The sequence below is a fragment of the Mauremys mutica genome, chromosome 23, assembly GCF_020497125.1.
Source record: "Mauremys mutica isolate MM-2020 ecotype Southern chromosome 23, ASM2049712v1, whole genome shotgun sequence".
Lineage (NCBI taxonomy): Eukaryota > Metazoa > Chordata > Testudines > Geoemydidae > Mauremys > Mauremys mutica.
In genome coordinates this window covers 4,552,699-4,613,646 of record NC_059094.1, presented here as the reverse complement: position 1 = coordinate 4,613,646, position 60,948 = coordinate 4,552,699, and the positions used below count along the sequence as shown (strand labels likewise).

Below are 60,948 nucleotides of genomic sequence, written 5' to 3'. Positions count from 1 at the left end.
TCCTGTCTCTTTGAGCTCCAGGCAGTCAGTGACCTCGCAGACACTGGGGGCCATGATAGCCACACTTCGTTCCGGCGTCCTTGGGGAGCAGTTCAATGGCCCCGGTTTAAAAGGTGTTGAAGCAATAGAAGCTGCAGCACTAGGCCACATGGGAAGGCATGAGCAAGAACTAATCCAGATAGAATGAGAGGGCTCCTGGGACCAACTGCAAATGCAGATATTGGGGCACTGGTTAGCAGGGCTGCGCGTATCTGGATGTGTGAGACGCAGACAGGACCAGAAGGCCAGAGGGGAAAGCAAGGGAAGCAGTAGGAGTGTGGCGCTAGGAGGAAGCCATGAGAGAGAGTTTCTTTTGGGCACAGGACTAGCTGGAAAGCAGGCTTGGATTTCTGAACAGGAAACTGCCTGCTGCTGTTTGTTCCTCCTATGTTCAGGGAAACTAAACTATATCCATTCTGACTCCATTATCCATTTCTCCTCCAATCCAGGAACGCCCTGAACATTGGCTAACCACTGAGGCCGGCAACAATCCTTTTGGGCCATTTCTGCCAGGTGCATGGAGCATTAGTCTGCCCCATTCCTGCTGGCATGCAGTTCCCTGCACAGTGACATCTCACCTTACATCAGGCACCTCACTGATGATGCTCAATGACCTCACAATCCAGACACCTGGTTTAAAGCCATCTCCTCGCTCACAGCAGAAACGGGCAGGGCAAGGAAAGCCCTGGGTTGGCTTGTTCCTGGGTTGAGACACCAGGAGTTTTGGAAGGGTGACCAGCGCTGGAGTCTTTCTGTCCTGACTGATGTGACCACCAGCCCATTGATGGTAACCCAGCTCCTGACTTCTTGCTTTTCTGAGATCCCTGGGAACTAGGAAGGGGCAGGAGCTTCCCCCAAGCCCCCAGTCCATGGAGACGACTCTGGGGCGAAGATTCAAGCCTCAGGATTGTGCTCTCGTGTGCTTTGCCTGGGGCCCCAGGTATCATTCTGGTTATAACTTGGGATCAGCCTGCTGGACTGAGCGCTGGGCTGGTGGGAGTGGGATTCAATCTTCAGGGGCGACCAGAAGCACAGTCTTGGAAAGTGATTCTCTTTCCAAGGGTGGTGGCTGGCCCTGTCTATGCACCAGTTGTGCTTTGCTGGGCCTGTGATTTTTGACCAGTCAGCCCCCAGTCTGGCCAGAGTGAGATCAATATAAATGCACTTCGGCTCTAGCTAGCCCTGTACAGGAAGGGGAGGAAGCTGGATAGGTAGAAGTGGGGGGCGGGGGCTGCCCTGCTCACCCCTCTCCCATAGTGCTACCGGCCCCAACCCCGTGAGTAGCACAGACCTCGCCGTGTTTAGTGGCTGTACAAGTGCAGGATTTGCCACGGGAGGCTATTTCCCAGTGACCAACGTCGCCTTCTGTCTGCTCTCCCAATAGCTCAAAATGCAACAACATCCGCACGTTAATTTGTAGCTGGTTTGTGTCCAACACATTTTTTTCCAGCCTGTGCACAAGCCATGCGACGTTTGAGCAGAAGGCCTTAGTTCTTCAAGTGCTTGCTCGTGTCCATTCCATAGTAGGTGTGTGCTCCCCACATGCACCAGTGCTGGAAGTTTTTCCCTCCGCAGTATCCGTAGGGGACTGGCTCTGGCGCCCTCTGGAGTGGGGCCCATATGGCGCGGTATAAAGGGTGCCAGCTCCCCCCACCCTCCGTTCCTTCTTACCGCCAGTGACGGTGCTGGAACATCATCTTGCTTCAGCAAGCCTCCTCTGTCTCAATCCATTGATACGAACCTTCCCTGTAAATCGTTAAAGTGTTATTAGTTTCCCTTAGTTAGTTCATTAGTCCTGGACAGGACTCAGCCTAGGGATGGGGCAAGCCCCGATCCCCAGGCTTCAAACCCTGCAATCGTGGTAAAAAAACGATGCCCATCAGCGATCCTCATAGTAGCTGTCTGAGGTGCCTGGGCGAGATCCAAAGCAGTGACAAATGTCGGATCTGTAAAGGGTTCATACCTTGGACAACGAAGGAGCGAGACATACGTCTCCAGGTGCTCCTGATGGAATCAGCGCTAGCACCGGAGCCGTCCCGGTCTCACTCTGCTCCCAGTACCGCTGTGTTGGTATGGAGGGCTCTGCCAGTGCCATCCTTGGGCCGACGCCAATCCTCCTCCCTGGCGCCAGCCAGGAGGCAAAGAAAGGGCGGGAAGGGATGATCTCTGACATCCCGTAAAGGGAAGGAGAGGGCCAGAGTGGAGCAAGGACCCAAGAAGTTCCACGTGATCCTCAAAGATCCAGGCGGCCTCAGACGTGGTGGACTCTGTGGCCAGAACAATGGCCTCAGCCATCTCAATGAGGAGGGCATCCTGGCTTCACTCGTCGGGTCTGTCGACGGAGGTCCAAGAGTCGATACAGGATCTCCCGTTCGATGGCCAAGCTCTGTTTGCAGAACAAACAGACACAAAGCTACATGGGCTAAAGGACTCCTGGGTGATGCTGAGGACCCTGGGCCTCTGCACCTCGGGCCTAGCCAGAAAGCGGTTTAAACCGTAGCAACCCCAGGTCGGAGCCTGCCTGTAAAAAGGGCAGAGGCTACAGACACCAGCGCCCTCTGCCCAGCTGAACTCCACCTGACACCAACAGGATGGTAAGCGGGCATTTTCAGGGTGCGCCCGAGGGCGACCTACCAGCCTGTTCCCTGGATCCTGCTTCTCCACGCTTCTCCAACTGCCTGTCCCCTTTCCTCCCTGCATGGACCTCTATAACTTCGGATTATTGGGTCCTCAACACAGTGGTGCAGGGTTATACCCTCCAGTTTATTTCCACCTCCCTTCCCCGTCCCTCTTCAGGGACTCTTCTCACGAGCAGCTGCTCGCCCAGGAGGTTCAGAGCCTTCTGCAAGTGGGGGCTGTGGAGAAAGTCCCTCAGGAGTACAGAGGCAAGGGATTCTACTTCCAGTACTTTCTGATCCCCAAAGCCAAAGGAGGTCTGAGACCCTTCTGGACCTGCGAGACCTCAACAAGTATCTCAAGAAGTTGAAGTTCCTCATGGTCTCCCTGGTCTCCATCATTCCCGCCCTGGAAAGCTGAAAGACACATACTTCCCTGTGTCGATATGCCCAGGACACAGGCGAGTCCTGCGTTTCAAGGCAGGTCCCACCCACTACCATTCGGCCAGGCTACAGCCCCGATGGTGTTTACCAAATGCATGGCAGTGGTGGCAGCCTACCTCAGGCAGCGAGACATCCAGGTTTACCCGTACCTCAGCGACTGGCTTATCAAGGGCCACTCCAGGTCTCAAGTCCAGCCAGACATCTCAGTGCTGCAGCTCACGTGCCGTGCCCTGAGCCTGTTGATAAACGAGGAAAAATCAACATTAGTCCCAGTACAAAGGATAGAATTCATTGGAGCAGTTCTCGACTCCACCCTTGCCAGAGCATTTCTGCCGCAGGACAGATTCAAGACAATGGCGAGTCTCATTGCCAGCATCTTGGCATAACCATGGCCTGGATCTGCCTCAGGTTGTTGGGCCACATGGCGGCCACCATGTCCACCATGCAAGGCTCCAGCGGTGACTGTCCACAGTTTACACCCTGTCCAGAGATCATCTGAACAAGGTTGTCATGATTGCACCTAAGGTACTTACCTCCCTGCAGTGGTGGACAGATCTGAGGATGTTCCTGGAAGGAGTTCTGTTCGAGAGTCCTCGACCCTCAGTATCTCTGATATCGGATGCCTCTGACCTTGGCTGGGGAAGCTCATCTCAGCATGTTGCGAACGCAAGGGAAGTGGTCCCCAGAGGAGCTGACATTGCACATAAATGTCAGGGAGCTCAGGGCAGGTCCACCTAGCCTGTGGAGTCTTCCTGCCGCACCTTTCTGGCCGAAGTGTGCAGGTACTCATGGACAACATGGCCTTGATGTTTTACCTCAACAGGCGGGGGGCTCACTTGTCCGCCCTCTGTCGAGAAGCACTCCAATTGTGGGACTTTTGCACCCAGCACGACATTCACCTGGAGGCATTACACCTCCCCGGTCTCCAGAATGCGCCTGCGGATCACCTCAGCAGGTCCTTCTTTTGTCCCTACAAGTGGTCCCTCCACCGGAGGCTGTGCAGGTGCTCTTCCGGAGGTGGGGGGCTCCCCGGGTGGACCTGTTTGCCACCAGACAGAACAGAAAGTGCCAGCATGGACCTGGCCATGGCTCCCCCATGGCCACTGCCCAGCCGTCCGAATCTCCTTTCACAAGACCACGGCTCCTGCACCCAAACCTTCCTTCCCTCCACCTCATGGCTTGGTGCTGAGTGGCAGAACCCAGAGGAAAGGGCCTGCTCCAGCCAGGTACAGCAGGTTCTCTTGGAAAGCAGAAAGCCCTCCACCAGAGCGACTTACCTGGCAAGTGGAAGCAGTTTTCCTGCTGTGTGGAGGACCGTGGCATCTCCCCAACATGGTTGCCTGTGCAGTCCGTGCTCGATTACCTGCTCCACCTTAAGCTGCAAGGCCTCGCGCTTTCCTCCATCAAGGTGCACTTAGCAGCCATATCTGCTTTCCACCAGCAGGTCCAGAGCAAATCGGTGTTCTCACATGACCTGGAAGGACTAGGGCAGCTCTTCCCACCAGTCCAGGAACCGATTCCGCAATGGGACCTCAAGCTTGTCCTCTCGAGGCTCATGGGGCCTCCCTTTGAGCCTCTGGCCTCCTGCCCCTTGTCACATCTCTAGGAAGGCAGCTTTTCTTGTAGACATTACCTCGGCGAGGCAAGTCTCCGAGATTAAAGCCCTCACTTCAAAGCCCCCGTACACAGTTTTCTACAAGGACAAGGTCCAGCTGCGACCCCACCCGGCGTTTCGGCCTGAGGTGGTGTCTCACTTCCACATTAACCAGGATCTTTCTCCCAGTTCTCTGTCCAAAAGCACACTCGACTGCTGCGGAGAGGCGGCTGCACACCAGCTCAGTGGTTTGAGCATTGGCTTGCTAAACCCAGGGTTGTGAGCTCAATCCCTAAGAGGGCCACGTAGGGATCTGGGGCAAAATCAGTACTTGGTCCTGCTAGTGAAGGCAGGGGGCTGGACTCAATGACCTTTCCGGGTCCCTTCCAGTTCTATGAGATAGATATATCTCCATATATGTCCAGTGCGCTCTGGCCTTCCACCTGGAGTGCTCCAAGGCCTTCCTCAAGTCGACCCAACTCTATCGTGACCGCGGGCAGGATGAAAGGCCTATCAGTGTCCTCACAGAGGATCTCTAATTGGATCACATCGTGCATCCGGACCTGTTATGAGTTGGCATGGACTGAGCCACCACCTATACTAAAGGCCCACTCAACCAGGGCACAAGTGTCCTCAGCGGCCTTCCTAGCGCATGTCCCCATCCAAGACATCTGCAAGGCTGCCATGTGGTCATCGGTACACACGTTCACGATGCATTACGCCATTACCCAGCAGGCCAGAGATGGCACTGGGTTTGGCAGAAATGTGTTGCAATCGACATGTCTGTGAACTCCTACCCACCTCTGGTGGCACTGCTTGGGCATCACCTACAATGGAATGGACATGAGGAAGCACTCGAAGAAAAAAAACAAAACAGTTTCATAACTGGTGTCCTTCGAGATGTGTTGCTCATGTCTATTCCACAACCCGCCCTCCTTCCCCACTGTCAGAGTTTCCGGCAAGAAGGAACTGAGAGTGGGGGGAGCCAGTGGTGCCCCTTATGCCGCGCCATACGGGGGCCACTCCAGAGAGCGCCAGAGCCAATCCCCTACAGATACCACTGAGGGAAAAACTTCCAGCACCGGTGTATGTGGCGAGCGCACACACCTACAATGGAATGGACATGAGCAAGACATGAGCAAACACCTGGGCTTCAAACCTTGTGACTGTTGCAAGAGACCTATGCCAGTCAGTGATCCCCAGAGAAGCTGTTTGAAGTGCTTAGGGGAAACCCACGTTAGCCAAAAGTGTCACATTTGCAAGAGCTTCAGACTGCAGACCAAAAAGAAGCAGGACATTCATCTCCGAGCGCTCCTTATGGAGTCGGCCTTTACACCGGCCTCAGAGCCAACCAGATCGGACTTTACTCCCAGCCCTGCGACCTGGGTGCAGAGTGCGCCGCCGGCACTGATCCCCATCCCTGGTACCTGCCAAAAAGCAAAGAGAAGCTGGGAGGGGACGTTCTCTTATACCCCGTAAAGGGTGAGAGAGCAAAGATCCATGAGGGACAGCTCTTCCCCTCCGGATGGAGGTCAGGCTCTAACTTCGGAGCAGCAGAGGCACTCAGCACCTGGTGGTGCTTGTTGTGTATTTGGTTGTCATGGTTTTGTTGCTATGGCAACTGAGTTAGATTATTATGGGTTAGCTCAACCGGTTTCAACCGGCTGAGGAGCTCTCTGTATATATGTAAATAAAATGGAGGTTTTGGTTAGCTGCCTGCTCTCTGGCCTCAAGTGATTGCTTCCTACACCGGCTGCCCCAAGGATATAACACTGGCGACGAGGGTGAGACTCCGGTGCTGCTCCAATAACAGAAGGAAGTAGAAGTTAAGGTAAAGAACAAACAAACAAAAAAGCTGCTTGTTTGCACTGACTGTGAAAGTGAAACTAAAGATCATGGCTACTCTGACCAGGCCCCTGGAGCCTTTTGATGAGAATACAGAGCAGTGGCATGTGTATACTGAGCGTTTTGAGCTTTTTGGTATTGCAAATGACATTACAGAAGCAAAGAAGGTGCCAATATTCTTAACTGTTGTAGGGGCTAAAACCTACTCTCTGCTACGCAGCTTACTACACCCTGTTAAGCCTGAGACTAAATCTTACAGTGACATTGTGGAAATCCTGGGGTCTCATTTCTCCCCAAAACCACTGGTAATTGCTGAAAGATATAGGTTCCACAAAAGAGACCAAAAGGAAGATGAAACAGTTGTACAATTTGTAGCCATTTTAAAAAAGCTAGCAGAACACTGTGAATTTAAAGAAATGTTACATGATGCCCTGCGTGACAGGTTAGTGTGTGGCCTGTACAGTGAAGCTATACGGAAGCGCCTACTGACAGAGGCTCAGCTTACCTTACAGAAGGCTGTTGATATTGCTGTCTCCATGGAATTGGCTACAAGGGAGGCACAATACATCGGTGCACCCCCTAGGGTGCAAAAAGTGTCACAAGAACCGACCCACAAAACTGTGCAGAGTCAAGAATGTTACCGCTGTGGTAAGCCGGGTCACCAGGCATCAGAATGCTGGTGTAAGGACCTGGTGTGTCGACACTGTGGCAAAAAGGGACACATTGAGAGTGCCTGTAAACAAAAGAAAAAGAGGCCTGTGGTCTGGCTGACAAAAAGAGGAACCCTGCATACCCTAGAGCAGACCCAGGATGATCAAGGCGACACCTCATCGCAAGAGGAAGTGCCACTGCATGTTTTGTCTTTGGCAATGGGCTCACATGAATACTGGGTAACCCCGTTATTGGATGGCAAACGTATACGCATGGAACTGGACACCGGTGCAGCCGTCTCACTGATCTCTGAGACTGTGTATAAAGAAAAGCTACAGCATCTTCCGCTTAAGGCAACAAAAACTGTTCTGAAGACGTATACGGGAGAAGCTGTGCCTATGCTGGGCACTATTGATGTTAAGGTGGAGCTCAATGGACAGGTGGCTAAATTGCCACTGTTTGTGGTGAGAGGTAACTACCCAGCCTTAATGGGTAGGTCTTGGCTTGGGAAGATTCAACTGAACTGGGCAGAAGTGCACCGGATGACTAAAGAAGAAACCAGTCTAACCCCTATACTAAGGAAACATGCTGCTGTTTTTGGAGATGATTTGGGAAGTATGAAGGGAATCACTGTGACGTTGAACATTAAACCTGGCAGTCCACCAAAATATCTGAAAGCCCGAACTGTGCCATATGCCATCAGGCCGAAAGTCGAAGCGGACCTGGAGCGCCTGGTCACCAATGGAGTCCTAATACCAGTTACCCATAGCTCATGGGCCACTCCTATCGTTCCAATCGTGAAGAAAGATGGCTCTCTCCAGATTTGTGGTGATTTTAAAGTCACTGTCAACCCAGTGTTGTGTGCAGAGCAATACCCGCTTCCCCGCATCGATGACCTCTTCGCAGGCCTGGCTGGGGGACAAAAGTTCAGTAAGATTGATCTGAGTCAAGCATATTTACAGATGCACGTCGATGAAAAGTCCCAAGAGCTGTTGACTATTGTGACTCATAAGGGGCTTTATCGATACTGTCGTCTACCCTTCGGAATAACATCTGCTCCCGCCCTGTTCCAGAGGGCTATGGACCAGATCTTGTGTGGCTTGTCAGGAGTTCAGTGCTATCTGGATGATATCCTGGTCACTGGAAGAAATGAAGAGGATCACTTAAAGAATTTAGAGGCTACCCTACAAAGACTGGAAGAGTATGGCCTACGAGTTCGCAAAGACAAGTGTGAATTCTTCAAGCCCTCTGTTGAATATTTGGGACACATCATTGATTCTGCAGGTCTTCATAAGGCCCCTGCAAAAGTTAAAGCTATTGTGGAGGCTCCCCCACCTCGAAATGTAAGCCAGCTGCGCTCGTTTCTAGGACTCCTGAACTATTATGGAAAGTTCATCTCACAGTTAGCCACACTGCTAAAACCACTTCATGAGCTCCTTGGGCAGAACAAGGCCTGGAAGTGGACTGAAGCCTGTGATGTTGCGTTTAACAAAGCTAAGGATGCATTGCTAAATTCTGAAGTTCTAACGCACTTTGATCCACCCTTACCACTGCAACTGGCCTGCGATGCCTCCCCTTATGGAGTGGGAGCAGTCGTGTCACATATTATGCCTTCAGGAGAAGAGAGACCTATTGCTTTTGCTTCACGCACTCTAAGCAAAGCAGAAACTAACTACGCCCAAATCGAACGTGAGGCATTAGGAATTGTTTTTGGAATTCGGAAGTTTCATCAGTACCTGTTTGGGCGAAAATTTACTCTTCTCACAGACCATCGACCTCTGACATCAATTTTTGGACCTTACACAGGCATTCCCCCATTAGCTGCTAGTCGTATGCAACGTTGGGCATTGTTACTTTCAGCACACACATATGAAATCAAATATCGGAAATCCACTCTACACGGCAGTGCAGATGGCCTCTCAAGGTTGCCTTTGCCGGTCAAACACCAAGATAGTGCCCACAAGGAAATCTTCTACTTTGAACAGGTAGAGAATACACCCATCACTGCTACTCAGATAAAGAAGGCAACTCGCGTTGACCCAGTATTGTCCCACGTTATGGACCTGGTGATGCATGGAACATCTCGACAAACCTCTCCGGTCTCATCCGACCTTGTTCCCTACATGTCCAAGCGGACGGAGTTATTGGTCCAATCTGGTTGTTTGTTGTGGGGGAGACGTGTCATTATTCCACCACCACTGAGATCACAGATGTTAGAACAGCTACATTCCGGTCACTGTGGAATAGTGCGCATGAAGGAAATTGCACGAAGCTATTTTTGGTGGCCTGGACTGGATAGCGCTATTGAAGAGAAGGCAAAAGCTTGTATGTCATGTCAGGGTGTGAGGAATGCACCCCAGTGGGCACCCCTACACCCATGGGACTGGCCTGAAAACCCGTGGCAACGTATTCACGTTGACTTTGCTGGCCCCCTTGAAGGAAGCATGTTCTTGGTGGCAATAGATGCCAATTCTAAATGGCCAGAAGTCTCTATAATGCAGTCCACTTCTGCAGAGAGTACTATCCAAAAACTACGAGGACTCTTTAGTCGTTTTGGTCTGCCAGAACAACTTGTGAGCGACAACGGACCGCAGTTCGTTTCTCAGGAATTTCAAAATTTTATGAAAGCAAATGGGATACACCACATCACGTCGGCACCATATCATCCGTCCACCAACGGATTAGCTGAAAGATTTGTGCAGACAATGAAAAACGCTTTGAAATCAGCAAGGGGACAACACTCCATTCAAAAGCGTCTGGATACCTTTTTACTTTCCTACAGAAACACACCTCATGCTACGACCCACGCATCTCCGGCCTTTCTAATGATGGGACGACAGCTGCGCACTTGCTTTGATCTGCTGAAACCTTCTGAACCCCGACAAATTGTGCAACATCAGCAGCAATATCAAGTCATCAGACGGGCACCCAGAGCAAAAGACCGAACCTTTAGCCCGGGACAGCCAGTTTTGGCTCGGAATTATACTTCCAGAGCTAAATGGGTTCCGGCCACAGTCATCACTCAAACAGGACCTGTTTCCTACACAGTCCGGACTGCAGAGAATCTTACCTGGCGGCGACATGTAGATCAGCTGTTGCCAGGTCATGCCAGTCCTCAGGACCCATCTGCAGTTGAGGGGTCTGACTTCACCTCTTCTGGTGAGGGATCGAATCACGAGTCACCTGTTTCTGACTGTTCTCCTCCATTACTGCCGGCGGCTGAGATACCCCTTTGCCCAGCACGAGCTGATACCACCTCCTCACCTGTTCGTGCTGCGGACCCTGAGCCCCTAGTGCTTTCGGGTGCAATAACACCAGTAGTTCGCCGTAATCCACCTAGAGACAGAAGGCCTCCTCATCGGCTGGATCTTTAGCTAGGGCGAACCCACGGTTATGGGGCAAAATAATCCCCAGGGTTTAGCCGGGAATGGAGGCAGTCTACCCTCCTTCTCTAGTCTAGTGTGTGTTTTATTTAGGGGATGTTCTTATTAGGGGGGGAGGAATATGTTGTGTATTTGGTTGTCATGGTTTTGTTGCTATGGCAACTGAGTTAGATTATTATGGGTTAGCTCAACCGGTTTCAACCGGCTGAGGAGCTCTCTGTATATATGTAAATAAAATGGAGGTTTTGGTTAGCTGCCTGCTCTCTGGCCTCAAGTGATTGCTTCCTACACCGGCTGCCCCAAGGATATAACAGTGCTGTCCACGCTCGAGCCTTTTCAGCCTGCAAAGGACATTCTGTCCCTTCCGGTGCCGCCCATGCCAGCCATTGAGGTGCCCCGAGGGGTAAACTTGCCTTGGGACCCTTTCAGCGGTCCCCATCAGTGCAGCACTGCTCCTCGCCGCAGGGGGTGCCCCATCAGCGCTTACCTGAGCAGCGCCACCAGACGCAGGTCGGCTTGCCTGCCAGAGTTCCCGGGGTCTGTTCCTGGACTCCAGGCAGTGTTCCTCGGGCTCAAGGCGGTGCTAGCCAGTGGGCTAGCACAGACCTGCAGAGGTGCAGCACCAGTCCCCAGAGCCCTGGTGCTGCGAGTGCCCGAGCCCGTCTCCCAGCTCCCAGCACTGCTCCAGAGAGTCGAGACATGCTGGTCCCGGGAGCCCCATCACCAATTGCCGGTACGGTTCACCGTGGGCATGTCAACTGTCTCCAACACGCCCATTACCAATTTGCAGTGCTCCCTTTTGGCCTAGCAACGGTGCCAAGGGTGTTTGCATGTTGGTGGTGATGGCCTACCTCAGGCGTCAGGGTATCCAGATTTACCCGTATCTCGATGACTGGCTCATCCAGGGCTGCTTCAGGGTCCAGGTCCAGCGCAGCGTTGAGATGCTGCAAGCCGCTTGTCGAGCCCTGGGCCTGCTGATAAATGAACAAAAATCAACATTAATCCCGGTCCAACAGATAGAGTTTATCGGAGCGGTGCTCCACTCTACAGAGCCAGAGCATTCCTGCCAGAGGCCAGGTTCAGGGCAATGTCAGAGCAGATTGCCAGCATCACCACTGTGACAGGGTCAGGCCAGATGGCTACAGGAGAGTGATAGAAGGCAAATATATTAGCCCCAGGTTAAGTAGGTCCCCTTTCCCTGGGTAAGGTAACAGGGAAGGTTCCAGAACAATCAGGAGCTTTCTGGAAACAATTAAGGCAGACAGGCTGATTAGAACACCTGCAGCCAATCAAGAAGCTGCTAGAGTCAATTAAGGCAGGCTAATCAAGGCACCTGGGTTTAAAAAGGAGCTCACTTCAGTTTGTGGTGTGCGTGCGAGGAGCTGGGAGCAAGAGGCGCAAGGAGCTGAGAGGGAGAGGGTGTGCTGCTGGAGGACTGAGGAGTACAAGCGTTATCAGACACCAGGAGGAAGGTCCTGTGGTGAGGATAAAGAAGGTGTCTGGAGGAGGCCATGGGGAAGTAGCCCAGGGAGTTGTAGCCGTCATGCAGCTGTTACAGGAGGCACTATAGACAGCTGCAATCCACAGGGCCCTAGTCTGGAATCCGGAGTAGAGGGCGGGCCCGGGTTCCCCCCAAACCTCCCAGCTCCTGATCAGACACAGGAGGAGTTGACTCGGACTGTGGGTTCCACCAGAGGGGAAGATCTCTGAGGCGAGCAAATCCGCCAATAAGCGAACTTTGTCACACCGCACATCCGCTCACCATGGCCTGGGTCTATCTCAGACTATTGGGTCACATGGCAGCATGCACATATGTTGTCCACCATGCGAGACTCAGGCTGCGTCCCCTTCAGATGTGGATGGTGTCAGTCTGCTCCCCGGCCAGACATCACCTTGACAAAGTCATCACAACCTCTTCAAGGGTACTTATCTCTCTGCAGTAGTGGTCTGACCCCAGGTTAGTGTTGGAAGGAGTGTCGTTCGCGAGCCTGCAACCCACGGTCTCCCTGATTTTGGATGCGTCTGACCTCAGTTGGTGAGCACATCTCAGTACGCTGCAGATTCAAGCGTTATGGTCTTGAGAGGAGCTCACATTATATATAAACGCAGGGGCGCTCAGGGCCATCCGTGGACCTGTTTGCCACCAGACTGAACAGAAAGTGTCATCAGTTCTGCTCTCTCCAGGGCCTTGGCAGAGGCTCCCTTTCCGATGCTTTTCTCCTGTCATGGCTGGGAGACCTGATATATGCCTTCCTGCCAAATCCACTTATCAGCTAAGTCCTCTCAAAAACCAAGAGGGACAAGGCACAAGTCGTCATGATCACCCTGGTGTGGCCTTGCCAGCATTGGTTTGGCATGCTCATGGACCTCACTGTGGCAGCCCTGTGGCTACAGCCCAGCCACCTGGACTTACTCTTGCAGAATAACAGGCAGCTTCTGAACCCAAACCTGACCTCTCTCCACCTCACAGCTTGGATGCTGCATGGCTGAATCCGGAGGAACAGGCCTGCTCTAGTCAGGTACAGCAGGTTCTCTTGGAAAGCAGAAAGCCCTCCACCAGAGTGACTTACCTGGCAAAGTGGAAGCGTTTTTTTCCTGCTGCGTGTCTGAGTGCAAAATCTCCCCTACCCAGTTGTCTGTGTAGTCCGCCCTGAATTATCTGCTTCACTTAAAGCACCAGGGCCTTGCCTTGCCTTCTCTTCGATCAAGGTGCACTAGGCAGCCATATCAGCTTTCTATCCTCATGTCCAGGGTAAAGTGGTATTCTCACATGAGATGTCAATCAGGTTCCTGAAGGGCCTTGAACGTCTTTTTCTGCCGATCTGGGATCCGGTTCCCCACTGGGACCTCAACCTTGTACTCTCCAGGCTCACAGGTTCCCTCTTTGAGCCCATGGCTTCTTGTTCCCTTTCCCATCTGTCGTGGGAGGTTGCATTCCTTGTAGCGATTACCTCAGCAAGGCGTGTATCCGAGAGCAAAGCCCTCACTTCGGAGCCTCCGTATTCTACAAGGACAAGATCCAGCTGCAGCCCCATCTGGCTTTCCTACCTGAGATGGTGTCGCATTTCCCTGTCAACCAGAATATCTTCCTCCCGGTGTTCTGTCCAAAGCCTCACTCGACCAATGAGGAGAGATGGCTGCACGCTCTGGATGTCCGGCACACCCTGGCGTTGTACCTGGAGCACACCAAGCCCTTCTGCAGATCAACCCGGCTCTTTATCACGACAGCTGACAGGATGAAGGGCCTTCTGGTGTCCCCTGAGAGGATTTCGAATTGGATCACCACTTGCATCTGAACTTATGAGCTAGCACAGGCTGTGTCTCCTCCGATAGTGAAGGCTTAATCAGCTAGGGCTCAGGTGTCTTCGGCTGCCTTCTGGCGCATGTTCCTATCCTCCGACAGAGCGACAGGAGGGCAGGTCATGGAATGGACATGAGCAACACATCTCAAAGAACAACGGTTACGAACGGTAACAGTCTTTTGTGCTTGGTCGGATAAGTCACATGCTGACCTTCCATTGTGGGGAACTTTCCTGGCTTATACACGAGCCCAGTGAAATGGGCTAGCAAAAGGATCTGAGTCCTCACTCCCACTTCCTTTACCCAGAGGCCTCCCCGCCTTTGAGGGCTCCCCTTCCACTCTCCTGTGTGGAGAGACCTCGTAACTCCAACAAGGCTGGGCCCAGGATTCCTGGGGGGTTCGACCCCCAGCCTTGTCGTGGTCACTCAGGGCAGGGGCTAGGGTGTCCCCACTCCGGGGTGCTCTCTGCACTGGACACTTCCCTGACCCACTGATCATTGCATACAGCTCAAAGCAAATACAATTTATTTCACAGCAATCAATTAAAAAAATAAGGAAAAATGGGAAAGGTGAAAGGAAAACCCGTCACCCTGCTCTGTGGCATGGGGACGTCACAACCAGCGTCTCTGGAACGTCAGGGCAGTTCAGTCTGTTCCTCACATGTCCCAGGCCCCTGCCCAGGCCCTGGCTGTGCTGCAGGGACACTGCGGGTCGGACACTTGCCTGGCGGTGGCCACACGCCCTCAGGCTCTAGGTGGCAGGACCCTTCTCCCCAGCGTCACCCCCGCCCCGTCGGGGTTATGACCCCCCCCCCCGGTCTGGCCTGCGGGGCCTCTTGGCTGAGACGTCTCCCTGCGCTGGGCCCTCTGCCCAGGGTCCCCCCTGTCGCTCTCCCCAGCTGCTCACCACACCCGGCTCTGGACAGCTCCAGCCCCAGCTCCACCCTGACCCTGCCTCAGTGCCGCTGCTGCTGCTCTGCCTCCAGCCCCCTGGGCTGCTTCTCTGGCCGGCCCAGCCCTGCTCTCCCCTCAGCTCGGCCCCTGCTCTCCCCTCAGCTCGGCCCCACTCTGACCCAGGCCATTCCAGCTCACAGGAGGACGGGACCCCCCCGGCCTCCTGACTCCCTCCCTGACCTGGAGCAATGGCCTCTGCCCATTGTTCCTGGGGACTGTCAGTCTCAGGGTCCTGATTTCCCATTGACCCTCCCCCTTCCTTTTGGTACTGGGAGCTAGCAGCCAGCCCCCCCACTGAGTTCCAGTGAGAGGCCGACAGTCCCCTTACAATAGTGATTTAACTATCGTTAATTTGCATTTTGGGAGTGCTAGGCGTTGTGCGACCTTACGCTCTGCCCTGAAGAGCTCGCAGCCTAAGACAACAAGCATGAGCCGAAGAGAGAAACGGAGCTAATCAACCTTTCAAACTAGATCTCCGATGTCCCCGCCAGCCGCGCCGTCAGGGCCCGGCTGATTCCTTGTAGGTGCTGCGGCATGGCTGGCGCTGACAGGGGGAAGGTCCGTGGCCTCAAAGCAGCAGTTCCCAAACTGTGGGTCGCGACCCCAAGTGGAGTTGTTCCATCAGCAGGTGGGGCGTGGCAATCCCAAGTGTGGGGAGGTCGCCATTTCACACAATGAAGCTATTTTGCTCTACAAAATGGTGCCTGCCATGCAGCGTGAGCTTGTGCACACTGTGCGCCTGGGGCCATGGGAAGCAACACATCCGAAAATGGGGTCGTGCAGGGAAAATGTTTGGGAGCCGCTGCGCTAGGGGCTAGTGGTTCGGGTAAGTAGCCTGTGATCAGGGTACGAGCCTGGCACTGGGTAGGCCTGGAGTCAAGTGTCTGCTCTGCCACTGATTCCCTGTGTGGCCTTAGGCAAGTCACTTGGACCCAGACCTAAAGGTATTTAGATTTCTAGCTCCCACAGAAATCGACAGAGGTTGGGAGCCTAAATACCTTTTGTCGATCTGGCCAAGGGAGACCAGTTGTCCACCTGTACAATGGGAGTAATGCCCCCGCCCCCCCCGCCCCAGGGCTGTGTGAGGTAAATCCATTACAGACTGCATGGTGCACAGTGCTGCGCTGAGGGGGGCCAGGTGCATGCCTGAGCTAAGCTACATAGGAGTCTATTGCGATAGGTGGCGTGACATTGGCAGAGCCCAGGGTGCTTCCAAGAATCAGCCCAATGGGTGGCCATGGCTGGCAGCACTGTTGGAATGGGGACAAGGCCAACCCAGTGAGCCAGGAGGGGTTGGAGCTGGGAAGGCTTAGAAAGTGAGGCCAAGAGGAGGAGCTGGAAGGCAGGGACCAGGCAAAGGGATTAAGAGGTTGGCCTGGTCCTTGCAGCTCTCAGCTGCACCTGGTGGGCTGGAGGGATACGCTGGCAGTGGGTGCACACAAGCTCCTGGCTCCAGCACTCGTGTGTGGAAGTTTTAACAGTCAGGTCCCATGGAAACTCCTGTGTGTGACTTGAATATTTGTGTTCCATGAGCGTTGGTGCTGATCAAACGCCCTCAATGCAAGGGAAGCGCGGCTGGAGCCACTTCAGCCAATATCCCCAGCAAGTCTTTGGCAGCATTTTCATTGTCCTGGCTGTTCTCTGTCAAAGTGCACTGGAAAGTGGGGAGACGCCTCCTGGTCTGTTCTGAATCAGCACAAACATCACTGGCCCTGGGCATCGCACTAAGCAGCGCAGGCGTCACCCAGCACACCCAGCCGGCGGCTCCAGTGTGTTGCAAACACACATTAGGATACTAGTCTTGCAGTCAGGGATCCTGGTGCTCTTCCAGCTCCACTATTCGTTCCTTGGTGCCCTTGGTTGTCACTTCCCCCTATCACGGGGCTACCACTGCCCTCCTTTGCCGAGTGCACTGTCCGGGCTGGCTGGTTACTGGTGTCAGGGTGACAGACCGGATGCCAAGACCTTAGGCTGCAATGGACTGGCAGAGTCAATCTTGCCACAGTCAGTGTGCGCACCTGGCAGGGAACCAGGGGCAAGGGCCTGTCTCCTGAGGCTGTCCTCTGCTCCAGTGGCGCCCAGCCCAGGGCACATGGGAGGGTTGTGCCGACACACACTGGCCGCAGCTCCTCTGGGGAGCCCATCAGCCGGTGCTGTGGCGCCAAGGCCCTCGCCCCAACCCAGGGACGTCGTACACTGGGGATAGGAAAAAGGGCTGCTGGGACCCATAAGGACCCCCAGGGTGTGTCATCCTCAGAGAGGGGAGCCAGACAAACTGCTCCTCCCCTGCCTCAGCTGGGCCCTCCAGCTCCACAACCCCGCAGCTTCCCCTAGGCCCTGGCACTGCCCTGCGCAAGCCTCACACCTCTGCCCTCCCATCAGGAATCAGGCTGGCCCTGAGCCCGGCCTGCTCAGCCTGTCAGGTCTTCACCACATGGGAGTTGGGGGTCACGCTCCTGAGGGCACTGCTGAGGGGTTTTAGCCTGTGAAAGTGGCAGGGCCAGCAGGGCATGGGGGGCTGGGGTCACGTTCCCTGAGGTACCTAGTATCACAGAGCCCCTCCCGCAGTGGGACTCCTGCCCCAGGGTGAGGGGTCAGTGAGGGCAGCAGTAGGGCTGGGCTGGCCCAGGAGCAGGGTAGGGACTGGATGTTGAGTGGAGCGGGGGACCCAGCATCAGGGGCGTGAGGAGGAGTGCGGGTGGCATTATGGGGGAGAGAGCAGTTGGGAAGGAGGCGATGGGAGGCCTAAACCTGGGGGCCAGAGGGGAGCCCAGGGACCAGCAAAGGGGAGTGGGTGGGGGGAGGCAGAGGGGATACACTAAGCTGTATTTGGTCTCCATCCCAAGCACTAGCTGCTCGACACAGGCCAGGGCACGTGGTGCCCAGGGCAGCGGCTGCGCCCATCACTGCTGTGCTCCTGCCATACCAGGCTCGGGGAGCCAGCCCCTTGGGCACACTCAGGGTGGTGCATGGCAGGATCTTGTGATGAGGCGTTTGGGCAGCCTCCTGGCAGGAGCAGGGAGCTACCAGGCTCGTGGGGAGCACAGAGCAGCTCTGGGCTCTGGGCCACGCTGCCTCCGCCCCTGCCCATGGCACTCCCAGCCTGCCATCCCAGCCTCCTCCTAGCAGCCCTCGACTCCTCCCCATCGCCTCAGTGCACTGACCGGTTAGGAGTGAAACACCTGGGGACTGCATGTTCTCCTGGGCGCTGTTGCATGACAGAGGCCTGGGCACTGGGCTTTCTCCCTGTCGCTGCACAGATCAGTGCCGGCCCATTTCTCAGCAGCTCTGTACTGACTTGCTCCTATTTTGCAGGTTTGCAGGCAGCACCCCCAGCAATTGTCCGGACCCTGCTGCTAAAGCCGTGTGTGACACTCCCTCACCCCGCACTGGCTCTGAGCCTGGGCCTGCAACAAGGAATCTCTGGGCCTAGCTATGCGGTCGAGGGCTGAATTGAAGGACCTGCTCTCTCCCCGGCTCCTTCCTTGCAGAATATAACCTTGTGCAGGGGCTGCAGCCACAACAGGTTCCTTTGGGAAAGGTGCCTTTGGGTTTACCATGGTGCTCCACAGACCAGCAGCCCTGCCAGCAGCAGAGCCCAGAGGCAGCACGATGGAAAAGAGCCACTGCTAGTCTTGTTGCCTGAAGCATTGGAACTGGAGCACCGTTACTACTGGAGACAGGGACCGGGAGCTATTGGCACTGGGAGCTGGACGGGGTTCTGAGCAATGGAAGACTCACCAGAGTCGTCAGCAGAGGAGCCTATGGAAGAGACAGCAGGGGAGCCGTTCGCAGGGCCCATGGAGGAGGCGCTCCCTTGCCTGACTCACGTCTACACACTGTATATTGGAAACCTGAACCCCAAGTACTCGCGGGAGGTTCTCTGCAGCATGCTGAAGGACATTCTGGGCACCGCCAGCCTCCCCCTGCAGCGGCACGACATAGAAGTGGTGAAGAAACCGAGACGGGCCTACGCCTTGGTGCAGGTGGCCACTGAGCTGAGCCTGGAGAACGTCCTGAAGCAGCTCCAGGTTGCCTCAGACATGGAGCAACATCTCCTCAGGGAGCTAGTGATGAAAGGGAAAACCCTGGTGGTGGGGGAAGGCAGGAGAGCCTCACCCAGTGCTAAGGAGTGCCAAGAGGTAGGGCAGGCACAATGCACTACTCTAGCGGAGTGACAGCGAAGGCCCAGTGGGGCGGGCTGGACATGCTGCCTTTTGGTACTGAGATCACCAGGGCAGCAGGACAAGGGGGAGCTCTCACCCAGGAGAACTAAGCCCCAGCAGCACTTCCATCCAAAGGCTGGGCGCTTCGTTACTCCCTCCTTCCAAGAGATGAGCCACCTCATCCCATGGGCCGGAGCAGTAGTGTGAGCTGCTAAGAAGCGGAATTTCACTGCCTGCAAGATTCCTGGCCCCCACGGTTTGCACTGCAGCAATGCCGCCTTCCTGGCTTGGCCCTGGAATGGGGAAGAGCTTCCCTGTCGACTCCAGCGCTGGGTTCCCTGGCTTCCCTCCTAACCATCATGTCCAGGAGATGCTCTGAGAGACGTGCTGAGATACAGTGCAGTCAAGACAAAGAGTCCTTGTGGCAACTTAGAGACTAACATTTATTTGGGCATAAGCTTTCGTGGGCTAAATGAGGCCAATGTAATCAAGGTGGCCCATTTCAAACAGTTAACAAGAAGGTGTGAGTATCAGCAGGGGGAAATTGTCCAGCGAGATTGAAGTGTTCTCCTACTGGTTTTTGAATGTTATAATTCCTGATGTCAGATTTGTGTCAATTTATTCTTTTGCATAGAGACTGTCCAGTTTGGCCAATGTACATGGCAGAGGGGCATTGCTGGCACATGATGGCATATAGCACATTGGTAGATGTGCAGGTGAATAAGCCCCGGATGGTGTGGCTGATGTGGTTAGGTCCTATGATGGTGTCCCTTGAATAGATATGTGGACAGAGTTGGTACCGGGGTTTGTTGCAGGGTTTGGTTCCTGGGTTAGTGTTTTTGTTCTGTGGTATGTAGTTGCTGGTGAGTATTTGCTTCAGATTGGGGGCCAGTAGGAGAACACTTCAATCTCCCTGGACACTCAATAACAGACTTAAGAGTGGCAATTCTTCAACAAAAAACTTCAAAAACAGACTCCAAGAGAAACTGCAGAACTGGAATTAATTTGCAAACTGGACACCATCAGATTAGGCCTAAATAAAGACTGGGAGTGGATGGGTCACTACAAAAACTAATTCCCCCTGCTGATACTCCCACTTTCTTGTTAACTCTTTGAAATGGGTCACCTTGATTACACTGGCCTCATTAGCGCTACAAAAGTGATGTCCACCCCTTCTTGTCAACTGTTGAGAATTGCCTACTTCCACCTTAATTGAATTGGCTAGTTAGCTCTGACCCCCCGCTTGATAAGGCAACTCCCATCTCTTCATATGCTGTGTATTTATACCTCCCTACTGTATGTTCCACTCCATGCATCTGATGAAGTGGGTTTTAGCCCACAAAAGCTTATGCCCAAATAAATGTGTTAGTCTCTAAGGTGCCACAAGGACTCCTCGTTGTTTTTGCTGATACAGACTAACACGGCTACCACTCTGAAAGCAGTGCTCGAGGTCCTTGTGCCACGTAATCCCTCTTAACCCGTTTGACGGCTTCAAAAGGACTGTGCTGGCCAGGCCTTGTGCTGCCCCCTGCCCGAGGGAGGGGGGTTCACCCCCTGTGCATAGACAGAGCCAGAGCTGCTGAGCTTTTTTTAATCACTAAGTTGTTACTACGTTAGCCTCGAGGAGCCAGCACAGCTAAGAGTGCAGCTGGAGTCCGGTCCGTCTTGTGCACCATCAACAGAACTGTTTGCCATGTTCCAGTCCGTTCGGCCTGGGCAAGTCCAGCCCAGGCCAGGGGCTGTGTGTCTCCTGGGGCCGGATTAGGAGACAATGAGGGTTGCCCCTGTGCTACCAAGGGTATCATTTGGCCCTGTGGAACCTTCCATACAGACGATAATGTGCAGGAAGGAAAGAGTCCAGCTCAGGGCCGGCTCCAGGCACCAGCCCAGCAAGCAGGTGCTTGGGGTGGCCAACGGTGAGGGGCGGCACATCCGGCTCTTTGGCGGCGGGTCCCTCGCTCCCTCTCGGAGCGAAGGACCAGCCGCCGAAGACTGAAGCGGCGGCGGTAGAGCTGCCACCACAGATCACAATTGCAGCTTTTTTTTTTTCCACTTGGGGCAGCAAAAACCCTGGAGCCAGCCCTGGTCCAGCTTGACTCTCAGATCCCAGGGGAATTGGCAAGAGCAGTTAAGTAACCAATGCATTAGAAAATGTGCTACCGGGAAGGACCCAGCAGTGTCCAGGGAGATAGGACTGTGTGATGTGGACTGACTTACACAACGGGCATACCCCTTGATTTCAGGGCAGAATTTCATTGATTTTAAGGCGAGCAGGTACTAGTATGCTCATCCAGCCTGACTCCCTGCAGAACACAGGCCAGAGAATTTCACCCAGTGATTCCTGCATCCAGGACAGTAATTTGTAGTTCTGCTCTGAAGTGACTGAAAATGGCATCACGGGCTCCATATTTGTTTTTTCTCCGTGACTCCAGTTCAGGCATGCTCAACCTACTGCTAAAAAGACGAGCTGTGTAACTGCCAGCGCTGCCAGGTCCCTCAGGACCTGAGAGTCAGGCTGGGCTCTTCCTTCTCACACATCAGCACCAGTTACAAAGACGCTGTATGGACCCCCCAGGCCTTCAATGGGTTTGCCCAGGGACAAGGGGGAGAATGAAGTAAACCGTTCTGTGGATGCTGCACAAGAAGGCATAGGCTCCAGCGCCCTCGCCTGTCACTGCGCTGCTCTGACAGGAGGAAAAGGCGCAGTAAGAAGTTGGCAGCTCTGCTGGTGATTCTCATGGGGCAGATCTGAGTGTAGTCACTTGTTGCGGCAGGATTGCAATTAAATAAAAGGGCCCATGTGCTTTAAAGCCTGAATACTATTACGCCTAGGGCCCTTGTGCTGTTGTTATAACACTGGCTGCAGTCGTCCATGTCGCCCCCACTCTGCGCTGTCTGTCCCTGCGTACACGTGACCTTTAATCTTTCTGGCTCTGCACAGAGTGACACACAGATGAATGGTGCCAGCGCCCCAGACTCTCCCGTGCTGGGGCATTTGCAGTCTGGCAAGAGCAGGCTGTGGGGGTCCGAGGAAGCCCAGCCCAGCCCTTGTTGGAAGGGTCCCCCTCGAGCCCGGAAGCTGGTGGAGTGGCCGGCAGTGTTTCTTAGCGGCACCAGGTCAGACAGCGCCATCGTTCAGAGGGAGATCGTGGGCCAGGAGCGCCTGTTCTATGGCGCTTTCATGGGGAGCGAGACCAGGAACGTGGAGTTCAAGCGGGGTGGAGGGGAATACCTGAGTGGGACCCTCAAACACCACGTCCGGAAGTATGTGTGCGCCTTCCTCAACAGCGAAGGGGGCAGCCTCTTCGTGGGGGTGGAGGACAGCGGCTTCGTGCATGGGGTCAGGTGTGGGCACAAAGAGGAGGACCGCATCCGCCTGCTCATCGACTCCATTCTGAAAGGGTTCAAGCCGCAGGTGTTCCCCGATGCCTATACCCTGACCTTCATCCCTGTGGTCAAAGCAGAAGACACTGGCATCTTCCTGAAGGTGATCCGGCTAAGCGTTCATCTGCCCAGGCAGCAGGGGGAGCTGCTGCTTTATGAAACGGACCAGGGGGAAGTGTACCTGCGCCGGGACGGCAGCATCCAGGGACCACTCTCTGGGAGCGCCATCCAGGAGTGGTGCAGGCAGGTAACTGGCATGCAAGGGCCGCTAATACAGCAAGGCAGCAAACTGCTGCTAAATACAGGGTGAGCCTGAGCTGCAACCCGTGATGCTATTGCAGCCTGCTCTGCAGTGGGAACTGCAGCCCCCGTGCTGAAGGGATCCGAGGTGAAATTCACCCCTGAACAGTGTCAGTGCAAGGCTGAATTTCACCCATCTGTGGCTCTGCTCTCAGCAACGGGCCCTAGGCAAAGCCATGGGGTTTGATCCCCAGACCCTGTCTGTCTGTCTGTCTACATACACGCCTTCCCTCCCTTGCTCTCTCTGTCAGTAGACTAGGTCACGTGGCTGGAAACATTTAATCACAGTGCCTTCCGATACCCACTGTCTGTTCCTTGGATTTGTCCATGTTTGTTGTGTCTTTGGCCCTCACAGCACATATGTCATGTAAAGGACCTGCCTGGCACAACCGTGGTTATTAACTAGCCCCAGCTAGGGTGAGCAGATAGCAACTATGAAAAATCGGGACAGAGTGTGGGGGGTAATAGGCACTTATATAAGAGAAATCCCCAAATATCGGGACTGTCCTTATAAAATCGGGACATTTGGTCACCCTAGCCCCAGCCAGGTAGCCCAGCTACATACACACATTGCTGATCTTCAAGGTCCTGGTGGTTTCTGAAACTGGAGACAGTGAGCACTGCTAGAGGGCTCACAAACTATTTAAAGGGATGCCACCCAATTCCTAAACACCACAATTTCACAGAAGGGTTAGGAGCAAAAATACACACAGTGGAAAGTAATGCTGAGAATCCAAGAAACCACTGTTTAATGTAGCTCCAGAAAATGTAGCCATCTACCGAAGTGCCTAACACATTTTGCTTAGAAGTAATAATAAAATGATCACTCTTCATTTGGCAAAGTTGTCCATCAGTGAGTTCTGGTTTGGTGCCATTAATTGTGAGTGGATACAATAATAATGATCTTGAATTATTATAGTACAGTATTATTAATTTAACCTGTAAAATGTAACTATATATTCTAGTCTTTACTTGCCTATAGTACAGTTGCTTCCCTCACCGCTGAAATCCAGCCACCTCTGAGGTGAAATACGGCAGATTCGCTAAGGCCTAGGGTTGGATTATGGTTAGGGATCGGGCTGGTGTTAGGTTGACTGTAACTTTATGGTTAAGGCTCAGACTAAGTTTAGGTTTTGGCCTAAATTGCAGTTAGGGTTGGGGATATTTTACAGTAGGTGAGGTTACTGCTCTGCCTAGGCCTAGGGTTCAAGTTAGGACCAATGTAGGGTTACTTCTCAGGTTAGGGCTAGGGCTAGCGTGTTACTGCTCTGTTATGGTAAATGTTAGGTTAGGGTTACTTCTCGGTCTAGATTTAGGATTAGGAGTATCTTTAGGGTTACTGCTTGGCCTACACCTAAGCCTGGTTTAAGAGTAGGCACAGATTAAGGTTAGGTTTAAGGTTATTGCTCGGCCTACGGCTATGCCTATGGCTAGGTTTGGGATTAGGGTTTCTTTCCAGCCTATGTCTAGTTTTAGGGTTAGATTAGGGTGACTGCTCAGGGTAGAGGGAGCGGTACTGCTTGGCCTAAGGCTTGTGTTAGAGTAAGGTGTTGGTTTAGGGTTAAAGTTAGGACTAGGTTAGGTTTAGAGTTAGGAATAGTGGTCACCCTACACCCAGCATTGGCATTAGGGTTAAATTTAAACCTAAATTAAAGTTATTGTTAGATTCAGCCTAGGCACTGGGTTAGGGTTACCTCAGCCTAGGTTTAGGGTTAGCATTAGGCCTAGTGCTAGGTTTAGGGTTACTGCTTGGTCTACCCCTAGGTGAGAGCAGGGGTTGGGGTTAGGGCTACTGCTGGCCCATATGCAGGAGGAGGGTTATTGCTGATTACAGGGAGGCACTAGCCCCATTAAGTGGGCAGTCCGATATTTTGCTTTGGGTCCATGCCCTCCCTCTGCCTTTCTTTTTGTGCTGTCATGTTTAGTTGAAGGCTAGTATTTTTATCACATAGGGACTAATAAAACCAGTCACAGATGCACTGTTTGCACCCATACAGAAGGGAGGGCTGCCAGCTCTGCAAAAAGCAGTCCCTATCCTAGGCAGAAGTGGTTGGGTTTGTTTGTTTTTTCCTTCTTTCCTCAAAAGCTCTTGTAGCCTTGCTCCCTGCTTTTATAAGCGCTGGGGTAGAGGTTGGTTAACACTAACCCAAACCCAGCAAGTCACCTGCTAGAACCTCAGCTGTAATGAGCCTGCAGGGTAGCAGCTTCGCTCGCAGGTGTTCACCATGCAGTGACTGAGGCAATGGCGTTAGGGCCAGATTCACAAGGGGGATGAGGCATTGCAATACTGTGCGTGACAGGGTTAGCTTCTGGGTGCCCTGCCATCCAGTGGCATTCACAGCCGCCCCCTGCCCCTCCCCCCCCATGCAGTGTATAGGAAGTGTCAGGCCTGAGAGGGCTTCACAAAAGCCAGCACAGGATCTGCCTACGCTAGCCAGGAACGAAATGCTGAGGAAAGGGGCAAGGCTTAGGGCTCAGCTCCACAAATGTACTTAGGTGCCTAACTCCCCTTGGTCTGGGTCTGAGGCACCTGACAGGTGGGAGAGGGGGCACCTGTCTCTGCAGAGGGTTCTCAGCCATAAACCCTCTCCTGGAGGTAGGTGCCTGAGCCAGGTCAGCCCTTTCTTGGGAAAAACAAGTGACCCCCCTCACAGCCACTAGCCCCATGGGTTGGGCACTGAGGTGGGAGAGTCAGGTTCATGTCCTCGCTCCAATGATCGTTTATTAAGTTATACACAATCGAACAGCCTCAGTAGGGGAGAGAGACCCACCCCCCAATAGCCTAGTAATGAGGACTCTCACCTGGGTCCCAGGCAGCACAGGGATTCAAAGCTGACTCTCCCACGGCCCAGGTAGCCTGGGGGCCAGATGGATAGACCCACACACATCTTTTGTGCAGGCTAGCCATGCTCGCAGCAAACACCCACAGCAGGCCCTGCATGCAAGCTAGGTGAGAAGTGCCCTGGGGATTAGGCATGACCTAGGGCTCAGACCAGCTCATCAGCTCGTACCAGGAGAAACGGAAGGGTTAGATGGCAGCTGAATGGTAACTTTGGGAATGGCAGAGGTACCCAAATGCTGGACTTCAGCACCTAAAGAAGCAGTTAGGGACTTGAGTCCCTTTCTGAATCTAGCCTGTAAGTGCTGTGCCAGTGCCTCTCTCAGACAAATAGCGACTGTGCTCTTGTACATCCTCAGAAATGGACAGGAGAAGTGAGGAAGCTGGAAGAGCGGATAGAGAGTTTGATGAAGGAGAAGGAGAGCCTGCAGCAACAAATCAACCAGCAGCGGAGCCCGAATCCCAACTCTAGATTCTGCACCATCCTGTGAGTCACAAGAGAGCAGGAGCAGCACTACCGGAGCCAGGGGGAAAAGTAGTAAGGAAAAGAAGTCAGTTTGTGTATATTTGTATAGATTTTGAAAGTAAATTCATTCCAATACAGAGCACTGGACTCAAGGGCAAGGCCTGCCTTGTTCATCTCTTGGCAGCATGCCACCCTGCAGCTGATGGCTGTAACACAGCATATTTGTTGGGAGTTTGACTCCAGCTCTGACTAGCTGGATTTCATGCCACTTGGGAACCTGTGCATCACTGATCACTCTGACCATGAAGTTACAAAACCCCCAAGACTATGAAGAGTATTTCCCTTGTGAATTCAGGTGGAAACTGAGACAGTCTAAGTCCAGGGGAGAAATGTTTTCAAACCTGGCTACTTAATTCAGCCAACTAAGGAAGCCTTGAGCACCCAGCGATAGTGAGTTGGCACGTGTGTGTTTCTCATCCAAACTGGCAACTGCATGCAGATGTGGTTGCCCCATCTCAAAAAAGATATATTGGAAAAGGTTCAGAAAAAGGCAACAAATATTATTAGGGGTATGGAACCGCTTTCATATGAGGAGCAATGAATAAGACTGGGACTTTTCAGCTTGGAAAAGAGATGACGGGGGTGGATATGATAGAGGTCTATAAAATCATGACTGGTGTGGAGAAAGTAAATAAGGAAGTCTTATTTACTCCTTCTCATAACACATGAAGTAGGGGTCACCAAATGAAATTAACAGGCAGCAGGTTTAAAACAAGCAAAAAGAAGTATTTCTTCAGAAAAGCACAGTCAACCTGTGGAACTCCTTGCCAGAGGATGTTGTGAAGGCCAAGATTAGGGTCAAACAAGAACTAGATAAATTCATGGAGGATAGGTCCATCAGTGGCTATTGGCCAGGATGGGTAGGGATGGTGTCCCTAGCCTGTTTCCCAGAAGCTGAGAATGGGTGGCAGGGGATGGATCACTTGATGATTCCCTGTTCTGTTCATTCCCTCTGGGGCTCCTGGCACTGGCCACTGTCGAAAGACAGAATACTGGGCTAGATGGACCTTTGGTCTGATTCAGCATGGCTATACTTACTGTGCAGCCACTCCAGCATGAGTAATGATTTTGTGTAGGAAGTAAGGCCAGGCCGGTTTTGAGTCTGGTGGGAGCTAGGTCGAGCTTTTCCTTCTATTTGTAATTTAAATAAGAAAGGTAGTGCTTTTCTTGCAGCACCCTCTACTCCCTTCCTAAGCATCTTGTGAAGGGCATCAATTATCCATACCCTGCTGGACAAATCTCATTGCCTCCCAGGTGGCTTTACACTGGAAGAGGGCAGGACATATTATGGGGGGCACACGGTAGTGGGTATTATCATAAAGCAGGTCTATGATTAGTATTTAGAAGTACCCCTGCTTTCTGAATATCTATTCTAGCGCCTTGGGAGCTCAGCCATGCTCAGTGGCTTAGCCCAACCTTTGCACTGCCACTGTAGCCTTGAACATATTTAGGTTTGGGAACTGAGCCTTCTGGAATGCTCCATAAACAGGGGGCCTTGGCCTAAAAATCAGTCAGAGCAACTATCATAGTTCCCTGCCCATCTGAAGGGAATTAGAGACATGCCATGCTGAAGGGCATGTCAACCTACAAACTTTTGCCCATGCAAGTTATGTTGGCATAAAGTCATAGGTGTATACTTGGTGCCTTGCATGAGTAGAGCACTTGTGTCAAAGCACAGTGCAATGGGTAGGTATGCCAGGGTGCAACATGCTCGTGTCCAACATCTTTTGGGAAGTGTTGGCCGTGTATGGTGGGACAGAAACAAATCACACGGGGACACAAGCAGACAGCACAGCTGCTTCTGGCAGCCTGATCGTTTACTGCAATGGTGCCTGCTGCCGTTATCGCTGAGGGGCATGGGAAAACCTCCTGCTGCAGAGGAAGCAATAAGGCTGCCATCCCTAGAAACCTCCGGGAGAGGATTGCTAAGTATCTCCATGAATGTTTTATTGAACTCTCTCAGGAGGAATCAAGGGACAGCTCTATGTACCTAAAGAATCTAATCTGCATGGCTTCCCCTGCCTAACTGTACAGGGGAATGAAAAGCAGATAATGCTACTTCTCTGCATACTGCTACACTTTTTGGTACAAGTAAATTAGTGAAAAGGCAACAGCTGTGTCCTGCTAAGTTGGAGGCACAGTCACTATAATGGACAATAAATTTACATACTTATCTGAGGAAGGAAGCTTGCCCATGCTCAACTGCTAGGACGGCAGTAGAGTCTCAAATAAGCCATGACTCTCAGCATAGCTGGAGCCCCTGCTTTCATGTCCCTCATCCTACTCCTCTTCTCTCCTCCCTGTTCACACAAGGGGCATGTGACTCAGGCTCCTTGGAGGTATCCACAGTGGTGTACAGGGTGACAGAGGTCTCTGCCAAGTATGGCACACAGGTCTGCTGCTTGGCACTGGACTGACTGCTGGCCTCCTGATATTCCTGTTGTATTTCCTTTGTTTTCATGTGACACTGCTGCTAATCCATGTCACACCCCTTCTCCTGCATCACCCATGCAACCTGTCCAGATGTCTATTGCTGGTCTGGAGCTTTCCCCAAAGAGCCTCTTCTCCCCCCAGGCCCAGGAGATCCAACAGCTCCTGCCTACTCCAAGCTGGAGTGCATTTGGAGCGTGTAGTTGGCTGAGAGCCAACACCGGAGAGCTGCTAAGTGTGCTCACCAAGCTAGATAATAGGAAAAAACATTTCAAGAATCTGTGGGGCTTTAAAGGATTGGAGGAGTTTCCTGGTCTCCCTGCCCCTTGTGCCCAGAAAGGTCAGCATAAGGCATTCTAGGACAGTTGCTGGAGGACTGTTAGGGTTGACACTGTTAATGCAGTGTTTACTTTGATGCTGCATCAACCTCAGTACAGCAACCAAGGTTCAATGGCGCTCAGGGACATGGTATCATTACGTCTGCAGAAAGGGGTGCTTACATCAGTGGAAGACTAATTTAAGCATATGCAAGACAGCTTATGTCAATCTAACTTTGTAGGCCTAAGAGAAGGGAAAGTACAAATAGGTTGAAGGTCATGCTGACAAGGAAAATAACAGCTGGTAGCTACATGGAGGACAGCAGTTTCACACTGTCATCAGTCAAGTACTGAAGCTTTGCATATTAGTATGTGAAAGGAGAAAAGATTGAGGTCATATGATCAATGCTGTCCCCAAAGTGTTAAGGCACCCACGAGTCCCTCCCCCAAATCTGCCGCTGTGATCTCATGCAGTGAGCAGGAAGCCCAGGCCAGAGAGAAGCAGGGTGGATGGTTCAGGGCAGTACCCTGCCCTCTGACACAACTCCAGTGGGGGGCTAAGTAGTACATTGTCCAATGTTCATGAGACAAAACAAAACTGGTCCACTTCACAACTGGGAGATCAGAGGTGCCCTTTGTAACTGGTGAAGTTAAACAACATGGTGTTTTGCTGCACTACAAAAGCTGAATGATATGGTTATCACTAGCTACTTTCAGCCCAGCTGCAGCTATGGAGAAAGCAAGAGTGTTCCAGTATTGGAGCATCTTATGCATGGAGTCTACTAAAAAGGGAAACTGACCAGAAGAGTCCAACCCTCATCAGGAAAACTCATTACCCTGAGAACCAGGCCCTAGTCCCCGATTCCAGTGACAACTCCTGTTGATTTGAACTGGGACCAGAGTTAGGTTCTCAGCACTCAAGGGGTGCAGCATAAAGATAAGCCAGGCTGAGGTAGATGAGACTAGCCATGCAATGGGAAGAAGAATAAAGGCAAAGATAGGGAAAATCCAAAACAAAAAGAATCACAGAGGACAGAGAAGTGTTGATTCCAGTATTTGGGACCTGCTGATAATGATGGTGCACTTGAACTGAAGTTCGGCACCATGGTATCAGTAAGGCTGCACTAGGTGCATTTTAGTACCACATACATCCAGCATAAAAAAAGGGGGCTTACCCTTGCTAACTAATCCAACATATCTGAGGCTATGTGGAGAAGGAGTTACTTAAATATTACACCCAACACTGCGTTGGGCCTTTATCCTGACCTCCAGGGAAAAAAACATGGTAGGCTCTGAGGTATCTATTAGACATTTTATGACCAAAAGTTTAATTTTTCAACCAATAATAATATTAGAGAGGAAAACACACACAAAGTGAGATCACAATACTAAAGAATTAGTCACTTTATAGCACGTGTCTATTTCAATATATAGATACCAGATTTTATTTTGTGTGTGCGCATGTACACACACCCCAACTGTCCTATAATAGTAATGGCATATACAAACCACTCCAGGAATTCTTACCAAAATTCCTCTCAATAAAATGAAACCTTACAATGGAGATTTCTTAAAATGTTTATTTAGGAACAACGCCTGGAGGGCTGCGAGTGTCATGAGGACCCAGTATTAAGAAGAGTTTTCACACTGTTAGAATAGAGTTTTGAATAAGTCTGAGAGTCAGACAATGTAAGGGTTCATACTCAATCAGGCAAGACACAGGCACAGCTTTGCCCAAACTTTAATGAACTGAAGAGGGTTTAGGACATATGACAATACAATAAAGAAACTAGCTTCCTTTCTTCTAACTTGCTGAAGACCAAACTGTTTCTCACAGTGTGGCAAAAAGGCAGAACAAAAAGGAATCACCCCATTTCACCCACCCCATCCTCATCTCTGGCAATTTTGAGAATATCATTAGTGGGCAGTACACATTTAAGGACTAAGCCAAATAATACTGTAGGCAAGTTGCTAAGCCCAACTTTTAGGACAATGGCACTTTTTATTGCATTCAGGAAGATGGACATGACAAAGAGGCAAGGGAAAGTTTCCCTTTAAAGTGTTAATAAAAATATAGCACCTTGAACTTTTCAATCCAAGGTGAATAGCAATGAGAGCTTTTAAAGGCAGCATCTGAAAACAGTTCATCGTGTTCTTTTCTATACCACCCCCTTGATGCAAGGAGTTAAGATTTCCCAGCCCAAGAAGCAGCACCAGAAAATGCTGGCATTAAAGGGCTAAAAGTTATGCCTCATTCAGGCAAAGATGGGGCTTCCTGACATTGTGGCATTTTTACATGATCTCAAGTTAATTACATCCCTGCAGAGTGACATGTCACAGTTAGGATTAGAGTTGATCATGTTCATGAACAGATTAACTCTTCTGTTCCAGGAACCAGTTTTTCCTGGTCATAAGTTCATTGCTAGCACTGAAAGCACAAAAACCACCAGTGCCAAAGAGTTTTAAAGAGTAGTTTTAAAAAGACAGGCTGCATAAAGCACAATAAACTGACATCCCACCTTTCCTAGCTCAGCTCTTGAGTTGAGCAAAGAAAGCCCCAAAAATTTGACCTTCTGCAAAAAGTTCAACTCTATGACAAAATGTGGTGCTTGGAGAAAGCAGCCCAAATACCAAGCGTCTGAGACACAAACTCATGCTAGTATTACCATGCATTAAGAAGCATGTGCGACTGGATTCTCCAGTGAAACTAGAGTCTGTTCCAGCATCTAGCCTCCTGACTTTCTGCTTTGATTCTCAGAGATGGTCATAGCTGCAGAGAAGGCCCAGAGCGGCATGTGCCGTGGCGAATGCTCCTCGGGGAGTTACAAGGATTGACAGAGGGGAACATTCAACAAAAGACAGCGAAAATTCAGAAAATAAAAAGGGACAAGATTTTGTCATAAAATTATAAAAACATAACTTAAGAAAGCCCATAGCTGACAGCGTTCAGGCTACTGCTGTAAGAAGTCTAGAAAGTCTAACAGACTCTGCTCCTCTTCTAGTGAAGATCCACCTGGACAAATAGAGAAAGGGCAAGAATAGGAATTATTGAAGAACAGGAGCACCAGATCCGAAGTGCACAGTGGATTCCGCTCCACCTGCAGTCGTGTGACGGTCAGTGTACTTGCACCTCCCACCCCTATAGGAGTACAACATGTAGTACCTACCTCACTAGGCTCCTCGTCCCCAGAATAATTATGCCTGCTAGCTTATAGGGGGCATTATGACAATTTAAAAAAAGAAATGCATCATCTACCCCTTTGAAAGCAAGCTTGTTATATAAGACAGCACTAAAGTAAACTAGAAAACAAACACTGCAGAGCTGAAGAATAAAATCAGGATATCTGCTCCCTTTGGCTAAGCAGTATCACATCTTATCCCAAGAAGCAAAATCCTGATTCCTTGGGCCAGTTATTAAAGCAAAAAATGACAACTGAGTTTAGCACATAAATCTGGGTTTATGTCCCCACTAAACAGGCTGTGAGGGAAATAAGTACAACGGCCTCTGGGAAGTCTTTGTATTTCCATTGATGAACTCCTAGAACGTGGCATCACAAGCACCAGATGTCTCAATGCGATCCACAGTATCTGTAATATCACAGGCTTTCTGAGATTCTTTAGTGACTCAAGGTACCAAGAAAACTTTATGGAGGGAGAAGTGTTTTAAAGAGTATTTGTTCCAAGTGCCATCAACAACCTTTTTAGGGAGACCTATGCACATTAGTCTGGTAATTTTCTGACACTCTTCACTTTTACATTGCAGTTCCTTTGAAACGATAGCTACTATGAGGAAAATAACTATCCTGATCCTATGGCTTTAAACAAAAATCCTCTCTCATTCTTGCAAATACTACATGCAAATTCTGCTTAATTTATTAGAAAAATACCAAGTACACCTACAGGATAGATAGAAAGTCATAGCTGGGAGCAATGAAGAAACTAACTACACCATATTCAGACACCAACTCCAGGAAGAAAAAGTGACTTCACAAAACCAGTTACAACAATTTTGTTTTCCTGCAGAAGCTTGAATTTTAGGACTTTTTAAATGAGAAAAAACAGAGGTTTTAGTAATAACAATAAACCTGATTTCACAGGTGCCTAACATCTGCAGCTATCTGAGTTGTGAGAGCTCAGCACCTCTGAAATTCTGGTTCATTGTTTTGACACAGGAACTTGTAGTCAGAACAACAGCTGAAAGAGTGATAGACACCTTATCTGCCTTTAAATAAGAGGCAAACAGGCAGATGAGCCTATAGATAAATACATGTGATCGCAGCCTAAGCAGGCTAATTACAGGGCTTTTTTTCCTTCCTTGTGAAATGTTTCTATACCACTTTTTTTCCTAAGGTAAAGGTTTCCTTATCAAAACAACATCTTTTTAAATCCTCAGCTTCTCTCTCTACTTGGTGTAATGTCTCAGATAATGGTTCTATAGAATTAAATCTAGTAATTGATTAAGAGTCTCTTATTTCAAGAGAGTGCATAGTACATTTGTTATTTAAAGAAAAAAAACTCCTACACACCTTTTTATACTTTGCTGCGTGCCCACTTTGCTAAGAAAGGGGATCAGAACTAGCAACAGCGTTTCCAGACACAAAAATACCATGCATCACTCAGAACGCAGCTGGCATATATGCATGAGCCATGCAAGCTGACTCATGTCATGCCAGTATTTTCCAGACTGATTTGAAGAATTGAGATGTCAGGAGGGAAGGAATGAACAGATAAAGGAGGAAAGAGACTGACGTCATGTTTTAACATTACCAGGAATTAGTCATGATTTACTGATGGGAACTTCAGTTCTGTGATCTCTGAGTCAGGCGAGCTGCTGCCACTTCTATCGCTGTAGGTGTCCCTGTAGAAGTCAGACAGCTTTAGGAAAGGGAAGCTCTAGCAGAGATTACACCACAGGACTTTGTTGTTTTATAGTGAGCACAGACCCTTTAGAGGTCAGTCTGTACATCATGAGTTAGAGGGAGCTGGCTGTAAGTGTAGCAGGTTCTAGATGACACTCTGCTGCTCTTGTCTCTAAAGGCAGGTATCATTCCATTTAATGTTTTTTCTTGCTTAATTTTGTGGAACAGCCATCAGTGGCCTGGCTGACCTCCAGGAGCCACCACAGCCTCTCCCCAGGCACTACACAACCAGAATGTCAGGGAGCTTGACCTTTATTTACTTCTGAACAGAGTTTTTTGAAACCTGAAACCCTGCATGAAAAGTTAAGAATTTCTCCCGAGAGAGACATGCAAAACCCAGTAGGACACGTGTCAAACAAAGCATGTTAAGACTAAAGTCTGCAGTTTCTATGGGAATGAGGCTAAATCACAATGACATGGTTTAAATTTAGGGGTCTACGCATACCCCTTGTTCTTTGCAAGGGTCTGATCCCCCTTAAAAGGTAAAACCTTCCCAAGGTTGTGTTGGGCAGAATGACTCCACAGCCCCCCATGTAGGCTAGAGCCTTCAAAGCACAGATTAGCCCAAGATGAAGGAGATGAAAGAAGGAACGTTGGAAGTATGCACTTGATGCCTTTGTGCCAGACATGCTGGGATCCCCATTCCTGTCAGGTCATGGAGTCCCCAGCCCTAGTGTTACAGAGTCAGCCATGGCCCTTTAGAGTGCTCTGTACTATGGAAAGTTGGGCACTGAACTAGGATACTATTTCAAACCTACCTGGGTGAGAGCCTGCAGCCCTTCTGTAGATAATGTGTGAGCCTCCCTGCAGAGGCCAGCAGGAGGCCAAAGTACGGGGGAGATGGCTTTATGGGTCTGGATAGGAACTCTGGGTGATACTGAACACCAACAAAAAATGGGTGCTCTAAGAGAAGAGAGAAAAGCGGAGAGCGTGTTAGGTTAATTCTGAATAATGAGTCTGAGAAGATCACCGAGCTGCCACATCTCATGTTGGAGGGCCTTTCTGGATAACCTCCTCACATCTTACAGCTGGCATCTGCTGCTGACAGACAGTCTAGAGCAGATGTTCTCAACCTTTCTCCTTCTGAGGCTCCCCCAACATGCTATAAAAATTTCACAGCCCACCCATGCCACAACAGTTTTTCCAGTAGATTAAAAGCCAGGACCAGTATTAGGGAGTAGCAAGCAGAATAATTGCCCAGGGTCCCACGCCACAGGGGGTCCCATGAAGCTAAGTTGCTCAGGCTTCAGCTTCAGCCTGGGGAGGAAGGGCTTGGACTTCATCTTCAGTCCTAGGCAGCAGGGCTTGGGATTCGGCTTTCTGCCCTCGGCCCCAATGAGTCTAACGCTAGCCCTGCTCTCTGGTTTATTTGGGCAGATCCCCTGAAATCTGTTTGTGGCCCCAGGCCCCTGGTTGAGAACCGCTGGTCTAGAGAACATCATTAGGATCTGAGCTGCACGGCCAAGCTGACAAACTCAGGACCTCTGAGTTCCAACCCCAGCTTTGGTTCCTTCTGCGCTCTGGGAAGTCACCTCTCTGCTCTGTCTTTCGTATTTCTCTGTCCTCTAACTCCTAACAGTCATCACTACTGAGATCTTGCTCTGAGCCCATAGAGAAGCTGCCATGTCAGACAAAAAACTCTCTCCCTGACACACACACACCAACTCCCAACACCCAACACCAACTCAAGTGCTCACCTTCCAACTCAACCACTTCCATTCGCTCTCCTTCCACATCCTGGCCTACGAATTTCAGGCCCTGCTCTTCAAAGCAGCATTTCAGTTCTGGATTCACCTGAGGAAAAGCAGCAAAGTACACATGATCTCTCATGCTCATGCTCTTCAGTGAGAAAGCTTACAAAGCCCAGAACACACCAACTGATACCTCAAATCTGTGTCTGTGTCTCTCTTCCAAGAAGTCATGATCTCCATACAGTTTTCCTGCCCAGAAAGAGAGGACCTTTTACCTTCTCCTTAATTACATCCAAAGTCATGGTAAACTCCACTTAATGATATTTCTACTTCTCTTTAACCAATTAATTTATAACCCCAGCCTATTTCCCCACCATCTTCCTCCTATGTATCCACAAGTCATGCAATCTGCACTGCGGCATTGCAATTGAGCATTAGCCAGCATTAACTCCTAGGCATCCTGCCACCTAGCGGAATTTACAGACCTGAATTAGGTACCTAACTCTGCGGAGCCTAGGCACCCACGAAAGGGATTCTCAGAGACCAGCAAGCTGAACAGAGAGCTGCCTAAATTAGCCAACAGAAAACTCTGAGGAGGAGCAGGGTCTAAGCCCCACCTTCAGAGGTAGTCAGTTACCTGTCTTCACTCAGCACTCAAATCCTGGAGTCAGGCACTTGGCCAGGTCAGACCCCCCATTGCTGCCAATAGCTGAGGGATTAGCACACTCACCTGTGATCTGGGAGACCTGTTTTCAAATCCCCACTCTGCTGGTTTTGGAGCAAGGACTTGAACCCAGGTCTCTCACATTCCAGGTGACTGTCCTAGCCACCAGGCTATTCGGTGAGAGTCTCTCTCAGTCTCCCCTGCTGAAGTTGTTCCATTTTGTATAAATAATTAAATATACATCCGGCCTGAGAGAGAAAAGGTGAGAAATGGATTCTATAGTCTGGTGGTTACAGCACCTCCCGGGGATGTGGGAGAGTCAGGTTGCAAATCAGGCAAAGTAGGAATTCAAACCTGGGTCTTCCACATCCTAGGTGAGCCACTGGGCTATTTCGGTACCATGGGACAGAGACATGTGTTCCTCCCCTCCCCCCCCCAAATGTGTTCTGAGCACGCCTACTGGATCAGGTCCCACAGGCGAAATAGGCGAGGAGTGCCTTGCCTGAGAATGGTGGTAGGGCTCAGGTGTGAGCTAAGGTCCCAACCAGCAGAAACGTAGGCATATACGGAATTCAGGCATCTACAGCATAAGGCAGCAGCTGAGTATCTCGGGGGCACCTGAAGTGACAGTTATGGCTTAAGGACCTTTGTGGATCTAGCCCAGAGTGACTGGTTTCCACCAGAACCTACTTCTTCCACAGTACAAGGGCTGATGTTTCACTTCCACCACAGAATGTCTAAGGAATGCCTAGCAGACAACAGTCTTAGCCATTTTTTTTAAAGCATTAAACGATCTGGCTAATTTTCTATATCTCACTTCTGTCCCACTCGACACACTGTGTTCTCATGAATCATTTCAGACACCAGAAGGACCGAGAAGATATAGCAGTAAAAAAAATCCCATACTCATGATCGAGTTCTTGGTTTGGAAGAGGGTTCTTCTTTTGCCAAGCCTCATGGTCCCACCCATTTGCCCAGGATTATGTTCTGGCATGTCTATGACCTAGGGGAGATTATTAAAACAGTGAACTATGACTGAAACAGGAAGAAGGAAAAAAAACAAACCCCAAACAGGATTCAAATGCAAACATCCATAGGACAACGTAAGAAAGACAAACAGAAATCTGTCTTAAGCAGCCACTCCTGGGGCCCAGCACCATCAGACATTTAATTGAGATGTTCTTTTAATGAAGACGCAGAATTGTATTTGGTAGGTTTGGTGATATTTTGGGGCAGTCTCAGTATAGGAGATAACCAGGAGTCCGGTGGCACCTTAAAGACTAAACAGATTTATTTGGGCATAAGCTTTCGTGGGTAAAAAACTTCACTTCTTCAGGAGATAGGCTAAACTTATAAACTTGATATTTTAAACATACTCCTTTCCAGAGTCTGAGAGAAAGAAGCACTGTAAATTATTGTAGCTGAGGTCACAAACAATCCCAATACTTCAGGTTATTGTCTGGCTTATCTAGCTGAGATTTTTATGGACTTGCAGCCCTAATTCTGAGTGGACAGAGATTCAGTTGGCTCAAGAAGAAAATGCTAATGTTTGGGTAGGTTAATATTTGGCACTGTCACCACTAACTTTCTCTCTGTTTGATCATATCCACCATTCCACTATACATTTTGTTGATTGCTCTGTAGAAGTCATCCATGCTGAAAACTGCCCTTTAAAACTCTCAGGAGTAAGTTCTTTGTTTAATAAAAATGCATAGATGGAAAAAACCCCTCAGTGTCTGTACATTCTACAGCATGTGAACCCGCTGTCAAAATGACGACAAATTGACTTAAGGTAAACCAAGCAAGGACATTTACTTCCAAAATTGAAGTGCCCATACACAGACTAGCACCAAGATATCAAGAGATGCAAATTCCAATTTCAGATATTTCAGTACAAGTTTGTTTGGCTTTATCTACGCACAGAGAACACTTCCAGCTTTGAAGCGGGGTCAGAACAAGCCACACTTGAATCACACCATACTCACCACTGGATGAGTAGTTTTGGGGTCAAATTCTGTAGAATTGGCATCTGTAAAATGACATTCTTAGATTAGAAGCAAGAAGTCACACACTGAACATGAGGAAGATAGAAATGAATCCCACTCCCATACTCGTGAGCAGTACCAACTTATGCAGGGACCACTTGTGAGAGCAGAATCTGTCCCAGACACCAAACAAGCCCAGATGTATTTATTAGACTTCTTAGATAAGTACTTCTGAGTCTAGGTAGAAGCTGCCATCTTCCTGAGGACAGCAAAATCATTTGTGACAGAAGCAGTGTGGGAGACCATTATGAAATACTGTAAACCAGTTTCCAATTTGCCTTAAGCATCAGGAAAAGAAATGATTATTTTCTGGAAATTGAACCTTCTGTTTCACATTTTAATTCTAATTAGCAAGCAGACTTGAAACTGGATTACAGTATTTTCTAGTATATTTATATCTATGGTGACAAGTATCTCCTACCTGGCTAGCTTCCAGCTTGATGGACTGAGCAAAGTGGGTACAGTTTTCCTTTAAGACTGGTTCTTGGAGATGGCTTTTGGGGAAAAATCTATCTCCTACCCACCAAGAATGGGGAGTAGCTACAGCCATCATACCAAGTAATCCATTAATAACAGAACTCAGAAAGTTAGTTATCACTGCAATTACCTTCCCAGCCGAGAACACTGCGCGCAAACTCCACAACTGCAAGCTGCATCCCCAAGCAAACTCCTGTAGAAAGAGCAGAGAGTATGAAAATGACACTGGGTAGTGAACTGTGAGGGTCTCCCAGATCATGCAGTAATGCAAAGCTCTGCACTTTGGCACCTGCATAGAAGTCTACAACACACAGAAATATACTGATTTATAGAGGAAGCATGTCTTGTGGCTACGGCACTGACAGACTCAGACCTGGGATCCATTCCCTCCCTCTGTCTCAGATTACCTGTGAGACTTTGGACAATTCAATTGCTCCCTGGGTCTCAGCTGCCCATCTGTAAAATGGGGATAATATTTCCTCTCTCAAATTACTTGTCCATATGGTCTAATTCAATTGTAAGTAAGAGTCTCTGCCCAGACAGCTAAGTGTAAAGCCCAGCACAATGGGGTCCCCATCTCATTTTGGGCCCTATGTGCTACTTTGATACAGATATTAACAACTTCTTGATAGACACTGGCAGCAGTCATTTATATGCCAGGGCTGCACTGGAGAGTAAGGTATCTTTCTTTAGTATATGGAGTCAGAACACAGTAGTTTAAAAAAAAATTATATATATTATTTTCACACACAGTTGTGAATCAAGAACAATGTTGAGTGCCATACTGGTCTCTCTGTTAGTTTCTCTTATCTTTTCTCATTACATGCATGCATTCCAAGAATAAAATCATGGGGGAAATTATTACAATCAACCACACCCAGAAGAAATTCAAGTTTCCTTGGGAATATTAAACATTTTAAATGCTGCCTTGGTGGTCTGTTAGTTTTAAGTGTTAGTCATTAGCTATAGTATAATATACCGAACACCTGCATCAAGAGAACACTATGGGGTTAAGAAAGCATTAGCACATAACAGTCTAAAGCTTGATTGATCCACAATAGAGATGTCTCTGATCAGAGGGCTAGGGTGGGATTCAAATTTTGGATGTACACCTGTTGGTTCCTTGCTTCATATTATCGGATACGTTCTATTTCTCACCTAACAAGGGCTTTTTCTGTTTTCTTGCCCAGGAAATAGCTTGAATTTTCCCTTCTGTTCCTCGAACGCCAAACCCACCTGGAACCAGGACTCCACTGTACAAGGGAAGGGGAAAAAGAAAAAAAAGATCCAGCTACACGAGACTTGCAGTTTTCTATACCCTCCAAACAAGTATTGCAGCTCTTCTGCTTTAAGACCTTGGAGTTACAAGACCTGACCAATTCATTTTACTACCAAGATTTCTTTGAATATAACTGCATGCACAGTAGTGAAAAGCCTTAAGGTGCTTATAAATGACAAGGAATATCTGTACTAAAATAATCTGATGAATGGGATTAAATGACAAGATTGCCTATGATAGCAGGGGACTGGACTTGTTGACCCAAGAGGTCCCTTCCAGTCCTGTCTCCCAATTTTAAGATGTCTATGTGAGAGCTGAAGGATTTTGTAGGCAAACACTTGTCAGAGCAACATTTATAAAAAAAAGTCTAGTTTCTATGTAATAAATCTCTTTGGACAGACAAATATAATATGGGCTGTAACACAAGAGGCAGTGTGGTCTAGTAGACTGAGCACTGACTGGGACTTAAAAAAATCTAGGTTCTGTTTCCAGCTCTGCTACTGGCCTAGTAGGTGCTGTTGGGAAAGTCACTTCCCTGCTCAATACCTCAGTTTCCCCATCTGTAAAATGGGGACAGTGACCTCATTTAAGAGCTACAGATGAAGTGTGCAGTGTAAGTGCTAGGTGGTGTTATTACTGCTGCTCTTCACATGATCAGAAAGAGCAGGACCACGTATGTAGAATAGCATACATGCTCCGCAACAAATATCTGTTAATCAGTCTATTGCTTAGAGACAAGTCAACTAAACTGTAGCACAACATGTCCCAACTGCAATCGCAAAAAATACAAGGATTCTGCAGGTGATTCTTTGTATTACTGACCAATGGCAGGAAGTGGATATCTGCTTCCCTAAATAACTGATCACTAGTCATGACCTGCCACTGCTCACGTGGCTCACACCACCTCTTCCCTGCAACCTAGTCTCTCCCTTCCTCCCCCAACATCCCTCTTTCCTACAAAAAAAGAAAAAACTCTGATCCCACATTTGTACCCTTCTCTCTCAGCTTTGGCCATCCCTTCAATCTCCACCCTTCCTCATCCCACTTTTTCCCCAGTGGCCCTTCCCATGCCTCCTGCTGCCCCGCACCCTTTCTCCTTCTCCTCCTCAAAACCAGCCAGCTGTACACATAGCTAGTCTGTGTAATCACATTGCTATTGCTGTCCCTCCCTCCCCCATTTATTTGTTACAATTATGCAAAATTGTATTGTAAACTCTGCAGGACAGGGGCTCTCTCAGTGCACAGCACAATGCGAGGAGGGTCCTTGAGTACAACTGTGAACAATCACTTCGAAAATGTCAGCAATACCAAGGGAAGTCAGATCCTCTTTGAGGAAAGGCCTATGGTTATGAACTGCTTACTCAGCACTACAGAGTTTCTGCCAGGCCTCGTGGTATCGGACTGGTTCTTCTTGTAGAGTAGCTGGTTCCAAGTCTGCAGAATCGATATACTAGGAAGAAATCCAGGAATAAAACACAAAGAGAGACTGGCACAAGACCCCTCCCCTCGATACCAAACCCTGCTGTTTAGTTTTCATTGACCCTAGATGTATGAGACTCCCTCCCTGCCAACACAGGCTTGTTTCTTATTGTACATTTACTAGTGGTTTGCTTGGTCTGATTTTCCACCTGCTAGGCAATATAGCTTCTTGTTCATAATCACTACAGTCTTTAGTTACATGTACAGACACCCCGCTTTCAGGAGGTCTCTCTACCTCACTGAGCAGGTTGGATGGTGACTGATAAGGCCTGAGTGGCTAAGTAAGGCTGAGGTCCATAGGTTTTAGACTGCATGCAGCATATGGGCCACAGAGCCACACTTACAATAACGAGGAAAAAAAATTCAAACAGTCTCCTTAACAGCATGTTCAATTTGCACACTGAATGTGGCAGGCATCCAGGAGAACAGTTAGACTGTATTATGATGGCACATATGAAAAAGAGTTACAGTTCTGCAGGCACTCTTATCCTTAGCATCTCCTGACTTTGGGGAGTTTCACTTTTCTCTTCTCTTTCTTAAATATTCTTTAAGCCCCTGTGTAATGCCTTCGCGCAGGGGTCCCCTGCAGCACTTAGAATCCTGTGCCCATAAGCCGGAGAGTCCTCAATGACAGACTACTGTTACAAGCAAATCCTATCAATAATCAGAGAAGAGAAATGATGGAAGGCAGCCCAGCCTCTGTACAATACGGCATTAAGTGCCAGTGCACAAGACATACTTCACTAGTCCTATTACAAACAGTGGTGCTACACACCTCTTGGGTACTACTACATATTTAGAGGCAACATGGTTTAAAGAATTTTTTCTTTAAAGTTTCAGATGAAAGATGGCAGACATTTCAGTACTCCAAGACTGTTCATGAAGTTCAGATATGTTCCAAGAGGCTTACAGAGACAGTCAGTTTCCAGCTGGTGTCAAGATCACAGTGGAATACTAGGGCAGAGTACCATGAAGCTTGACAGTGCCACCAAGTTAAGTCAGACTACCCTACAAAGAACTGGTTATAGTAATGGCTAGAGGAAATTCAAAATGAACGCTGGCCTTCCCAACACCACCACTCAGGCTCAACACTGAACACCTAAAAAAACCAGACAGTGCACATGTATTATATAGATCCTGTTCTGAAAGCGGGAGGTTGGTTTGCTATTAAGTTGTATGCATGTAACATATGTTTGGACGCTGTAATCCAAGGGGAATGAGTTATAATATTCCCGGCTGCTGAATCATTCTGAAAACTGTGAGGTGTATCCTAGATGTGTGCAAAACTGTAAGCAAGAACAATCTGGTTAAGACACAAATACTACTCCAGCTGAGAAGGGGGAAAAAAAGAGCATACCTTTATCTCAAGTTTGTGGTTGATGGCCAGTGCAGAGTGTTCCAAAGCTTTAATGACAGAAGCATAGGAATCTGAGAACTTGGTGTATTTGCCAACAAGTGCAATGGAGCATGTCTCTAGCAAACGGTCATATCTAGAAACACAAAACCAAAATACAGGGCTTGTTCATTGTTAATGGGAATTGACGGGTACTGAGCACTTTTTAAAATCTGTCCTAATGGGAGCTGGCCACTTGAAAGCCTGGCCGCTGACTACTTTTAAAAGTCTGGCCTTTAAACAGTTATCCTGAATGAATGACAGTAATCTGGGGACTTCCACTATTTGATAAAGGAAAGAAAAATTCTGCTAAGTAGCCACAGAGAAGAATGGTTTGGGAGAACAAATAATTTCTTACCTTTATTTCCAATTATTTTGGTAGGTTTTAGTTTTGTTTTGCTTTGTTTTTGATGAGCTTAGTTGTACTACATCCAAAACAGGTATCAAATTTATTAAATACAAGTTAGAGGAAAGCATAGTCAGTTTTGTTTATCTTGCACAGTACTGTCCTCTGTGAATATTAACTCAGTCCATTCCATTGGCTGAGGGAAAAGAAAGTCTTCTAAATCCCATAGGAGTGCAGATTTCAAGAGCCTGGCAGTGCAAGATGTTACATTCTTGTTTGCAGGATCTGGAAAGCCACAGGACTCTCTGGGCCTGATCCTGATCATTCACACTCACAGTGAAGTCAATGAAAGACGCAGGTACTCAGCACTTCTGAAATTGGGCCACTTACTGAGGTTCCAAAATATGCCTGTAAGTGCCTAACTTCAGGCACCCTGCTTTGAAAATACTGACCCAAGTTATTGTAACTTGGAGAGCACAACTCTTGTCAATCTGAATCCCTCCAATCCTTCCATTCTGGACACTCAGACGCCTTTTTGTTTCGCCTTTAACAGCAACACCCATAAATAGTAAAGGGAATATTGAAAGGCAGCCCAACTTTGGTACAATGCTGCAATAAACTGTCAGTGCACTAAACATACATCACTAGCCACATTAGTATCCATAACACCACTATGTATACTTTGCTTTGCCTTTGTAAGCATATTTATATTGTACAGTCATATTTAATTTAGTTTTCACCATCCAGGTGATTAGAACATATTAGAATTCTAGAGCATCAGAATACTAAAGGAGCTGAAGAGATCTGAGTCATTAGCAATTATCTTTGAGAACCCAATGAGGACAGGAAAGATCCCAGAGGACTGGAAAAGGGCAAATATAGTACTGATCTATGAAAATGGGAACCTTGACAACCCAAGGAATTAGACACGGTCCGCTTAAATTCGGTACCCAGAAAGATAATGGAGCAAATAATCAAATGATCAATTTGAAACCACCTAGAAGACATTAAGGTGATAAATAACTGTCAACATGGATTTGTCAAGAATAAAACATTAGGTTGATTTGATATGCAATTCTTTGACAGGGTAGCAAGCCATTTGGACAGGAAGCAGCAGTAGATGTGACATACCTTGACTTTACGGCTTTTGATATTCTTTCACATGGCTTTTTCATAAGCAAACTAGGGGAATATAGCCTAGATGAACCTACTATAAGGTGTGTGCACCACTGTTGGCAAACCATATTGAGAGAGTAGTTATCAGTGGTTCACATCAAACTAGAAGGGCACATGGAGTGAAGTCCCACAGGGGTCTGTCCTGGGTCCAGTTCTATTCAATATCTTCATCAGTGATTTAGATAATGGCATAGAGAGTGTACTTATAAAGTCTGCAGATGATACCAAGCTGGGAGGGGACTGCAAGCGCTTTGGAAGACAGGATTAGAATTCAATACGATATTGACAAACTGCAGAAATGGTCTGAAATAAATCAGATGAAATTCAGTATGGACAAATGAAGGAAGGAATAATCAATTGCACAACTACGAAATGGGAAATGACTATATAGGAAGGAGTAATGCAGAAAAGGATCTGGCGGTTATAGTGGATCCCAAACTAAATGAGTCAACAATGTAATACTGTTGCAAAAAAAGAAAACATCATTCTGGGATGTATTAGCAGGAGTGTTGTAAGCAACACACAAATAGTAATTTTTCCACTCTACTCAGCATTGATATGATCTCAAGTGGAGCACTGTGTCCAGTTCTGGGCACCACACTTTGGGAATGATATGAACAAATTGGAAAAAGTTCAGAGGAGAGCAACAAAATGACTAAAGGTCTAGAAAACATGACCTATGAAGAAATACTGAAAAAAACTGGGTTTGTTTAGTCTGGAGAAGAGAAGACTGGGGGAGGACATGCTAACAGTCTTCAAGTACTTCAAAGGTTGCTATAAGGAGGAGGGTGAAAAATTGTTCTCCTTATCCGGTGAGGACAGGACAACAAGTAACGAGCTTAAATTGCAGCAAGAGATTTAAGTTAGGAAAAAGCTTCCTAACTGTCAGGGTAGTTAAGCACTAGAATAGATTACCTAGGGAGGTTGTGGAGTCTCTGTCACTCGAGGTTTTAAAGAACAAAGTAAGAGAAACACCTGTCAGGTTGGTTTAGATGATACTTAGCCCTGCCTCAGTGCTGGGGACTGGACTAGATGACCTCTCGAGGTTCCTTCCAGTCCTACATTTTTATGATTACCCTCAACCACCGTACTAGAAGCTGCTGAATCTTAAATACACCCGTGAAAATTTGAGTTCGTTTAGCTGTTTTTCTCCACTAGCTTTACAAAGTAGTTCTGCAAGGTCACTCATTTCTCAGCCAGACACATGCAAAACGGATTGCATCAGTGGCCTCTATTAGCTGCAGTGAAGCAGGGATGAGTCTGTATGGTAAAGGTAAATCAAGGTTTGTTCATTTAAAAGTTTCTGAAACATACCATTTTCTTATACCTAGGCCCTACCAAATTCATGGCCATGAAAAATGCGTCACACACCGTAAAAATCTGGTCTCCCCCTGTGAAGTCTGGTCTTTTATGTGCTTTTACCCTATACTATATAGATTTCACAGGGGAGACCAGCGTTTTTCAAATTGTGGGTCCTGACCCAAAAGGGAGTTGCAGGGGGTCAAAGTTATTTTGGGGGGGTCGCAGTATTGCCACCCTTACTTCTGTGTTGCCTTCAGAGCTCGGCGTCTGGAGAGCGGCGACTGTTGGCCAGGCACCCAGCTCTGAAGGCAGCGTCCCGCCAGCAGCAGCGCAGAAGTAAAGGTGGGAATACCATACCTTGCCATCCTTACTTCTGCGCTGCTGCTGGCGGCAGCTCTGCCTTCAGAGCTGGGCTCCTGGCCAGCAGCCGCTGCTCTCCAGGTGCCCAGCTATGAAGGCAGTGCCACCACCAGCAGCAGCACACAAGTAAGGACAGAAGTACCCCAACTTCCCCTACAATGACCTTGCGACCCCCCCCCCCCGTAACTCCTTTATGGGTCAGGACCCCTAAAATTACAACACCGTGAAATTTCAGATTTAAATAGTTGAAATCATGAAATTTATGATTTTTAAAATCCTATGACCATGAAATTGACCAAAATGGACCGTGAATTTGGTAGGGCCCTACTTATACCCCATGGAACATACAATGTTGAAAGCTTCAGTACATGCCTGAATGTTGACTAAACCCTGATTTCATCGTTTCCCTAATGGCGGGATGTGTGTTACCCTGCTCTCCACAGGGGTACCAATATGTGCCAGGGAGTCCAAGGCAGAAGACACATCAAGAGACAGCTGCTTTGCTGGATTAGAAGTGAAATAAAGAAATGATGATGATGTTGTTGAAATGCCTCCGATGACTCCTAAACATGCATCAGTAAGTTCTAGTAAGGCTGGCCTGTTCAGAATAAAAAGGAAAAATCCTAAAGCACACATTCCTGTTCCCCTTTACATTATTTTAGACATGTTTTGAAGTAGTACCAGATTACAGGCAGAGGATACAGCTCTAAGGAACTCAGTAAATAAACTGCCCAACAGTATCTTAGTTCTCTGTGTTGTTGTTGTTTTTAATAGTTAACTATCTAAAAATAAAATGTATTGTTGTGAAAACAGACATGGAGTTTTGGGGGAATTTGAAACAACACAGGCCTTCTGGGGAACCATTCCCCAGCTGACCAGTGAAAGCCAGGGCACGATCCAATTCCAAACTATTCTCGATGGAGGAGCCCACCTGTCAGCCATCTCCTTCCACTTCATGAGCATCCTCCTGGGCTGCTTCTCGATGGGAAGGTCAAGCCTATGGCGGAAGTAATCAACAACTCCCTGCTCCTCTAGTAGTAGAGGAACCCGGTAGATGGAGGAGACATCATGAACACAAATGACCTGTTCATAAAAAGTGAGGGTCATTAAAACATATCCATATGTATCTACAAATGATCCTAGCAGAACATCAGATGACAACTGGACACTACTACTTCCTTCTGCCTCCAGAAGACAACTGCGTGATCATTTAACACACAGTTACTCAAAATGAACAAAAACTGATTTTGAATTCAAACAGCTTATAAGAACATTCTTCCTAAATGAATGGTCTAGCCACGGCAGCTACTGTTTGCTGATGGCGCCTCATGAAATGTGCAACTAATGGTATGAAGTAGGAATGAGCAAATCCTGCTCCCACTTGAATGCACAGGGAAACAAATCTCAAGACTATCGTAAGGTAAGATCCACTCTTTAAAATAATACATGACATTGTAAGCCAGTTCCCAGTGACTAAGTGTGCACTTTACAGAACACCCAACACAACTTGGCTGTCCTCATCCTTGGCTGTTTCAGTAGAGAGACCACTGACTGAATGGGCCATAGAGGTTGAACTCCCTCCCATGCTCCCTGTTTGTTTTGCACAATTGCATCTGGTCTTGAACTGATATCACAAGCTCTTTGGGGTAGGGACTTATTTTAGGATTGTGCAGTGCCCAGTACAATTGAGCCATTTTCTGACTGTTGCCTCTAGGTACTACTGTAATATAAACCAGTAATAACTGATCTCTCCAGACCAAGACTGAGGCATGTATGCAGGGCTCAGAGAAACTTGTACTGTTGTCAAGAGAATTTGACAACTTTCACCACCACTAAATTTACAAAAAATGTTTTAAAAAAATAGTTAATTTAAGATTAGCCAAACCATTCTGTAGAGCTGAGAAGGAGGGTTATTTCAATATCTCTAGTCCATTCAACTCTTTGTGTTTCCAGTGAAGTGATTTGACCTGTGACACCTGTCCACTGGGAATAAGACTGCACTTAAAAACTCACAAAACATGCCATTCCAATTTTAAAAGTCCTGCTTCCTCCTGGATTCAAATGGAAGCTGAATTCAGTTCTCCACAGAAAGAATTAAGCAGCAATTATTTCTCCTTATATAGTAAATAGCATTTAGCATTAAAGTGTGATTATGGTTCAAAAGGAGAGTATAAAAAAATGGCACCTAGTCACTTTACTGAAAATTCAATACATTTTACTTCTATCTGCCCTGCAGCTAGATTTTATTCTAGTTTACACAGCAACAGAATTTTTAGCCAAGATCCAAATGCAGAACTGGGGACAATGCATGAACCAGTAAGACTCTGCTTGACTTTGCAGTGCTAGAATTTAGAAAACTATTTTTAAAAGTGAGCTATCTTAATCTGGAACAATTGAGAGACAAATATGGTTCCCCATGAGGATTTCATAAAGTGATACTTTAAAGTGCTATCCCCTTTAGTCTACAAAACACTTACTGGTCTAGCTTCATCTTTTGTTCATACTCAATGATTTATCTATTGACAAATAATGATTGCCTATCATTTAACAAGGATTTTCTTGTATATGAAAGACATCACACTCTGGAGTGAAAAATAAATGTGTTGCAGATAGCATTACATTTCCCTGGATAATCTCTTCTTGTGCAATCTGTCACTAATGTGAACAGGCAGATAGGAGCCATGCCCAAGTATGACCATTAGACAGCATATTTGTACAAGGAGCAGTGTGCAAAACACACTCACAAATCCCATTACTCAAGGTACTGCATAGTCTTTCCTAAATGCAGAAGGAATTTGGAAGGTTAACAGGTCTTAAGAATAGCCATTGGGAAATAAGAGAAATCTGTGCAATCCGATTTAACAATTGTAAGAGGTTTATTGTACCTAGTGTACTTCTGCCTGTTCAGCCAGGTATCAGGCTTACACAGAGAGGAATTGACAAATGAGAGACACATGTATTTAAGAACTGGAGAGAAGACAAACATGTAGATTTTTAGGCTATAAAAAATGCACAGCTAACACAGAGGAGCTCTAGGCATCAAACAAAATGTTGCCCTCAGCATCTGACAAATGGCAGAAATACTGGTTATAGGGAAAGGGAGAAAGTACAGCATTTTTTTACCTGTTCTGGTTCTACATGACAGAACATAGAGATCTTCTCCTTTACGGAGGTGTCCAGCGGAGTGGAGCATCTGCACACAATCTAGCAGAGAAAGCAGCGATATCAAGGTTGTGAAGCAGAACAGCAGCACTCAGGCATTAATCTGACTGGTCACTAAAAACAGTTTCTATACCAAGTTCCTATAATGGATTATTTGTTACTATAGTTTATTACTTCTGTACCACCACTGGTATACAGCAGCATCATATCATCCCAAGTCCAATTTAGATCAGGAAAGGTTGCTGAAGGATGCTAGCCCCACACTTTCCAAATGAATGCAATACAGCAAAACTTACCAAGTCTGGTGAGAGACCAAGTCCTCTGAGTTCACGAACACTATTCTGGGTAGGTTTTGTTTTCTGCTCTCCTGTAGAACTTGGCTAGTAGTCAAAGAAGACCAAAATATATTATTGAACTAATGTCTAGATGTGCATATGAGGAGTTCAATAGTCATTCAAGCCTTCAGGCTCTATGCATCATATTGTTTTAATTATGGGTCAGGAACCCTGAATTTATGATAGTCTTTCCCTCATTTCACTGCCAATTTAATCACACACAGACCCAGAGGGACTGCAGGGTATTGGGGAAGGGAGAGGGAAAACATGAAGACTTTAGCTGGATAGAAGCTCAAGGTACCTGTGCATGCTCCCTGTACGGAATAACATTTTACTCTTTGAGTGCCTGGAGTGGGGAAAAGTGAGAGAAGGGGGCCTGAGTTAGTTGTTCCCCACCCCCAGGAACATTTAGCAGATTAGTTGGCCTGCTGTACCTCATCTACATCCAATAGTGCTGGATAATCACATCAGGTAGATGTTTCTGCTAAAATGATCACCAGTGGTATTGTAGCAGTGTTGATCCCAGGATATGAGAGAGACAAGGTGGGTGAGGTAATCTCTTTTACTGGACCAACTTCTGTTGGTGAGAGAGAGACAAGCTTTTGAGGTTACACAGAGCTTCTTCTGCGTAAGCTCGAAAGCTTGTTTCTCTCACCAATAGAAGTTGGTCCAGTAAAAGATCTCACCTACCTTGTCTCACCAGTGAAATAGTTAGCGTCAACATTAACTGTCACTGTTGAGCTTCAGAGTTAAGAGGATTGTACAGCAACTTCAAAACAGGGGAATTTGTGCAGATATTTGCACCACCAACTTGCTTTGGGATTATGCTGTGGAGATTATAAAATAAATTACTAGTGACTACGACTAGGTTTTAATTTAGCTTTTAATCTTCATTTTAGCACCCACAATTTCTTTCCTTATCCATTTGGCATACATTGATTTAGCGTTTCTTTTGTACGGAGTCTATCAACAACATTTTGCCTTGTATATTTGATTCTCATTTGCATCAATGATTTCAGTTTCTGCACAGTCTCAGAATAGCGTTTCTTAGCTAACTTTAGATTCCTTTTTAAAGCTGCTATGGTCCCCAGGAAACTTCTCTGTCAGATCATCATGAATTAAAGGACACTCAAATCTGAGAGTCTACGCAAGGTTACAGTGTTAATTAAAACCCTCTTACTGAGGGAGACAGTTTAATCAAATTTAAAATGTACATTACAGCAGAACTATTCAACTTTGTAACTAAAACCACTCAAAAAACAAAAAACAAACAAACAAACAAAAAAAACCCCACACACTTCAGGGACTGCCTGAGAGAATATCCTGGAAATTACTGTTTTAAAGTTTGAGAAGTTATCTGATTTATTTTGTAAGTCTGAGATAACACAGAATCTATAAGAAGACATGTAAAGAGAGGCTGTTAAAAGGGTACTAACAAACATAGAACTCAATTCTCTGTTCTGTTGTACCTTATGTAGTCTATACCAGCACAAATTGGGTGAAAATGGTATCTACTCTGATTGATAGCATTTTACAATCACTTTACAGAAGTGTAAATGGCTGCTCAACATGCAGGAAATGGGACACTAGGCTCCCAGAGTGCACTCAGTTATGAAAGACAACAGAAATAAATATTCCAAAATTGTGCAATATAAAAGAAATACAGAACTTTACATTTGCTGAAATTCCCAACTATTTGCTAGGCACACAACAGTACCTTTGGGAGGATATAGGTATTGTAGGCTAGTTGTGAAGAGCTATGTCTCTACATGTTCTGAATTCTTTCCTTATGTACACACTTATGGTTTGCACGACAAACACACGCTACACAGATATCTTTCAGTATGTGTGTATCTATACAACATCTCTAAACACATTTATAAAATAAACCCTAATTATAAAAAAATCCCTGGCCATCACAGCTTTCCATGGACTTACCTGGGGAACTAGACTGACATGAATATTACAGAAGTTCTCTCTTTTAGCTTTGAACTGGAACTGGCGGAAAGCCTCGATGAAGGGCATACTTTCTATATCTCCCACTGTTCCACCAAGCTAAACAAAAGAAGACCATTTAGAATAGCACCAAACTTCTCATAACTGATACTGACCAGTATATTTCTGGTCTCGTCACTTGATTTAAGAAAAAAAAAAAAAAGGAAAACAGCCTACTGCACAGCCAATATTATTGTCATTGTGTGGACTCTCTGAAGAAACAGCAGCAGGATTTTTGCTGGGCATATGGTTTCCTTCAATGAGATGATGGGTATTGGATGATGTGTTCCATGGCATTTTTCTGTTCCTCTCAGACAACTGTACGTGGCCACATGCAGTGTAAGCAAAGCTGGCCAAGAGAGGATCCTTGGGACTCCACACTCTTCCTTCTATCCAACCATTATTTTAACCCCTTAACACCCTCTTCTTATGACAGTTTGGATTGCAGAAGAAAAGCAGCTTCCCACAAGGCCAATGTTGCTCTAGGGCAGGGGTCGACAACCTATAGCACGCGTGCCGAAGGCGGCACGTGAGCTGATTTTCAGTGGCACTCACGCTGCCCAGGTCCTGGCCACCAGTCCGAGGGGCTCTGCATTTTAATTTAAAATATTTAAGAAGCTTCATTTAAAATTAAAAACCTTATTTACTTTATATACAATAGTTTAGTTATATAATATACACTTATAGAAAGAGACCTTCTAAAAACATTAATGTATTACTGGCACGCAAAACCTTAAATTAGAGTGATTAAACAAAGACTAGGCACACCACTTCTGAAAGGTTGCTGACCCCTGCTCTAGGGATTGATATGCAAGGACATTTGGTTCACATGCCTTATTACCCTGGAGTCCAGGCATATTAACTCTGTGCTGAAATTGAGCTCCAAAGCCCTAGGCAACAAGAAATCCAAAGTACCACCCTGCTAGAACGCCACATTGACATGCACACAAAATGGGGGTTTGTTCTTTTTGAATTGTCCCAATTAATAAGATGAAAAAAATTTTAACAAAAAAACCCCCCATTCTCTACAAGGTTTAACTGCCAGTGCACAGTTCAATTTACTCTGCATGAGAATCAAGACTAAGGAGGGAAATCCTACAAACCTCAATCACACACACTTGGGGTTCCATGCCATCTTCATCCACAGGAATTTGTGCCTGCCTCATTACCCACTCCTGGATAGCATCTGTGATGTGGGGGACAACTAGAAGAGAAATAGAGACAAAGGTTAAAACCACAGTCTACATAAACTGCAGTCTAAAACTCATTGTGTAGCAAATTGAGATTAACTGGCCATTGCTTCTCATTCACATCTAATGTTGTTATGTCTTTTTAATCAAAGCATTCCTTTTAATAAGTGGTAATTCCTAGCCATGACCTTTCAAATGAGGAGATGTAGTCCCACTCCACATCTCAGACAACTGAGACTGATGTTTTTCAGTTGAAAGCCTCTAATACAAACTATATTATATGCAGAGCCTGGAGAGTTTCGTTATTTTAACTGTCTGTGAAAGGAGTTTTATGCAAGCAGACAAAGATGACGTGTTTAAAAAAAAAAGTGCAACTCAGTCCACAGAGAATGCAGCTTCCATTCTGAATCACAAGAGCAGGAAGGCAGCTTTAAATGTTACTAGACTGTGTCCTACCGTATTATTTAATGAGTTATAAAAAAGCAGTGGCCCACCTTAAATCAGCCACAAGATGTACATGATCCACAAGATACTGGCCTGAAAATGAGATTATTTGTATGCTGTGCAGTTGTAGCCACGATGGTCCTAGAATATTAGATTGACACTTTGGGTTTGTTTACACTAGAAAGTTGTCCTGCTTTAACTAAAGTGATACAGTTAAAGCAACACCACTAATGTGGGCAGTTATATCAGCATAACGGTGTTTCATTATCTCTAGCTTGCTTCTTGCTTGCTTATATATACACACCTGCCCCTGGAAATTTCCACTGCTTGCATCCGAAGAAGTGGGTATTCACCCACGAAAGCTCATGCTGCAAAACGTCTGTTAGTCTATAAGGTGCCACAGGATTCTTTGCTGCTTCATTTTGGTATAGCTATTTCCATATTGGCACAGACCAATACTATGCTAGTATAAGGCACCGCTATACCAGTGTAACTGCACCCACACTAGGACTTGTACCAGTATAACTATATTGGTTAAAATGTCACACCACTGACTGATATAGGTATTGCAGTACAACTTTCAAGTGTAGACCAGTCCAAAGAACTATTCAGTGTCCTTTCTGTAACTCAAATGAGACGAGAGAGATGTAGAAATACTCAAGAAAGGGGCACATTTAGGTTTATATCTACAGAAGATAAAGCGAAGCATTGCATCACCTTGGACAGTTTTGCCCAGGTAATCTCCCTTCCTCTCCTTGTTGATGACGTATTGATAGATTTTCCCAGTGGTCAGATTATTGTCCTTGGTGAGACGGATATCAAGGAAGCGTTCATAATTGCCCAAATCCAGGTCTACCTCCCCTCCATCATCCAGCACAAACACCTCTCCTGCAGCAAATGGTAAGATGCAAAAACAGAGTCAGCTAGACAAAGTACACGCAAGCAAGTTGTTTTTCTGAGACAACTGAAAGAGTCCAGTGTAACAAGACAGCTTCTCGATGAAATAGTTTATTTTATACAATTAAACATTTTAAAAAGAACAGCTAATAAAAATAAATACCTCATAGATTAGAAAGTGGAATAGGATTAACATGTTAAAGAATAAATCACTGCACAGCCTGTGTATAACAGACAAGATTCTGAGCTTATTTATGAGGACATAAAACTGAAGTAAAGCCCCTGAGATCAGACTTTCCCTGAAATGTATTCTAACCCTTAACATCAATCCAACAAATCTGTAAGGAAATATTTACAAGTTCAGCATAGTCATTTTTTAATGGAAATTACTAGTATCAATATTTGTTCTATATACTCTCAAGGTGAATCTGCACATTACAAAGGCTTTAAAGAAAATATAGAAGAGGACTCCCTTTAGAGGCAAACAGTCCTCAGTACACCTTTCTAAGAGATGTTTGTTTAAAGATCACAAATCCTCACCAACATTGTCTTATCCACTTTCTCTAGCTATTCCTCTCTCTCTTTTCCCTCTCACTCAAAAACAGTTTTTTATTTCCTTCTAATGCAGATAAAAAGGTTTGGGCCCCCACTAGGCAAGTAGTCAGGTCCTACATCTGCAACAAAAAGGAGCTAACTGACAATACACAACTTTCACCTGAAATCACTGATGGGCTTGTCACTGATGCATGAGAATGAGCCTTTGCTAATTTCAAACCTTCATCCTGGAGAAGGTGTAAGAGTGTACAGAATAAGTTGTTTATATCAAAATATTTCCCCACTCCCCACAAAAGCCTTAGGACCATAAAAAATTAAATTAGAGGATTTTTATGAATGCAGAGTTCAGCTTACCATGCTCATAAGGAGAGAAGGTCCCTGCATCAATGTTAATATATGGGTCAATTTTAATGGAAGTGACATGTAACCCACATGATTTCAGGATTGTCCCAATGCTGCTTGCAATGATCCCTTTCCCAATCCCTGAGATGACACCGCCTGTGACTAGAATGTACTTCATTTGTCTAAGGACCTAGAAAAGAAAATATTCTTTGTTAGACAGCAAGATCCTCTGTCAATTTAAGTGGACAAAAACATATGGCCAAACCGAAAGAAGAATGTTCTCTGAAAATATTTGTGGAACAATAAGAAAAGTATAGGAAGATTAAAATCTCTGCTCTGTGAATATGTTCAAAACAAGTATTCACAAACAGAAGAGGTGCACTGATGTCTACTGGACTATCAATAAACTATGTCTAGTCCTTTTCAAACTGTATGCTTCACTACCAGATGCTGTGTGTCATGGAAGTCTTGCTGCTCCAGTTAAGTGAAGTCCCCCCCATGCTACAGGAGCAGAGTAAAAGAGCAACAGAGTCCATATTTAAATGGCTGAGGAAATTAGGCAGAGCCTGATATCTACACTGCATCTGGGAAGGAGCTTGCCAGCCGGGGGTTGCAGGGCTCAGGCTAGCGCACCTAATCTTGCTGTGTAGACACTGCAGCTGGGGCTGGAACAGAGGCTCTTATGCCTGGGAGGAGTAAGGGAACTGCAGCTCCTGGGGCACTGCAATGTCTAGCCCTCTGGCACATGCCCTGCTGCATTACCACGGGCAGAGCCCATTGTGCTAGGCGCTGTACAGTGACCCCCTGCCCCCGGGAGCTGGCAATCCAGAGACCCAGGCACTCTGCTGAGGGGGCCGGGGCTAGCACCCAGCGGGCTGAGGGGGGGCGGTCACGGCCACGGGGCTTTGGGGCAACGAGACACCCCTCCCCTCCCCCAGCGACCCCAGCCCGCGCCACGCCGCCAACACACCTTAGGGCGGGCCCTCTCTTAGCCCCGCCCCCAGCTGGGCCGCAGCCCGCCCTTCCCCGGCCCGGAGCTGTCAGTGCCTGCGGGGTCCCCCTGCCGCGGGCGGGCGGGCCCTGCAAGAGACACCCCATGGCCGCACCCCGCCCGGCCCGACCCCCTCCTCAGCCCCGCGGCTGCCCCCCCCCGCCTAGCCGCATGGTTCCGCCCGCCCGTTTTCCCAGCCAGCTGCCGCCATGGTCCCGTCCTGCCCCTCGCTCTCACCGTGCCCGCTGGGCCCAGCGGCGGCGGCGCGAGGCAGGTGTGCGCGCGGGCTCGAGCCGGCTTGGCAGTGAAGTGAGCGCATGAGGCCGGCGTGCCGCGAGCGCACGCGCGTCGCAGAGCAGACGCGCCTGCGCGGTGAGCTCCACGGATTCAGAGTCAGCCGCGCTCCTCCCTGTAGGGGAAGCTCTCGGCGAGGGGGCGGGGCCAGTCACGGGCGGGGAGCCCGGGCTGGGCCCTGGGGTGGGCAGTGAGAGCTGGGTCTGGCTGCCAGCTCGGGCCGTGCCAAGCTGCCTGCCCTGCTGCAGAGCCCGTGCCTGCCCTCTGCCCCTGAGCCCTGCTCTGCCTGTGGTGCCCCCACCTCAGCCACCAGGCCGGGAAAACGGCCCCTTCGGTTCCCTCAGAGCCCGGGCTCTGGGCCGCTTGCCATGGGCTTCAGTCAGCGTTGTCCCCGGAGCCCAGCGCCCCTGTGTTCAGGGCACGGCTGTGAGCCGTGCAGTGCCCGAGCTCAGTGGCCTAGCCAGGCTCTAACATCAGGGGGAGCAAACACATAAAAAAAGGCGCCACCCGACCTATCAAATTACTAATTACATACTTTTAAATTCGTTATACATATTTATTTGTGCTTAAAATGAAAACACAAGAATGATCCAGCCACGGAAGGGTTTGCACAGCTGGCATTTCACAGGAGAACTTTAGATTATACTTAGATATACTTTAGATTCTAGAAAGTAAATGACAGAATACAGTAGTTTATAATTGTCACAGGTTTAAAAAAAATACTGGCCATTTTTTCCAGATACTAATTTCATTTTAAAATCAGTCAATGAAATGCACTTTATTTATAATAGATCGTAATACTAAAGTCATCAAAAAGGCATGACAAATACAAGTTTTATGAGAATTGGTGAGCAAAGATCTCATAGCTCTCCAGGGTTGGACAAAGCAGTAATTTCCCTTAAAGTAGCTTTATTCATGGGGTCTTTTTTTTTTTAAACAAAAGACATCTCTACGACACAGGTTGGCAGTCTAACATTTTTGAAACACTGAGTACTGAGTCCCTCTAGATGCCTTAGACGGAAGGCTCATACACCAAGCATTGGGGGGGGGGGGGCGCGGGGACAGTTGTTCCCCTTTTAAGAAACAGCAAGAAAAGGACAGAGAGAGACCCCAATGGGATGGGTTTGTGCCAACCCAGAGAGAGTGGGGCTGTTTTACTAGCTTTAGCAGGGGCTCCTAACAAGAAGGCCTCTGTGGAGGGGAAGTTCAGGGGGATTAGATTGTTTACTAGATCTGTAAACAACTCATTATTTAGTCACTAAAGTGACACCACACCCTCCTGCCAGAGATGTTAAGACCAACAGGCAGAGCCAGAGAATCTGAGACTTGCCTGACTCCAGCCACACGCATCGTGCAGCGCTTTAATGAGGGCTGCTCGAAAATGGGTGCCAGGCTACTACGAGTCCATGTTATAAACCCCAAAGCAAAGGGACTCACTTCATATTTGTAGTTTTCAAACCACAGGGCTGTAGGAAATTCCCCACCACCCCAGATTCCTGAATTCACTCCTCACCTCCTTTCCCAGCACCCCAGCCCGACCCGGGAGGCTGGGGATGACCTTTGTGTGGAAACCTTGTGCTGTGGTTGTTGCACGCCAACAAGTAGGGAACACGTTTGGGCCGCAGCTTGCTCTACCTGACGAGCCCCAAGTCCAGGCGTGTAAATCAGAAGAGAAATCGGCCCTTGATTATTTCCGCTTAGAAGTGTGGAGGAAAAAACAACAACAAAAAAAGTAATTGGGCGCCCAATATTTATCTGCTGTTCCCGAGCTCTGCTGCCTGATGAACTCAAATGAAGGCCACATCTCTCAATCTCTGTACAAACCCTTGTGATAACACAGGCCACAAAGAGCCAGGGAGATGGGCTGCCTCTTGCACCATGACAGGGGAGCATACAAGGAAGGTTTCATTTTTGTTACCAAATATTCTTTGACTTCCTAGGAACTACCAACCGAAGCAGATTTCCCCCCTTAAAACGTGCTTCAGAAACGTCAACACTAAAACTGCTTGTCCACAGGTTTAAAAGTGTAGTATCTCGGCGAAATGGGAACGCACATTTATTTCTCCCAATAGATAAGCAAGTTGAAAGGCACAGCTTCTTCCTTGTTCTTATAGTACAGCGAGTGTACCCAGCAGAAGTATGCATTCCTGTGCATAATGCTATTCTGCCCCTGCCTTGCTGTGGGGAGAGGAGGGAACAGATGCCTAGATCTACTTTGCAGAAGACTGGAAAGAATTTGATCTATTTAGATTGGTCTCTGAAATATGTTTATTTAAATATTTGGGGCTTAACAGATCGCGTAGATGGTCAAACAGCTAATACTGCGCACGGAATAAATCACTGGGTTTGGGGGAAAGTTTTTGGGGGGGCTGATCGGTTTAGGGCTTGCGATGGTAAGAGCAAGTGCTGGGACAAAAAGCTGTTTCTTCCTCCAGCAAGACGAGCAGAGAGGGCAAGAGACCAGCGAGGGTCCTAACAGTGGAGAGACACTCCGCCGGGATCCCGGGGCAGAGGGAGAGTGCTGTAGCTTTAAGAAACGTGCAGCGAGTATTCCAGGGCGCCTTAGAGACAGCTCACATCTATGGGGAGTTTGCAGGAGGTTCTTCCAACTAGATTAGGCTGAATAAGCGCTAGATGGGGATGATATATTAGCGAGACTGGCTGCTCAAGCGGTGTTTGCCTTCCCCGCCACACAGCTGCCTCACTCTGCATGGGCTTGCCGGGGGCCAACGGGGCTGCTGCTCCTCAGCCTCCCTCCCCCGCCACGCTGGGGGGCTGCGCTGCCGCCCCTTCCCCTCCCGGCAGAGCCCACCTCTGCCTGGGTGGTGTGTGCCAAGCGGGGCTTGGCTTAGTGAGCCAGGCAGCTGCGGGTGGGCGGGAGCCTCCTCCTCCTTATCGCTGGGGAGCCAGGCAGCCAGCCGCCGCCTGCAGCCTGGAAGCAAGCGAGATGGGCTGGGGATGCGGGAAGGCAGTGCAGAGCCGAGAGTCAGCTGGCAGCCGCACGCAAAGCCTGGCTCCGGACTCCGAGTCCGGAGCCCGGTGCTGACTGCGCTGAAAGCAGGGCTGGTGCTACCATTAAGGCAAACTAAGCGGTTGCCTAGGGCGCCAAGATTTGGGGGCGCCAAAAAACGGTGCCCCCAATTTTTGTTTACAGCGTTGCTGGGCTGCCGGCGGCACTCTGACGGGTGCGGCTCAGACTCCCTCTCCTCGGGCGCGGGGTTGCCGCTCCATTCTCCCGCCTCCCAGGCTTGCAGTGCGAATCAGCTGTTTGGCACCGCAAGCCTGGGAGGGGAGGAGAATTAGAGCGGGGGCGGCATGCTCAGGGAGGAGGCGGAGCAGAGGTGAGCTGGGGTGGGGAGCTGCCACACAGCTTCTCGGGGGGAGGGAGCTGCTGCGGGGGAGGGTGCCTCAGGGCAGGAGGGGGGGCGGGGAGCTGCCGCAGGGCTGGTGGGGGGCGCAAGGTGGAAGTTTTGCCTAGGGCATGAAACTTCCTTGCACCGGCCCTGGCTGTAAGGTGCCACTTTTGTAAAATGTGCTCAGGGGGAGCGGCTGCTCCCCCTGCTCCCCCCTAGCTACGCTCCTGTGAGCTATACTTTTCTCCAGTGATCCTGCAGGCAGGATTGCCTCCTCCTGGAGCCTGTGCCTCTAGCAGGCAACCATCATGCAGGATTCTCCTCTAGCTCAGCGGTTCTCATATTGTGGGTAGAATTATAGAATCATAGAATCTCAGGGTTGGAAGGGACCTCAGGAGCTATCTAGTCCAACACCCTGCTCAAAGGGACCCCAAAGTGGGTCATGACCTCATTTTAATGGGGTTGCCAGAGCCAGCATTAGACTTGCTGGGACCCGGGGCCAGGGCCGGCTTTAGGACGTGCGGGGCCCGATTTGAAAGAGCAGCCGCCGAAATGCCGCCAAAGACAGCGGCAGTGATTGAGCTGCCGCTGAAGATAGTGGCGGCAATTTGGCAGCAGCTCAATCAGTTGCTGCTGTTTCCGGCAGCACTTCGATGGAGGGTCCTTCCTCGGCAGCAGTTGTCTTCCGGGGCCTTACCTTGCAGGGCTCCTCTTCCGGGCGCTGCGGGGCCCGATTCACAGGAATCGGGGGAATTGGCCTAAAGCCGTCCGTGCCCGGGGCAAAAGCTGAAGCCCAAGCTTCACCCCCACCCGGGGCGGCGGGGCTCGCAGGGCTGGCCTTGCCATGAGGTGAACTGAGGCGGCCGCCTCAGGTTGCAGACTGGGGGGTGCCACTAGGACACAGAGTGTAGAAAATTGTGTCTGCTGCTGGTGCATATGTATTCTCTCTGCTCTAGATGCACAGAGATGGTGGAGTGCTGTGCTGGAGGAAGGAAGGCACAAGACACATAACAGGCAGGCAGGAGAATTGGTGAGAGGGAATAACAGAAAGCAGCAGGAGCTACAGGGAGAGAGAGGAGGAGGAGCCTCTTATGTACCTCTCTAGAACCCCAGAAGCCTGGACTGATTAACACCAGCTTCTCAGGGAGCTTCCTGTTTCCTGCTGCTTCCCTGAACCCACTTGAGGAGAACAGACAGTCAACTGAAGTAGTAGGAGCTGGTTAGGTCCTTAAGACACTGATATATTCTCTCACTCAGGCCCGGCTACCAACCTGCTTATTTTTCCCCTTCAACTGAGTGTTGAGAGCCACTCTAGCTGGCACAGAACAGCAGTCATGAGTGAAAGAAGAAAGCGCCCCCCTGGGGCAACATTCAGAAAAAGAAAGAAAGCAAAGGAAGCTTTTCTATGTAAGCAGGAAGGAGCTCTGCTGAGATACATAGACACAAATGTTCACAGTGATCCTTCCAGCCCC

The 60,948-nt window shown here is 48.4% G+C and overlaps 2 protein-coding genes across 5 annotated transcripts; one reads left to right on the top strand and one right to left on the bottom strand.

Moving 5' to 3' along the window:
* The first annotated feature begins 511 nt into the window (after positions 1–511).
* SLFNL1 (schlafen like 1) lies at positions 512–42,705 on the top strand. 4 transcript variants are annotated; one of them, XR_006575110.1, is made up of 6 exons: positions 512–826; positions 18,141–18,967; positions 21,933–22,622; positions 25,874–26,001; positions 39,774–40,024; positions 42,176–42,705. XR_006575110.1 is itself a non-coding variant. In XM_044997989.1 (5 exons), the coding sequence occupies exons 2-5, from the start codon at positions 18,554–18,556 to the stop codon at positions 39,778–39,780; spliced, it is 1,239 nt and encodes a 412-aa protein (XP_044853924.1). In that variant the 5' UTR covers positions 512–826; positions 18,141–18,553; the 3' UTR covers positions 39,781–40,295. The 4 variants fall into 4 exon arrangements, 2 of the variants coding, with proteins under 2 accessions (XP_044853924.1, XP_044853926.1); XM_044997989.1 differs by lacking the exon at positions 42,176–42,705 and having other exon boundaries at positions 39,774–40,295; XM_044997991.1 differs by lacking the exon at positions 42,176–42,705 and having other exon boundaries at positions 25,874–26,052; positions 39,774–40,295.
* CTPS1 (CTP synthase 1) lies at positions 30,513–56,187 on the bottom strand. Its single transcript, XM_044997988.1, has 19 exons — positions 56,067–56,187; positions 54,851–55,028; positions 53,762–53,932; positions 52,514–52,614; positions 51,354–51,470; positions 49,377–49,460; positions 49,042–49,122; positions 46,850–47,001; positions 42,699–42,831; positions 41,224–41,312; positions 39,742–39,836; positions 38,714–38,776; positions 38,047–38,090; positions 36,968–37,064; positions 35,591–35,646; positions 35,404–35,500; positions 34,465–34,609; positions 33,555–33,645; positions 30,513–31,800 (listed from the first exon to the last, which is right to left on the bottom strand). Exons 2-18 carry the CDS (start codon positions 55,014–55,016, stop codon positions 33,561–33,563), a joined length of 1,776 nt encoding a protein of 591 aa, XP_044853923.1. The 5' UTR covers positions 55,017–55,028; positions 56,067–56,187; the 3' UTR covers positions 30,513–31,800; positions 33,555–33,560.
* Positions 56,188–60,948: the final 4,761 nt, after the last annotated feature.

Excerpts from the sequence above, each read along its gene's own strand:
- SLFNL1 (XM_044997989.1), top strand. The coding sequence starts at position 18,554 with ATGGAAGACTCACCAGAGTCGTCAGCAGAGGAGCCTATGGAAGAGACA. Across the intron at positions 18,968-21,932 it reads GTGCTAAGGAGTGCCAAGAG|AGTGACACACAGATGAATGG; the intron begins GTAGGGCAGGCA and ends GGCTCTGCACAG. Across the intron at positions 22,623-25,873 it reads TCCAGGAGTGGTGCAGGCAG|AAATGGACAGGAGAAGTGAG; the intron begins GTAACTGGCATG and ends GTACATCCTCAG.
- CTPS1 (XM_044997988.1), bottom strand. The coding sequence starts at position 55,016 with ATGAAGTACATTCTAGTCACAGGCGGTGTCATCTCAGGGATTGGGAAA. Across the intron at positions 37,065-38,046 it reads CCAAAACTACTCATCCAGTG|GTCATAGACATGCCAGAACA; the intron begins GTGAGTATGGTG and ends AATCTCCCCTAG. Across the intron at positions 34,610-35,403 it reads GGAAGTGGTTGAGTTGGAAG|AGCACCCATTTTTTGTTGGT; the intron begins GTGAGCACTTGA and ends CTCTTCTCTTAG.